The sequence below is a fragment of the Zingiber officinale genome, chromosome 4A (genome assembly GCF_018446385.1).
Source record: "Zingiber officinale cultivar Zhangliang chromosome 4A, Zo_v1.1, whole genome shotgun sequence".
NCBI lineage: Eukaryota > Viridiplantae > Streptophyta > Magnoliopsida > Zingiberales > Zingiberaceae > Zingiber > Zingiber officinale.
The window spans coordinates 114,880,066-114,951,216 of NC_055992.1; the positions used below are offsets into that span (position 1 = coordinate 114,880,066).

Below are 71,151 nucleotides of genomic sequence, written 5' to 3' on the forward strand. Positions count from 1 at the left end.
AATATTGTCCAACATATCAGAAGATCATTCTTTTAAAAACCATTGCATTACGAAAAGTCGACATAAAATCAAGGTTGGCATAGAAATCTTACAAACTCCAAGAAGTTTCAAGTCAAAACAGCTCATGAAGTTTCAAATCAAACAGCTTCTGGTCTTCTTCTACTTAGACAAATCAAATTCCAATGGCGAAATCGCCTAGCTAACAAAGCTAACCATGCCAATCACATTAAGATATTAGTAAACTCATTTTACTCTATGTTTTGTATGTGAACCTACTAGATTCCAGATACACAAATTTTTTCAAGGAATTGGACTATCTAATACTTAGCTATTAGGCATTCTCTGTTATTTTTCTTCTTGAACACAAGTTATTATAAGTTTCTATTTAGGCAGAATGGAGGAGCAGAGAATTGATGTAACAACACATCTAAATGATGTAAAGGAGAACAAACTAAACCAAAACAGCAAGTACAAAATTAGGTCAATTCTAGTAGTAGATTGATTGACTCTAGAGAATGATAAGGAGAAAATTGTCCACCTTGATTGAAGATAATGCACTTCGGATTTTAATTGATTGTATTTAATTATGCTCCTTAATTGGAGGTATAATTATAGATTCTATAAGAAAGAATCAGAGGTAAAGGTGAAAAGTTATCCCGAGGTTATGGTGTCACGGTTGGACATCTAGCTTGTCATCTAGATATATACAGTTAGATCCTTAGTTATGATGTATTTGCAGGATTTTTTTCTCCAAATGGGATGTACAACTAAAGGATGTTAGATTTTTGGGTTGTCCGTCGCATGTACTTCTCGATTTATCCTAGTGGCATATAGGAAACTTCCGTGAAATTGAGTCGATCACATTAAAACTAATCAATGAGACTAACTTTATCAATTAGAAGAGGAAAAGTTTTTGCTGAGATGATAATAAAAGTGAATCTACCATACCAAGCATTAACATCAAGATCATGATGCCCCTAACATAACCTATACAAATTAGAACTAACCACTTTCAAATCCTAGCTATGATGATATTTTGTGAATTATATATATAAATAAACTAAAGTTTATTAATAGATCATCAAGAATACAGTGTGCCTCTCAAATCACTAAATTATTTAAAATTTCTAAATATGTATAAGTTTTTTTTCCATTGATCCACTAACAAACATGAATTCTGAAACTGATATTGGAAATAAATTGGCTTAGAACATGAGAAACGTAGCAAGCTTATTGGAATAAAGTTCATTAGAATATCGGTTACTTTAGTTTGAGTAGGATTAGTTTATACCTATACATTAACTCTATTTAAAAAATGGCAACTAGCCAATTTAATTAGCAATATGAAGCTACACAATTCAAGCAATGCCATTTATTTTTTTAATAGCATAAATATATATACAACAACATCAACGAGAGAATATGAATCACAAGTAGACCATCTCTAACAACTCATATAGTAGGAACAACAAAATGGACAATTTTTAAATTGAAGATCAAGAATACATACCTCAAGTAATGCTCCTTTTGAACATCACTAAAACCCTTCAATTCAATTAGATAAATTATTTTGAGCACTTTCTTCACCATGTTCATAACGAACTTGAGTCCATGTTTTCTTTTCTTGAAAGGCTTTCAAAAACAATGAACAAAAACTGAGCAACTTCCATGATTTGAAACCAACATGAGAACTTGTTTGATCTCATAACTAGTTAATAGTCATCGTGGTATGGCTAATGAGAACTAGCAATGTAATTTTAAACAAGTATATATAAGTATCCTGCATTTAGACCTTAATGCATTGTTAATTAGATAGGGAAGTGACAGAACAATAACAAAAAATTTCATGTACCAACAGATAAAAGAAAGAAACAAATATGTTATCCAATCTAACATTCATACACTCCATATCTTGTCATTACGATTGCTAGGAACTAAAGAACAAAAGAGAAGATTCAGGTCCCACCATGAATTAGGTTAAAGAAAGATTGAGATCACAATAGAGGAAAGAATCAGCTGAGGTTTATGTAAAGAAAATAAATATTGAGATTAGAAGGAAGGATTCACCAAGGTTTTGGTTAATGAAAAGAAATAATGAGATCTCAATAAAGGGAAAGATCCATAATGGTTTAGGTTAAAGAAAAGAAGAATCAAACAATATTAGTTTAAAAAGATGGTAAAACCCAAACCAAGATGAAACATTCATTTCAATAATTAAAAGAAGCATTTTCAGATTATAATAAAAAAAAATTTGATATCGGAGCCAAACCTTTGAATCTTCAAAGAATGAAAGAGTTGAAAAAAAAATGGAATCAAGTAGATAGTGACATTGACATTGACATTTGACATCGAGATGTAGTGTGAGATGAATATGAATCAAAACTTTGAGATCATCTTGAAAAAATAGATACAGGACCTTAAAAGATAAAAATAACAAGATTAGAACATCAAGTAGAAAATGATATTTGTGAAGAAAAGAGACATCTTTTCGGATTTTAAGAAAAAAGAGGGATGACTTCTTTGTCTGTAGGGGAGAAAATGAAAATGGAACCGAACCTTCAAAGAACAAAAAAAAAAAGAATCATTTGCAAATAATAGCATGGATAATAACAAAAAAAGAATCAAATCGTTTGTAGATAACAACATCAATAATAATTTCTTTGAAAGATGAATCATACCTTGAAAACTACTGAGATCCCAAGGCTTAAATTGACAAGGGAAAGGACCCAAAGAAGGTGAAGAACTCAAACCAGTAAGACTGAGGCTTTTGGGTGAAGAAAGATCCACCAGATGAAGAACCCTAAGACTTTCGATTAACAGAGGATTAGGGTTCGTGACTTTGCGATGGAGGGAGGGAGTTCGCAACGCGCGTCGTCGATGATGCACTGTGGAAAGTCATATTTATTGTATAACTTCCATACTGGAGGAAGTTTCCTGACTATTTCATTCCTTTTAAAATTTTTCTTATTTTGATTGAATGGATGATCAACTGATAAAAATTTTCAATGATTATCAAACCAAAATAGCATTCCACTACAAAGTAATGAAAATGCATCAGACTCACTCATGCAATGTGGGCATGTTAACTTACCAGCCGTGCTCCATCTTGACAACATTGAGTATACTGGAAAATTACTAACTGTTCATAACAAAGCAGCATGCATTGCCAATTTTGATTTACTTACAATGTCATAAGTCTCAAATCCTACATTCCATAAATGGTTCACTCTGCAATCAAAGGCTATAAAGAAACATCTATTTGCTCTTTTAGATTCTGAGCACGTAAAATAAGCACAATAAGAAACATGAATTCATTTTTCATGCATATCCATAGAGGTAAATTATATGGTGTTAATATAACTGACTAAGATGAATATTGTTCTCCATAACTTCCCAATGCGTGAAATCCATCTACTGAAAGTCCAAGTCTCACATTATGTGATTCCATTACAAAGGAGGAAAATGTTGTATCAAGATATTTTCATATAGGGGAGTCACTAGGATGACACATTATATCTCCTTCGTATGCATTAATTTCATGCCACCTTATGTGGCTTATTATTGTGGCAAATACATATAAGTATTAGAACCTAGCAGTTAACGGAAAGTAATATATGACTTTCAAAAGAATATATTTCTTCTTCTTCCCTGACATGCGACTACTCTGCTTATAATAAGGGGGATTACACATTCTGCATTCCATCAGTTCTCTATCTTCATTCAAAAGATAATGCAATTATTGATACATCAATGAATCTTCTCTACTAATAAACTCAAATCTTTAATCAATTTCTTTGTATTATAGAAGCTATCAATCAGTCATGCAATTATCAGCGGGGAGTAACTCTGACATCAATTGACATATTCCATCGTAACATTGTTTAGAGAAATGATGTTCTACCTTCATGTTCAGTAATCTTGCAATAGTTGATAGTTGAGAATGGTTAAAAGGAATACTTTCTCATACTTCTTTTTCACTAGCCTTCAACATGTTATACATTTTCTGAATTTCGGGCGTAGGTGATTCCTCTATATTCAATTGATCATATGCATTCATTGTGTTATAAACCATTGATTGTATTGCATTCACTTGCCTTGATGATTCATCTGGAGCAATTGGGCAAGATGTCAAAGTAATGAAAAGTCCAATTTGGTTAAATACACATGGCTCTCGATGCCAATACCAGTTATAATAATTTGGAACAATTCCATACTTTCATATATGTGTTTTCACTATATTCTCATCATGAAAAGTTATATTTCTACATCTGTGCTGATTACATGGACACTTTAACTCAACATCATTTAAATATTCTTGATGAGACTTAGCGAAGTTGACAAACTCTTTAACCAAAAAAAAATTCTTAACTGATAAATCTATTGTCTAACCTATTGTACATTTAAGCTTTGTTTATATACATTATATCTTACTGAGAATAAAATTTCCAACATGCTTAATCATGTCAAACTAAGCATGATTATATTTAAATCATTTAGGTTTCATTAAACTAAGCATGCTCTTCTAACGTAAATGTCGAAAACCATAGTATCTTGTAAAATGATCAAGGCAAGTCGAACAGACAAAACAACAATAAGCTTGGGGAGATTATCGAAGTTATCTATCAAGTTATCGAACTATACAAATAGGATGACATCCAAAGTTATCAGTAGATATACAAGTCATCAATGATATAATATCAATATGGATAAATATTGAGCACCAGCATGTATAAATATTATTAATAGTCTAAATATGATAAATCAATTAGCAAATGAAACACGGGAGGTAGTGTCACTTAAATACACTAGCATTGGCATTTGCTTGGCCATGATTGGTAGAGTAGGGTCACGGCGGGCACTGCTCGGTTGCGACGAGCACTGTTGGGTCGCTGCTAACCATTGCCTAACCGTGGCCCTGCTTTGTCAGCCGCCGTCGAATAATGTCAGTCGCGACCCTACTATGCTGGCTGTGGCCTTGCTCTGTCGGTCGCGACCCTACTCAACCGACCATGGTCGAGCAGTGTCAGTCGCGATTGAGCAGTGACAGCTGCGACACTTCTTAGAGAAATGGCAAGAGGAGAAGAGGGAGAAGAGGAGTACCTAAACACCCGAAGAAGGAAGAGCCAGAGGAGGGAGGAGAGATCACCAGAGCAGTCAAATTGTCGGAGTAGGGAAGAGATCGCACGTAGAGAAGAGATCGGGTGCACGGAAGCCCTAATATCTCAATTGTAGTGATAGATTAATTATTTTGTCGTTAATATCGGCGAATTAATTATTCCGTTACTAATAGCGACAAATTAAGAATCCATTGTTAATAGTAATCCGTTGCTAATCCGTCGTGAAAATGGCGGATATTAAGGTTTAGCGCTTTTGTCCACTAAATACAAAGAACTTAATGATAAAATATTGTTGCTCGTCACTAATTTCGACGCTATGAGGTGTTTTTTTTAAGTGGGGGATAGATACATTAAGAAGGTTTTCAAGAGTATATTGATTATGATTTGAAGTGATTTGGAATTTAAAAAATTTAAAAGTTTGATATTTTTCAAATTAAGGGGCTCCTAAGAATCTATTAGTGGTATTGATTAGTGAGCGTCATTATCCTAGGCCTTAAAATGAGTTTATGATAAATTTTGTCGAGCTTTTATAAATTTAAAAATTCACTGTTCTCCATTTTTACTATCGAATTTAGATCTAAGGGTATAAATATATTAAAGAAGTTTTTCAAAAATATATTAATTTTGATTTGAAGTGATTCAGATTTAATTAGGCCCATCAATAAATTTCAAATGAAATTGACGGATGAAGCTATACAATTCAAAATTTTAATATTTTTTAAATAAGAGGAGTCTTAAAAATCGATGGATGGTATTAATTAATGAATATCATTATTATATGAAGTTTTATAAGTAGCTTGTAATAAAATATTATAATGTATTTGTAAGTTTAAAAATTTACTTTCCTAATTAATATTTGAAGTATAAATACATAAGAAGATTTTTAAAAATATATTGATTTTAAACGGATAGACTAAGAGAGAAGAAAGAAAAAGTATTTCAAAAATAATTACGTGATTTAGATATTATAAAAATCAGGATACGTCAAATAAAAAATCCGGAAATATACACGGTTCAGTAAAAAAGCCGAAAAGATTTGTTATTGGATTGGGAGGGTTCAGTTGACTCGAGGTGGCAGCAGGACGTCTAGGGAATCGATCTGCGGTCAGCGACGAACTGGGACGATTCCATTCCGCCGGACACTTTTCACCTTTATTTTTCTGTTGTCTCCGTGTCATCTCGGCCGCCCTTTCCTTTCGTATGGTCCCTTCCCATCGAGGCCCCTAACTTGTGGAACTGACGACGCGGAGTGGGAGCATTTGCGGAAAGGGGGAAAAAAGCTGCGTTTTTGATTCCTTGACGACTAGGAGTGGGATCAGATTGCTGGAACAAATTCGCCTACTACTTGGGCTTGTCTGGCAGGAAGCTAGGAGCGGAGCGTAGGAGGAGGAGAAGGGAGCGCAGAGGCTCCGGCGAAAGGCTAGGAAGATGGTAAAGGAGACCGATTACTATGACGCTCTTGGGGTCAGTCCGTCGGCCACGGAGGCCGAGATCAAGAAAGCATATTACATGAAGGTATGCTCCGCTCCCTCCGGGATCTTAGGTTTTTTTTTTTTTTTTTTTTTTGAAGAATAATAGGTAATTCCGCAGTCATTTTTGTTACTAGTTTATACAACACAACGTAGCTGGATTACTCTATTTCACAGTGGCTCTAAATCATCTATAGAACTCTATTGCGGCCTCTTATCTGATCTGAGCCCCACAGATTGCCCTCTTTGCAACTGGCATTTCCCCTTTCTTTGAAAACATTGTTCCTTTCTCAGCGACCAACTGTGATGTTTCTTCCCACTTCGGACACAAGACCTGTTATGTTATGACAACAGAACACTGCGCTTCTGAAGTATTTAAATTGCCATTTGAGTATGCTTCTACCAACAACAGCACCATACATCTCAACGTAAGCTGTCAAACTTGTTCACACTACCAACGCTGGCGTACTTATGGAAAAAATAAAGTGCTTAGACTAGCTGGCGGCTTTCCTTTTGCTTGTTATTTAGCCTATTGCTGGGTTCTCCCCCACCTGTTTTCAATAGTATGTGCTTCTTTGCTATGAAATATTTGTTGTTTCATAGAATGATTGAACAGTGTGTAATCATATTGAGAAATTAGAACAAAACTAGAACTTTTAGATTGAAATTGGCTACCGATAGCAATACAGGATCTGTGGTTCATATCAGTGTTTTAAATCGCGTAGCGTTGGTTCATAGCGTTTTTGTCTTGTCATTGCGTAGCGTAAATAGCGTAGCGTATAGCGCAAGCTTTTCGTGCACGTCAATGTTTAAATTTTAAAAAATAAAATATACTTATATAAGTAAAATAAAAATAACATAACCTAAAATTAATCATAATAATTCATTACATGTCAAAATATCCCATACCAACAATTTAAAAAGTCTTATAATTAAAACAACATAACTTAAAAATAATCAGTATCATCCAACTCTATATCACTATCATCATCAATAGTGTCTATGGTTGGAAAATTTCCACTATCAAAAGTTGGAATTACTCCATAATTTTCAGCATCAAGATGATTATCTTCCACATCAACAAGACTCAACCTTGCTTGTTTGTCTTTGCTTCCACCTATTATATAAGAGATACAACATTTAAGAATCAATTATAGGTGTCTTTGTCTTCCACCTTTTGATTCACCACTACCAGAACATCCAATTGAATTTCCCCCTACACTTCCAACTTTTGATGATTGCGTACTCATACTTTGGGGACCTTCACCGATCTCTCGTAACAATTCAGTTTGTTTATTTTTAGATGCTCTAATTTTGTCAAGTGATTCTCTAATTTCTTTCTTAATATCATCCGGAACACTAACACAAGGTGCAACCCCTTTATGAGTTTGAGCTAAATGTTCCTTCAAGCGAGTAATCCCTCCATTCGATATATGATGACAAAATTTGCACCGAACAGCTTTTTCCCCTTCATTTCGATAACAATACTTCCAACCAATATCTTTTTTATCTTTTTTTGATAAATTCGTAGACATTGCAAATTCTAACTAGACAATCAAAAACCTAGAAAAACAAAAGAAAAAAATCAGAATAAATAATAAATTAATTAGAAACAAATCAGCAAAAAAAAAAAAAAATCAATCCAGGGCATCTGGATCGATCATTGCATCGATCCAAGGAATTGGATCGATCCAGCGATCGATCCAGGGTCGAACAGAAAGGATCTGGATCGATCCAGGGTCTGGATCGATCCAGCGACCGATCCACGCTCGACCTGGAAGGATCTGGATCGATCCAGCGACCGATCCAGGGTCTGGATCGATCCAGCGACTGATCCACTGTTCGAACAGAAAGGATCTGGATCGGTCGCTGGATCGATCCAGATCCTTTCTATTCGACCCTGGATCGATCGCTGGATCGATCTAGATGCCCGACTTCTGGAAATCGCGAAATCGTTTTTGCTCCTTCGAGAAAAAAAAACGAGAAGGAAAACCTAAACGAAGAAAACGAAAGGAAGGAGAAAAGCTTACCTCCAAATCTCCAATCGCTGTCCCTCGCCACCACTCACAGGTCACCGCTCGCCGCTCGCTGCTCGCCGCTCGCTGCTCGCCGCCTGTCGCCTCTGCAGTCTGCCCTACCTTCGCCTCTGCCACAGTCACGATTCGACTCACCTTTGCCCTAGCTATTGGTAAGCAATTTGTAATTTTAGCGCCCGCTATGGGGCGCTAGGGCATGATAGCGCACGCTATGTGCGCTATCGACGCTTTTGTCCCGAATAGCGTGGGCTATTCGGGACAATCGCGATTCAGCGAACGCTCTGCAGCGTTCGCTGGTCGTAGCGCGCGATAGCGCGCCATGTAGCGCGCTATTCGCCACTATTGAATACACTGGTTCATATTAAGGGTTTTGCACTGTGTCTACAGAGAAACTCAAACCAAAGTAGAAGCTGAAAGTCTGAAATCATAGATGAACATACACTTTCAAAGCAAAAGCTTTATCTATTGATGCAATTATTTAGGAAGCTGTGCTTCATGAATTTGTTATATATGTTTGGCATAGTTAAGACCAAGGTTCAAAACCTCAAGCCTGACAAATGAATTTAACTTAGCTTCAATGGGAGCACTTATTCTATCACCACTGACATTAGTGAGCTTCAAAGAAATTGCTGAACTCCAAAGAGTCTACAATAACTCTAGGATGCTACAGGATAGTATTCCTATGAAAACACTTCAACTGGCTTACAAAAATATATCAATTTCAAAGTCTTCATGACAACTTTCCACTGTTTTTGTCCACATTGCTTCCTAAAATGTCCACAATTTTTTAAAATTAATTTTGAATGTTCAACAATGGTATTGGAAGAGTTATCGGTAACATTTATGTGTTAGTCAATGTCAAGGAAAATTTATGTGCGCATGGTCGAAGGTTAATATCTTCCTTCTCAGTGTTTCTGCTTTGACACATGGCAATTTCTCAAATTTCACTGATTATATATCTTTCCAATCCTCATGAATATGAATTTTCTATTTCATACCTAATTGTTATATGTTATCACTGTAGAAATATTTCTTAGAATGCATGTTATATGCTTAAGTTTAACATGACACTTGTATTTGCAGGCAAGGCAGGTGCATCCTGATAAAAACCCAAATGATCCTCTTGCAGCTCAAAATTTTCAGGCAAGTGATATATTTTCGCCCAAAAGCTTATACAATTCGGCTTCTTTTGGTTGCTTTAATCAATATCTAACTTGAAGTTGGAGTTCACTAGTTTTGTTGGGTAGTGTGTCTCTTATAATTTGCCTTTTTCTTTTTACATCTTCTGGATCTAAACTTGTTCTTTCATTTACATCTCAATGTATCTAGATTGTGATTTCTGACAATTTGACCTTTTTTTTTTTTACATCTTCATCTATACTTGTTCTTCCATTTACATTTCAATTTATCCAAATAATCTTGACATAAATGTTGACTTTGTCAAACATTTGTATATATTTTTTCTTGATGATTAATGCAAAGTATTGTGTCGTATGCTTGTGCATTTGGAGATTCTAAGTGGTGGTATGCCAACCCCTAGTGAGTCGATATCTTGCATCTAGTATTACGTTGATGGATTATCCAAACATTTTCTAAGAAATATCTCACATGAACACTGATTACACAACCCAACATCGCAAATGAATATTATTACCATAATGCTCCGAATAATCTTACAAACCAAAATCGCCATGGCACATATAATTGTTTTCCTCTCAAGGGTAATCACAATAACAACAAGAATAGATCAACATAATTGAAAACAAAGAGTGATTCCGTCCACAAATACGAACTTTTATGTTTCCCAATGGAGGTATGCAAATCGTACCTTGATCATTAGGTCCTTATTTGGAGTTATTCTTCCTAGATGGAGAACCTTTCAAAGTCATCATGATTGATGAAGAAGATAACTGTCTCCTTGCACCAGTCTCTTCCTTCGCCACTTAAACCTCCCTATTCTTCCTCTCTAATTCTTGGCAATCCATGCATCTCTAATCCTCTCTCCAATGTGGTTATTGTGAGTAACTCCCCTCAATCCTCTCTTAATTTGCTCTCCTAATTCAAGTCTCTAATTGCTCGTGGCAACATCAAACTTAGTCGATAGTCATGGTTTCTTTGTTGTTATGATTGTTGACCTGAATTATATAATTACAGAGGGATTGAAGGTTTTCTTACTCGCCTTTCAAGTGTTTCTAATTCCCAGTGTTCTTCAGGCTTTGGGTGAGGCATACCAAGTGTTAAGTGATCCAACACAACGTCAAGCTTATGATGCTTATGGAAAATCAGGCATTTCCACGTAAGCTAAATTACTGTATAATAACTTTTAATGCATCACAGAGTACCAGATGTTATTAAAGATGAGAAATGGATTCATCAAATCTGCATCCTATTTCAATAGTTAAAAAATGTTTTTTTTTTGTTTTGAGTTCATTTCAAAATCAAGGGTCAAGCATGGACTGACATTTTCATATTTATGCACTTTCAGGGACACAATTATCGACCCTGCAGCAATCTTTGCAATGCTATTCGGGAGTGAATTATTTGAGGATTACATTGGCCAGCTTGCCATGGCGTCAATGGCTTCACTTGATATTTTCACTGAAGGAGAACAGACTGATGCAAAAAAGTTGCAAGAAAAAATGAGGGTATCTATCTGTTTTACCTAATTCTAACATGTTTCTCATGGACTCTATTTATTTTACGTAAACCCAAAAGCATCAGCAAAGGATTCATGTGAGTTATGTGCTTAGTTGAAAGTTTTATTAAGAGATGGTAATTTGTTCATTGGCAATTTATTTATTTCATGTATTTGGCGAAGAGAGTCATGTAGTGCTTTATCATTTCAGAAGAATTAGAAAGATATAAAGATTCATGCTAGACAGAATATGTCTTGTCTATCAGTCAGATTATTGCATGGTATGTGTCCATTTGATGCCTACTATTTTGCTTATGGATGGAGAAGAAATGGATAATTTGGGTAATTTTGCATTGCTGTTCATATTGGTTTAGCTCTAGCAGCCTAAATTGGTGAATCAATAAGTAAATCTAACGTCACTTGTACTTTTACCTGTTATGCCAAAATAATTTACCTCTAGTGTTTTATTCGTTGATAACTTGATGGCACATAATATTCAAGTCTTTCTGCTGAACTAAAGATCTTTCTCCCTCAGTAATGATGGTATTATAACTTACTGTTTATTTTTTCCTCATCCAGTAACGTCCATTTGTTGGTGTGACATTATTCTTTCCTAAGGTAATGCTGTGTTTTTTTTTCAGTCATGCCAACTTGAGAAGATATTTATTTTATTTCTTAAAATTTCTACTGTATTTCTGCTTCAGTGACACAAATGTTTCCAAATATACTGTAATTTCATGATTTTATGTTTGTTCTCAATACCTTTTTCTTTGTTCAACAACATCTTCTGAATTTTATATGTAGGCTATCCAAAAGGAGAGAGAGGAAAAACTTGCTGACATACTGAAAAACCGGCTCCACCAGCATGTTCAAGGAAACAAAGATGAATTCATTCGACATGCTGAAGCTGAGGTCACAAGGCTTTCTAATGCAGGTATCCATAATTTCATTGCTTGTGGTTTTTTCTGTCATCACGATACCTATGCTGGTCTCTCATGTGCTGCTGGCATGATCAAAAGTGAAGCATGTATAGGCAATTGTTCTGAAATTTAGGCTTTAAAAAGCAGCTTGCATTTTTTCAAATTCAAATTTTTAAGTTATAATCACACTCAGCTTGATGATTCATCTGTTATATCTCATCCCATATTACACCATTTGTTCAACTATTTTCTCAGGCTATATCAAGTGACAATCTAATTGATCACACTATTTTTGCTACAGCCTACGGAGTAGACATGTTAAATACTATAGGCTACATCTATGTGAGACAAGCGGCCAAAGAGCTTGGAAAAAAAGCCATATACTTGGGTGTTCCATTTGTTGCTGAATGGTTTAGAAACAAAGGTCACTTTATAAAGTCACAAGTAACTGCTGCAACAGGTATGCATACACTTGTTTCTTGGATGCTTGAGTTGCACTCTATATAATTTTTTGATTCAGTATACATTTAGAGCGTTCCTAATCATTTCCAGTCATTAATTTTGAACTGATGTGTCCACTGAATCTTATGTGTTCTCTGCATCCATTAATCTTAAGATAACAATTGAAATGATAATTTTTTTCACCAAGAAAAGTTATCTGAAAACATATCATGACACATCAGTTCCATATTCATAATACAATTCTTGGCATTATTCTGGATTTGCAGGTGCCATTGCACTAATGCAGCTACAAGAAGACCTTAAAAAGCATCTTAGCACTGAAGGCAATTACACAGAGGAAGAACTTCAAGAATACATGCAAAATCATAAAAAAGTGATGGTTGATTCGTTGTGGAAGCTTAATGTTGCTGATATTGAAGCTACCTTGTCCCGCGTTTGTCAGATGGTCTTCCCTTTTCGATTTATGTTCTTCCGAGACATTGTCATCTTATGTCTCATTCATTAGTCATGCTAAATTCAACTTTTCAATTTCAGGTGCTTCAAGAAAACAATGTCAAGAAAGAGGAGCTCCGTGCTCGAGCCAAAGGTCTAAAAGCTCTTGGAAAAATATTCCAGGTATATCTCCAGTGAAGTTCTCTTTTGAATTCCTTACATTTGCTCTTCATCCCAATCCACCTGTTGATATCTTTCCTTTCAACCATGGTGCAAAATATAAACTTTTTATCCCAACTTTTTTTCACGTGGCTTCAATCTACGTTTTCCTGCTCAACCTCCAGCTATGCCTTCATAGTTGATATTGACTGTTTGATCAGTTTGTCTATGGTTTGTGTAAGAGAAACTCAATTATTTGCATTAACACATGATTCTCGACGTGCGTTGCAGTAGATAAACTGTTAAATTGATTTACTTATCCATAAACACTCCATGGCTGTTCTGTGCTAAATTTTCGACGTGCTTTGCAGTAGACAAGCTGTTAAATTGATTTACTTATCCATAAACATTCCATGGCTGTTCTGTGCTAAATTTTCAGCTGTAGTTAGTTAGTTCTCTGAAACTTCCCAAGTAGAACTAAGTTGTTTGCCTTAATTTAGAAGGTTAAAGTTAACAACGGAAGTGAAGAATCAGAATCAACACGAAACAAATTGGGTGGAAATGATGGATGCGATGGTGGCAGTTCACCAGACACACCACCAAAATCCCCTACTGGACAATCCTCATATGCAAGCCCTTCAGCTACACAGGTACTGTTGATTTTCCTATAAAATATAGTTCATTGCTATCTGAGTCAATTTCGGTAACGGAGATGTTCATTAAAAACTGGAATTATCACTGGCAGAGTCCATACGTGGTGGAGGCTCCTCAGTTTACTGCTGCTAACTTCAACTTCCCCATGCCGACTGCACCACCCGGCGCTCAAAGGAACCCGTGATCATCATCAGCTTGTTTGTAGTTTTAGCGACTTGCTTTCTTATGCTTTTCTGGAAAGGTTTGTTGTACATCAGAGTTTATATTTCATGTCTGGCTTAATCATTATTTCCTGCTGTAGAAAGATGATGCCATGTAAATAATATGTATTATACATGTTTGTATACTTGAATCAATCCATCGCCATATGTAAACTAGAACCCCGAATATGCATTGAGCTACTTGATTCTAGCTAGAAGAGACAATGTCAACTGAAGAGTGGATGATTCTGTTCGAAATCTGAGTCAAATGAAGGTCGGGTGAGTTATTGTGGACGCTGACGAAGGAGTGACTGATATGCCTTTCTCGTACGGGCTTCCAAAAAGGGACTCCCGCGTGGCGCTAACGGACGACAATGACTGTGCCGGGGGTACTTGAGCTCTGCGCACACTCAAACAGGTGCACGAACGTTAGAGACCAGAAATTAGGAAAAAAGTCCTCGGAGCAGACCTTCCGACGTTCAAATCAGGTACTTTTCCCCCAGAAGAACAGTGTATGAAGAAGAAGAAAAATAGAAGACAAGTGCGAACGTGCGAGAGAGTGTACCTGCATGAGGGAGAGGATCTCCCTTTTTATATGACAGCGCGTACCTTCTGGAGCCTGACTGATGTAATGTCGGGTGTCAGACCTTATCGGGTGATGGAGGACACGCGACATCCTTCTATAGCCTGAAAGAAGGTTCCATTCGTAGGTGACTGCAGACCATTGGAATATTCCCTGACACTTGACAGTTTTTCTCTGACAAACGGTTACGATTCTCTGATCTCGTTGTCTTGTAGCGCTCTTCGTCCTGACCGGGAAAGAGTAGGACAGCCCTGGATAACTAGTCAGGTATAACCCCTGGTCTAGACCTTGGGAGGTTGAGACTGTCGAGATATAGTCCCGGCACTGGCCAGGAGTTAGCTGACCGAGAGCTTTAGCTTATTGGGAGCATCGGGTTTACGTACCGCCAGGCCGCGAGAGCTCAACCCGTCAAATCCTGGTCAGGTGTTATCCGACTGTCTACCCAGGTGTTTCAGGTCGATAATCCCGATCTGTTGGAACCTGGCCGGGAATCAGGTTAATGACATCGCTCCTAATCCGTTGACCGACACGTCTCCTAAACTTCGGACTGCCACGTCCCCTTGATCTTTGACTGTCATACACTCTTAACTTCTAACTGTCACATCCTCCTAACTTTTAACTACCACGTCTTTATCGGATCTCTTCATCATGCACCGTATCAGTGGTGGGCATGTCCAACTCTTGGTTTATTGGGATGAACAAAGCCACTCTTCTTAGCTATAACCACTGTTTAGAGATATCTCGAAGAGTACATACTTATCGATAAAATATAGTGCTTTCCTAGACGAAACTATAGTCGTTGAACATAAAGCTTCCAGTGGCATAGTTACTCAGAATCTCATTATGTGCAGACCACAACTCTGCTCTCAACCCTACTCTCGTGTTTGCATATCCTGTGATCACAACTTTCTGAGTGCTTGCATCTACTTCAACCTTCTCTATCCCTGAACAAAAATGCCATCAAGGATGTCTATTTCTATATTAAAAATAATAACCAAAAGCTAGTTATGATGAACAATCCTTCGATCGACCTTTCACTTAATCTCTTCTCATGTAATGCTACCATCTTGTTACGAATGTGGTGCTTCCGTAGTATTGACGATATTTTGAATTATGAGCATTTTTGACATACTATTACCTCCATGAAGACTCTGAGATTGGAAGAGAGTGATTGGGGAAGAGTGTGGAGGAAGGAAATGGTAGACACATGAAAGCAATGGGAATCAATAAAACTTGTATGAGAGAAGGCTTGCTTATATAGTGTCGAGGTAAAAGAAGAGAAGGGGTAGCCAAAGTTGGCTCCAATGATTCCGAGTGTTCGATCAGAGAATGAGAGCTTCCTTGTTTATGTTGCTTTTCTTAAAGAAAACACGGTTGAGATTGAGGGTGTGAAGGTGGCCATTAGGCTCTGTTTACTCCGCACGAAAGGAGGGGAGGGAAGTTAATGAAAAGAATAAGGAGAAGAGGAGTGACAAGAGAAGAGAAGAAAAAGAAAGGTTGATTACTTTGATAAGGGAAAGAAAAAAAGGATCAAAAGAATGAAAATTTAAAAATTATCCTCCTCCATTCCCAACCCATCCTTGTCTTGTACTAGTCGTTGCTTCGGAGGAACTCAAAGAGGATGATCAAGACGAAGGCTCAAGTTATATATGTGCCGTTATCTTTTGTACACTTTTAGCAAAGTAAAAGCATTTTATAGGCAATCATGCTTCGGAAGTCATACCTTTCCGAAGTTATTTTTGTCATCCTAAGTAAACATCGGCATCATGAGTTCAAGCTCGCTTATGGAGTTTTTGAGCTAAACATTGTTAGGAATGTATGGAAATCAAAGAAAGAAAAAGAGGAAAGAAAAAGTGACAAAAGGGAAAGATCTCTATCAAGAATTAGACCACTACACAAGTTTGGTATATTGTTTTCTTCCTTTTTTGTGGATATTAATTGCTTGGAAATGTACATATTTGATTATTTTCTTCTCCAACTTGAGTTTAGTTCTTTACATTCTCAAAGAATTATGCACCGCCTTTGAGATTGCCACAGAGTTGTATAGTTTGATACTGACAAGAACATCATGATATTGCTTTCAATGCTCAAAGGAAATTAACAACCAGTATCTTGTACGAGATTCAATCCAATCGATCTCATTTGATCTACTTCACTGAATAGACAACGATGTTATAGAACTTGCGACAAAGAGGACCGTTGCACTTTGTCGTCTTGCTTGAACGAGGCGGGCTTAATTCAGTCGATTGATTCACCAAATAACGTCTAACTCGAAAAGAAAAATTAAATTGGTTCGCACTATCGATTAACTTTTCGAATCATACCAAATCTTTAATATGTTACGTTGATCATGAAATCTTCTCATCAATGACATTACAATTATCTCGAGAATGAAATTAATACTTTGGTTGAACTGACCCAAAAATAAATTGAAATCTAGCAAATATTTACCCATTTGCACAATGATTCTCTTTCCACTTAATTAGCTTCTAGACTCTATACATTTTCTCTAAGCATATCTAAGGGGTTGCCAAAATTCATCCAATCTTGGCACTAGATCCTATAAAATCTACTAAAGATTTAGTGACATTCCAAAATTAAAAAATTGTATATAAATACAAAAAATTCCTAGTGCATGCTCCAATTTTCGCTATAAATACTCATCAAGCAACCCCACAAGTATCCACACCACTGTAAAGATGAGAGCCACACAGGAGAATAACGATGGCAACCAAAGCACCGACCCGTCTCCAAAGCTGAAGATGGATGGCTTCTATGCCTGTCCAGTGTGCCCGCGTAACTTCCGCAACGGCCTAGCTCTCGGTGGCCACCTAGCCTCCCATCGGCGCGCCAAGAAGAATGCAGATCAAGGCGCATCGAACCAAGCCCAAGTGAACCACCTGCCCGCGAATCCGTCAAGCCAACCGCAAGCCCCCACCCCAATCGGATCCGATAGCTACTCGAAAAGGTCACTTAAATTTAACTTTGCACAGAGTCAACAATTCATGTCGAGTCCTAACCGTGCAGGAGAGAGTTCCACTCAACCAAGTAACTTTCGATTTCATCGAGTCATTCAACGCTTCGACGGTTGGGCAACTGCTGAAAGGTTACAGACTCGAGATTTTCTCGGTAAGATAAACCTCAAGCACGGTAGAAAGGAAGAGGCTGGTGGTCACTGGGACAGCTTGGATCTCTCTTTGCATCTTTAGAGCTCTACTATTTCTATTTGGCCATGGGCACATGATGTTGTTGTTGTTGTTGAATTCTTCAGTTATATTATCGCAAAATAAGTGCCAAGACTTCAAAGAACAAACTAGTATATTGTAAAACCTCTTTAAATATGCATGAACAATTCTATATATATAAGCATATAGATATTATATATATGTTTCTTCTTATCTAACATCTTTGTTATGGAAACTTAACAAAGATTTGAAGTTGATTTCGAATCTTTGTTGTCGTGGAATCGGCATGTGGAGGCAGCAATGGTAGTTTTGATCAAAACTATTCTTCTTGATGAGAAAAAAAATTTCTTTTTTGCTTTTGCCTAGGCCAGTATTTATAGGTTGGGCTTTTCGGCTGTTCTTTCCTTCTCTCGGAGATTGGAGTCTTCATCTTTGTGCTCAAGAATCAGTCTTGCCTTTAAAATCTTCGATTTTGCGCCAGCAAGGATCATAAAAATTTGATCTTTTCGACGGCTCTTCCTCCAGTTCTCAGATTCGGAGGAAATGGGTGCGACGTGCGGCGGCGAAGACCTGCTGTCCATGTGAGGTCAGATTCAAGAACTAAAAAAAAAAAGGATTTTGCAACTCTTCCGGTGATTCCCACGGTGAATGTGTTTTTCTCTCCCCTTGCTTTGAAGGCTTGCTTTTATTTCCTTGAATGCTTCTTGAGTTCTCTTTTATTTCCCTGATCCAGTGTTGATGGGTAGAGGCAGAGGGAAAGGGAAGAAATTGACTGCGTCCACTTCTCATGAGGATTCAGGCAAGAGTGGTGAAGAGGTGCTCCCTTATAGGAGAGGAAGGCCTCAGAAATCTCTGAAGGGTGACGTTGATAAAGATGGTGTTGAGGAAATTGAAGGAGAAGATGATCTGAAGCTCAGTGCACCAAACCAAGAGGCCAAGGGACCAACCACAGTGAATGTCAAGAAGAGGAAGAGAGACTCAAAGTCAAAAGAAAACTCTGTGAAGACAGGAAATGGTGCTGCTGGATCTGAATCCATGGAGCAGCCAACTGGTTCTAATGGTCATAGCCGGAGCCGGAGGAAAAACAAACCTCGTAGGGCTGCCGAAGCTGGAGTCGAGTGCATGTGATCAGCACTTCTACAGAGTCCCTATGCCATTTCATTCTCAATTCAGTTATCTTCTGATAGTTTTTGGTTGTTCTGCGTTCCTACGGATACGTTCATTGTGTCTAAAACAAGGTGCATTCAGTCTTCTTCTGCCATTATGAACTGTTCCAACACTGTAAAGAGTACTCGTTCCTCGTGGGTTACATTCTGTTACAACTGTTCATATCGAACATGAACTGGTTGCTTCATGATGATCTTTCCTTCAACATGAAGGATTGATCTGTCTGTTGCCTGAAGATCATGTTAGGTGCTGCTTGATAGATCATTCATCATTGCTTGTGGAACAAGTGGCAACCTGCCTTGGTGACAGATTAAATGCAGTGCAAGCACATATTTCTGACCAAATGCAGATCGCATGCCTTGTGTTTTCCTTTTTCCGCTTGAAACTTGATTGGCTAATCAGAGAAGGGCCATTTATTTTACATTATATCATTAAAATAAAAGAGAGAAAAATAGAAAGAGAAAAGTGCAACTGTCATTGTTTGGTTGTGTTCCAGTGTTTCTGAGACAGATTAAATGTACATGTTCTGCATTTAACTCTTTGTCTATTATAGACAGTTACGTGTTATTAGCTGATCCCGTCCGGATGAAAGGCCGGTGACGAGGGTAGGGATGACAGAGCGGTGACTTGAGGCGGGGATCCGACGATGAGCTGAAAACCTCATACTTCCATCGGCCGTAGGGTAAGTAGGTGGACGAGAAGGTACTCATGGTTCTACGCATGTCAAAGAGACAGCACATGGGAGCATTAGTGCAAGAACCAGAGAGAGGGTCCATGACGCAGATACTCCGACCCTCAAGTCAGGATCAGAACAGAGCGAAAAGTACGGTAAGAAGAAGATAAACAGTAGAACAATAGTAGATGTGTGTTTGCACGTACCTGCCAAACGGAGAGTATCTTTTTTTATATCGTCTCTCATAATCTCTGCAATAATAAGACATCAGAGAATGTCTGGTGTTAGAGTATGTCGAGCCATGGAGGATGTATGACAGATTTCCATTGGGTAGAGGTATGTTACATGATATATGATCTGGTTGTAAGAACAGAGGCCCCCCGCCCGGTGGAGTCAGCGCTACGTGGAAGTCAAAGTGGGAGGTGGCCGGCCGGAGAGGGATGCGTTCGATCGGCCGGGCGGCCGGCCGGTGACTAGTTGATAAAGGCACCCTGTCGAAAGTTAGGGTTCCGACGCTCAGAGGATAAAATCGTAGGGCCGAGCGGACTGCACGCTCAGCCAAAGCCATAAGGTAGCATACTGCTAATAGTCTCCACAAAGCCCGATTGAGAATCTCCCCAAGTAGACCACCGTATATGTCCGTTCGGATGTCGCGGAAGCTGGCCGGCCGGACGACCTCCAGGGAGAAAGGGCAAAAGGACAAGTGACATCTTTTTCTGACAGCGGGTATGCTCCACATGCAGGCCATACTCCAAATCTTATGACAGGGTTCCGTTGTCCCATCGAGGACATGCTTGGACTGTAGCAGTATGGGTCAAGTAAGCTTTCTGACAGACACATACCGAGGTATGAGCTACGAACACGTATGTGCCTCGGTGGACGTGCAGGAGCTTTTTCACCGCTCTATATAAAGAGCCTCATACTTCGCCAGAGGTACGCATTCTAATATTTCGAGAGCCACTTGTCACTGCTTGCTTGCCTGACTTGAGCATCGGAGGGTCGCCGCCGGGAACCCCTTCCCGGCCCGACTTCTGTGCAGGTTCGGCGGAGCTTCGTGCAACCAGTCGAAGACCCACACCAGCAGCCGGGGAGCGCCACGTGCCCAGCGTCCGTTGATTCGGCATTCGGACAGGATCAATTTGGCGCTGTCTGTGGGAACACTCCTGCATCCGAACGGAAACAATGGACGAGATTGAACGACAACACACGGTAACGCTCTCCACGGAGGAACTCGACGCTCTGATCGAGTTGAGGGCCGCCAAGCTTGTGGAGCAAAAACAGAAGGCAACAGCCGAGCGGCCAGAGCAGCAAGCAACCTCAGCATCTGGTGGCCGAGCGGAAGCACCTCAAGCCACCGTTGCATTCCACCGGGCCCTATTCCGCACCCCCGAAGCCGCACCCACTCATAGAGATCGGGGATCTTCTTCGGATGAAATGCCGAGACGAGATGACAGAAAAGGAAAAGCCCCTCGAGCGGACTCATCGCCCGAGCAGATTAATCGCCAATTTTCAGAGGCTATTCTACGAGACCCTCTGCCCAAGCACTACGTGCCTCCGACGATCGGCGAATACAATGGAACCACCGATCCGGATGATCATTTGGGCAAGTTTGATAACACGGCAACCCTGCATCAATACACAGATGGGGTGAAGTGTCGGGTTTTCCTCACCACCCTATCTGGATCGGCTCAACGATGGTTTCGGAGGCTACCGGACGGATCCATCACAAGCTTCAAGGACTTCTGAACGGCCTTCCTCCACCACTTCGCAAGCAGTCGGCGCTATCAAAAAACCAGCGTTAGTCTGTTCGCCATCAAACAAGAAGCCCGTGAATCGCTCCGAGCTTACATCCAGCGGTTCAACAAGGTGACAATGGATATTCCAACGGCCACCTCGGAGACCATGATGAATGCCTTCACACAAGGCCTTGTGGATGGGGATTTCTTCCGATCGCTCATTCGGAAGCCGCCCCGAGATTACGACCACATGCTACACCGGACCAACGAATACATCAACGTGGAGGAAGCGCAAGCGGCCAGGAAAAAAGAAACTCCAACCGAGCGGGCTCCTCCTGCCGAGCGGAAACAGCACACCGCTCACCAGCCGCCCAGAGGACCAAGGGCCGAAGCAATCCGCTCCCCCTATGCCAGGTCTCACGTGCAAGAGGTAGCTGCCACCCGGCCCAAGCCAAAGAAAAAATGGACCCCGATGTTCTGCTCCTTCCACCGGACGGATACGCACAACACAAGGGATTGTCGAAGTCTTCCCTTCGTGGCTCATCCCGTTCCCCGGAATGGCGGCCGACGGTCTCCCTCAGTCGACAGGCGACAGAGGACTCATGAAGCCGATCGGACGCGAGCTGATAGGCGACAGCAACAGACTCCCGATCGGCATCACTCTCCAAGGCAGGAGAATCGCCGAACGTCAAGAGAACGGTCTCGACCATCCACTCGGGAAGAAGAAAATAGAAGTAATACTTTCCGAGGCGAGATCAACATTATTGCTGGCGGGCCGACCGGAGGAGACTCCAACCGAGCAAGAAAGGCGAGCGTCCGGCAGCTCCAGATCCATGCAGTCGGCTACAGCCGAGAGCGGGCGAGTGGACCCGAAATCAGTTTTGGGCCTGGAAGGAGTTGAAGTGCCCCACGACGACGCTCTGCTCATCAAAGCGGTAATAGCCAACTACACTATTCACCACGTTTTTGTTGACACAGGAAGCTCGGTCAACATAATATTCAACAAGACGTTCGATCAACTGCAAATTGATCGTGCCGAGCTACTGCCCATGACAACCCTCCTCTACGGGTTTACGGGCAATGAAGTCCTTCCGGTCGGACAAATCCGGATGGCTATTTCACTGGGAGAAGAGCCGTTCAGAAGGACGCGTACAGCAAACTTCGTGGTGGTCGACTCTCCCTCATCATACAACGTCATTTTGGGACGACCGGCGCTCAGCGAGTTCCGGGCGGCCGTCTCCACCTTCCACCAGAAGATCAAGTTCCCAGTCGAAGACAAAGTGGGAGAAGTACGGGGAGATCAACTGGCAGCTCGGCGATGCTACGTTGAAATGGTCCGAGCAGAAGCCAATTCCGCTCGGAAGTCGCCACGGATCGAGGTGAACGCTATAACTGAAAAGCCTCCCTCTTTAGTTTACGAAGAAAAAGAGGAAGTGCAAATACACCCGACCCGATCGGAGGCCACGACATTCATCGCGTCCGATCTAGAGGCAAATCAGAAAGAGGAGGTGATCCAATGCCTCAGAAGAAACCATGATGTCTTCGTCTGGTCGACACATGAGCTGCCCGGAATTTCACCAAGTATTGCGCAGCATGAGCTCCACGTCCGACCAGACGCTCGGCCAGTAAAGCAGAGAAAAAGAGATTTCAGCGCCGAGCAGAATGCCATCATCCGGGCGGAGGTGGAGAAGCTTCTGGAAGCCGGCCATATACGCGAGGTGCAGTTCCCAAGCTGGCTGGCGAACGTAGTATTAGTCTCCAAGCCGGGCAACAAGTGGAGAGTATGCATAGATTTTCGGGATCTCAACAAAGCTTGCCCGAAAGACTTTTATCCTCTGCCCCGGATAGATCAGCTAGTGGACTCTACGGCCGGCTGCGAATTAATATGTATGCTCGACGCTTACCAAGGCTATCATCAAGTGCCGCTCGCCCGTGAAGATCAAGAAAAAGTCAGCTTCGTGACGGCCGACGGCACCTATTGCTATAATGTGATGCCGTTCGGATTGAAGAATGCGGGAGCCACATATCAGCGCTTGATGAATAAAGTGTTCAGAGAGCAGATCGGGCGAAATCTAGAAGTGTACGTGGATGACATTCTCATCAAGTCCGTCCGGGCGGCCGATCTCTTCAAAGACATGGAGGAAACCTTCCGAACGCTACACAAATATGGAGTCAAGCTAAATCCCCAGAAGTGCCTGTTCGGAGGAAAAGGAGGGTGTTTCTTGGGGTACATAGTGACCGAGCAGGGCATCGAAGCAAATCCCAGCAAGGTGAAAGCTCTACAAGACATGCCGCCTCCAAGAAATACAAGGGAAGTGCAGCGTTTGACCGGTCGGATAACTGCTCTGTCCAGATTCATCTCCAAGACAGCCGACCGGAGCCTTCCATTTTTCAAAATCTTGCGCAAGGCCAATAAGTTTCATTGGGACGAAGAATGTGATCGGGCGTTCGAAGATTTGAAGGCATATCTGAGCTCTCTCCCGGTATTAGCCAAGCCGACTGCGGGTGAGCCACTTTATATGTACTTGTCTTCAACCGAGCAAGCAATTGGCTCGGCACTAGTGAGGGCGAGCGGAGAAGAGCATGTGTATTTCCTTAGTCATATTTTAAAAGATGCTGAATCTCGCTACACTGGGCTCGAAAAGCTGGCTTTCGCTCTGGTTCTCGCCGCTCGGCGCCTTCGTCCGTACTTCCTGGCGCATACCATCATTGTCAAAACCAATAGCCCGCTCGGGCGTGTATTACTGAATCCAGAAGTGGCCGGGCGGCTCATCAAATGGACGACGGAGTTAAGTGAATTTGACATCCAATATCAGCCCCGCTCGACAATCAAAGCGCAGTCCTTGGTAGATTTTGTGACTGAGGTGCAGAATTCAGAGCCAGAAGCTATGTGAAAAATATTTGTGGACGGATCATCCACTCGGCTCGGAAGCGGGATTGGAATGCTCTCTCCTCAAGAAGAAAGATGCACTTATTCGTCCGTTTGGATTATAAAGCTACAAACAAAGCAGAGTATGAGGCCCTCATTGCAAGCTGCCAGGCATGTGGGTGCCGGTCGGGTAACGCTTCATTCGGATTCCTAGTTGGTTGCTCAGCAGCTCTCTGGTACCTTCGAAATCAACAGTGCTCGGCTCAAGCTCTACGCTTAAGCCTTTGAGAAGCTTAAAGCCAATTTTAGAAAAGTCATTGTCCAGAAGATACCCAGAGCAGAAAATCAAGCGGCCGATGAGTTAGCCAAACTCGCGAGCTCAATAACGTCGATCGTCATTCAGCAGCCAATTGAACAAGTATTGTTGGTGGCGCACGTTGACCGTATGGAAGGCCTTACGTTTCCGAGCGACTGGAGGACACTCATCACGGAGTTTCTGCGCTCGGGCACAACCGTCCGGAATGAAGCCCGGTGCTAAGGAGGAGGGTCGGCACACTCATCGGTGATCAGCTTTACAAGAAGGCTTTCTCACGTCCATTGTTGAAATGCATGAGCTCGGAGGACTCGCATCCTCAAGAACTACATCAAGGATCTGGGAGGACATCCGGCGGACGATCAGCAGCTAAGAAGATCTGTTGGCGGGTACTTCGGCCAACCTTCCAGCGACGCCGCTCGGACGGTGTCGGCGTGCCTTCGTGCCGAGTACCATAACTATCACCGGGCGGAGAAATGAAGGCATCAGCGATCTCATATCCGTTCGATCAGTGGGGAATGGATATCGTTGGTCCATTTCCTATGGCGACCGGACAGCGGAACTTTCTGCTAGTGGCGGTCGATTATTTTTCCAAGTGGGTGGAGGCCGAGCCTCTAGCCAGGATCACCGAACAGATGGTCAAAAAGTTCATATGGCAGCACATCATCTGTCGATTCGGCATCCCTCGCCGACTGATTTCCGACAACGGACGGCAGTTCACCGGAAAGTTGCTCGAAGATTGGTGCCAAAGCTATGGCATCGAGCAACACTTCACGTCCGTAGCATACCCCCAAAGCAATGGTCAAGCTGAAGTAGCTAATCGGGAAATTTTTCGTATTCTGCGTGCTCGGCTCGACCATTTGGGAGGAAGTTGGGTGGATGAAGTACCGGGCGTCTTATGGGCCATCCGAACGACTCCAAAGGAAGGGACGGGCGTCATGCCTTTCCACCTGGTGTATGGCGGTGAAGCGGTTATTCCTGTCGAAGTTGGAGTCGAGTCCGCTCGGATCCAGAATTATGATGACAACAACGCCAAGCGGAGGAACATGGAGCTGGATTTTGTCGAAGAAGAAAGAGCCAAGGCATCCGTCCGCCTGATGGCGTACCGTCAAAGGATGAAGCAGAATTACAACCGGCGAGTAATCCCAAGATCATTCCAAGTCGGCGATCTTGTCTGGAAGAAAGTGAAGCCGGTCGGCGGCGTCGGCAAGCTAGAAGCTCCGTGGGCGGGTCCTTTCAAAATCATCGAAAAGCTCCGCTCGGGCGCTTACTATTTGGAAGATGAAGACGGACGACAGCTGGATCGGCCATGGAGTGCAAATCATCTCCAGCCTTATAGATATGGGTAAAAGGTGCACTGATGTAACTCATTTTTGTGTATTTGCTAGTCGCCTATGTCCTTGTAATGCAGGAAGCAAAAAGATAAAAACGCATTGAGCATTATCCGCTGAACGGACTACTGTGTGAAGACCCCGTGCCGTTCGGCCGGGCGTATAATTATACGAGCCAAATGCTCGAAGGCAAAGCCCCCGTGCCGTTCGGCTGAGCTTATAAATTACACGAAGGCTCGATGGTAAAGACCCCATGTCGTTCAGGAGTAAAATTAGCCTTAATAGGCCGTCGAGCTCCGACGTTAAATATCGAGAGACGAGCCGGCGTCTATAAACCCTCCGAGCGGAAGACCGTCGAGCTCCGACGTTAAATATCGAGAGACGAGTCGGCGTCTATAAACCCTCCGAGCGGAAGACCGTCGAGCTCCGACGTTAAATATCGAGAGACGAGCCGGCGTCTATAAACCCTCCGAGCGGAAGACCGTCGAGCTCGACGTTAAATATCGAGAGCAGCCGGCGTCTATAAGCGTCAAGCGGAAGACCGTCGAGCTCCGGCGTTAAATATCGAGAGTCGGCGTCTATAAACCCTCCGGCGGAAGACCGTCGAGCTCCGGCGTTAAATATCGAGAGGCGAGCCGGCGTCTATAAACCCTCGAGCGGAAGACCGTCGAGCTCGAGGTTAAATATCGAGAGACGAGGCGGCGTCTATAAACCCTCCGGCGGAAGACCGTCGAGCTCCGGCGTTAAATATCGAGACGAGGCGGCGTCTATAACGTCCGAGTGGAAGACCGTCGAGCTCCGGCATTAAATATCGAGAGACGAGCTCTATAAAGCGTCCGGCGGAAGACCGTCGAGCTCCGGCGTTAAATATCGAGGCGAGCCGGCGTCTATAAACCCTCCGGCGGAAGACCGTCGAGCTCCGGCGTTAAATATCGAGAGGCGGCGTCTATAAACCCTCCGGCGGAGACCGTCGAGCTCCGGCGTTAAATATCGAGAGACGAGCCGGCGTTTATAAACGTCCGAGCGGAAGACCGTCGAGCTCCGACGTTAAATATCGAGAGATGAGCCGGCGTCTATAAACGTCCGAGCGGAAGACCGTCGAGCTCCGACGTTAAATATCTAGAGACGAGCCGGCGTCTATAAACCCTCCGAGCGGAAGACCGTCGAGCTTTGACGTTAAATATCGAGAGACGTGCCGGCGTCTATAAACCCTCCGAGCGGAAGACCGTCGAGCTCCGACGTTAAATATCGAGAGACGAGCCGGCGTCTATAAACCCGCTGAGCGAAAGACCGTCGAGCTCCGACGTTAAATATCGAGAGACGAGCCGGCGTCTATAAACCCGCCAAGCGGAGGATGCCGATAAAAAGGATGCAATGGGCCCGAAAACTCGCTCTCAATATTGTTAGACCGTCTCTGCGTTCCGCTCGGCCCAGCACCCAAAGGTACTTCCATCGGTATCTAGCGAGCGATATCTAGCGAGCGATATCTGCTATCAAAGCGGAATATTAAGTAGTCGAAATATTACATATTAAGCCGGGCGGAAGGGCAGTGCCGAATGTACAAGAAAGACCATTTTTTCAGCCTAGAGGGGTGATAATCCCTTTCGAATACCAGAGGGGTGATAATAGGCGAGCGGGCAACACACATATCCACCAGAGAAAGGACAGAGTACAAGAAAGAAAAACATTGCATTAAAATTGAAACTTTCGGCCGAGCGGCCTAAGTACAGAAAAGACCATTTTTTCAGCCTAGCGGCCCGACTACATTTACCGACAGTCTACTCAATGTAATCATAGAGGGTCTTGGGAATGTTTTCCAGAAGCGCCACCTGATCGCCTGCCGGAATATTAGTGGACTCCGGAAGAAGGCCCTTAGACTTCAGATATGTCATGGTGGCGGTCATAGCCAAGTCGAAAGCTGTGTACATCCGCTCGCAGATTTTCTCTGAGAATTCGGGCGAGCGGATGTAGCCCTGTCTCAGAGCAGCCACCCGACTCGGCTCGGCCTCTTGGTACTCTTTGAAGGCCAATTGAGATGCAGCGAGGGATTCCTGCAAAGTGGTCAGCTCGTCCTTATGCTTGGTGGCGTCGGCCGAGCGGCCCACCTTCTCCCTATCAAGCTGCTCCGTCAGCTCCTTTACCTTCAACTCCAGGCCCCGAGCCTCCACGTTCTTCTTTTCTAAATCGGAAATGGCCGTGTTTTTCCGAGTGGTGGCCAAGGTTATTTTTGTGTCGAGCGACTTGACTTGTCGCTCGGACTCGGCTAGGGCGTGGGCCTGATCGGCCGTCTTTTTCTGCTCGGCCGCCAACAAATCTTGAGCTTTCTTCAGCTCCTTTTGCAGCTCGGAATATGAAGGGCCCTGAGGGCCGGACGGACCAACCGCGGCCTTCAGTTGTCGCAGCTCTTCATCCACCCACTACAAGAAAACAAGGCTTCAGAAACAGATTTCTAAAACGGAATTAAAATCCGTTTCAAAGTTTTGTAAATCAGAAACAGATTTTCTACAGAATTACTAATCCGTTTTAGTTAAATAAAATAAAATATACAAAAATAAATTTGAAACAGAATTTAAAATGAATTTGAGATGAAATTGTCAATAAATTTTTATAAACAAAAATAAATACAGATTATAAATGAATATTTGAAATAGAAATAAAATCTGTTTCAAGTTTTTATAAATCAAAGAATGATTTTCTACTAAATCACTAATTTGTTTTACTTTAATAAAATATAATATAAAAAACTAAACTAGAATTTAAAACCAATTGAATACAAAATAAAATATAAATTTTTATTAGGAAAATAAATATGGATTATAAATAGAATTTGAAACCATATTTCTATTAAAATTATTTAAAGTTTAACGAAGATGAATTTATTTTATTTTTAAAAATATAATGTATAAAATGAAATTTGAGATGAAATATGAAATAGATTTGAAATAAAATTTTATATAATTTTTTTTAAAAAAAATATTAAGTATAAATAGATTTTTAAAAAAATGTTAAAAATATCATTTAAAATATAAACAATTGAGATAAAAAATTAGTTTCTAAATTAATAAAATTTGTGATGAAATAAACTTGGATTTATAAATTTATGTCATTATTCTCAAATATTATGGACTATTTTTTTCCCTAAAATTTATTAGCCTGTATTATTTTTTTCTTAATATATTTTTTTTTTGCTTGAGCCCTCTTTGTAACCTAAATCAACCCTTCCCTTTCTTTCTCTCGTCGTAGCAACTTCGTGGGATTTCCTCGCTCAATTGCTGATAACTAACATTTTGATGTATTATTTTTGTCCTTAATTTTCATGTTTTAATTCTTTCATATGATTAATTGTTGGTTCTTCTCATGTTTATTGAGTTGAATTCATATTATGAGTTTTGTTATAATTTTTCCTATTTTTATGTAGTTCTACTTATAATTGTGTACTTTTGTTTTTTATGGATTGAGCTCAAGTTGAACCAAATTAAACATAAAGACTTGAGTTAATGAGAAGTCTAATCTGAAGAAATCTGAGTCATTGGATTATATCTAAAGCAAATTAAATGAAAGATTTAGATCTGATTAATTTTAGCCGTTCATCAAGATCTGGTTGATTCTGGCCAATCTGTGTAGATCTAGCATGATCCGAGCCGCTCATCTTGATCTAGCCATCCTGACAATTCAATGGGTTCTAGTGGATCTCGACCATTCACTCAGATTTGATCTCAACCGCTCCATCAGATCTGGATTGATCAGGACCGTCGGATCAGATCTGGGGAAATAAAAACCACAAGCACGCATCTTCTTCTCCTTCGCTCGGTTTCTCACGCTGCGAAGGCTGGTACGCCACTTCTCCCTCCTTCGCCATCACTCCACCAAAGGGGCCGGCGGTACGCCACCACTCCACCGCCGCCGGCCGGCCATCTCCTCTCCATCTTCCCACCGTCATTTTCTACCCGCGATTCCAGCCAACGCCATCATTTCCTCCAGTGGCTCTTCGTGATTGTCTACCCCGACGTGCCGACACCAGCATCCAGGCCACGACGGAGTTTCTCTACTTCAGATCCAAACCGCAACCCTCTTCTCTTCGGGCTAGAAGATAAGGGGTCCTTCATAGTCAACATCCGGCCACGACATCTCCAAGATCTGGCCGCCCTAAGCAAGCAGCGGTCCTCTTTCAGAGAGCTCTTCACTTTATGCTCAGCACCGGCTTCCCACAGACATCTCCGGCCTTCATCAGATTCTGAACAGCAAGCTTCTTCTTCAATGGTCGATATGTTGATTTGCATGGTTGATTGTTTGATGTTTTTGTACTTAAGATGTTCTCCCATGTTTTAGGTTTGCATGTACCCATGTCATTTTGATTCATGCTCTTAAGGTGTTTGACAAAATGTTTCTTCCAATAGTTAGGTTTAAATTCGTGCACTTTATTTTACTTAATTTTTACTAGTCTTGTCTCTTTCAATTACTATAAGTTCTGTTCTTCGTTTGAATGTAATTAGGATTAGATTTCTTTAATGCTCTAGATTTCATTCAATGCTTAATTTCCACATAGGCCTGCAAGTCATTTGAGGAATCACAAGTCGATAATTAATTCCCAACAATATTTTGTTTCTTCTTAATTCTTCTTCTTCTTTAATTTGCTTATATATATAATCTATCTTGATGTTGCAGGAGGAGATCACCAAGGAGTTTGAGGAGAGGAAGATTGAACTCGAAGCTAAGGCTCTAGAGATCTATCAGGCCTCAGACGCTGATATCAAGGTCTGCATTACTTGTCAAAGTTAAATTTGATCGAAATTCCATAAAGAACAAGGTATGTGGCTTCTTGGTGTACCCTAGTATGTTGTATTGCCTCAACACATATCTTGCTCTGTTGCCTCGTTTCGTTGCATGAACACTATAGTGGTGATAGAAATGCTTCTCTCTTATTTTCTGATATTCACTGCATTACATGATTCAGTTGTAACTTATGACTAATGTTTAGTTCAATTTCATATTACTTGAATCAATCATTGCAGGTATGTTGTTGAAAAATTTGTACATAACAATGTGATTTCTTAATCAAGAAACTACTTTTCATTAAATAAAAGGCGGCTGGCATTCCATGTTGAATCATTAAATTGGTTTAGTGGTTCCTCTCCTATCAAGGCTAGGCAACTGCAGTGCAAGGTAAATACTAAATGATGTCTTTTAAACTTGTTAGATTGCTTTACTGAGATACAATATATCCATGATTCTAAATTTTGTAAATTGTATTAGAATATAATATCAAATATCAAGGTTGAAGACTTGGTCGGTGTTCCATATGTAATTTCATATGTTTTGATTGGAAAATCTTAGTGAATAAGATAGTAGTTTTCTAAAATTGGTTTTTAAGAATTTGGTGACTCATTGCTATTGTGAAATATCTATCAAAGTAATTTATATATGCTTGGTTCAAAATTCAAACTCCTAGAGTTTCTTTTTCTAGTGTAAATATAATTGCAAAAGAAATTTATTATTTAGTCTGATATGATCTCGTTTGTATGAGTGTAGCATTTCAAGAGGACCAGAAAACAATGGTGAAGAAAGTTTGGTTGTGCATCAATCGACCAGGTTTAGCTGTTCTAAAATTTGTAGCTTTCTACTAAAATTAAGTGTATGTATGTTCATGAGTTATTTTGGACTCTCAGGATGAAAAGTGCTTCCCCTTTTGTTGAGGGGTTTTGAATATTGCAAGGATGACAAATAAGTCAAGACTTGGAAAATCAGTTAGGATAATGAACTTGATATCAATTAAAAATATAATTGGTTGATTAGAATGTTGTTGATGACATATTTGCGAGAATATAAGAATTATGACCCAGACTCAAGTATAGATTTTTAAACAAATAATGTCATTGCATGTTAATTGTCCTAAGTTTGATTATCTCATTTCTCCCCTAGGTTGTGGTCCAAATCTCAATGGAGATAATATAAATTTGTACTGTTAGTAAGTAGTCTTTTTTATATATATAGGTTATTTCATTGCATGCTTGTTTTTATATTTATTAAACTTACTCATTTCATGTTTTGATTTTGCTAGATTGATTCAACAAACTTGGTTGGTTCATTAATCCGTATGAAGTAATTCATCTCATGGAGTTCGAGACAAGGGAGGGCAAAGGGAAGAAATCATAGACATGCATGCTACTAGCAAGAGGATATGAAGACATTATTGAAAGTAACAAAGTATTGAACTTCTTATCACAAAAAATGGGAAGAAAAGTTTATCAAGTAAGGTAGGCAAAGCAAAGAAAAGGAGAAGGTTTGTAAAATGATTCAAAAGGTGAAATATTCAAATCATTTATATCTAGGAGGATCTGATCCCTGTGATCATGAGCGTCATGATAGAATGTAAATATTAGATTACTTAAGGTGAGATTTAAAAATTTATACATTTGCTTAGACGATGTAAATATTTATTTATCCCAATGTTAATTTTATGATACTTTTGGATTAGAAATTAGTTATTTTAATTATTTATTTGGAATGTGTGTGTTTCTTGTAGTAAATAAGAATCTAGAAATATAATAAAATAAAAAATAGCAATATATTAAAAAATAAAATTATATTTATATTTATAAATATAATTATAAACAGATTTATAAACAGATTAAAATTAATTTTTATATGTTATTTAAAACGGATCAATGACGGATTTAAAACAAAATTTAGAGACAGATTTTGTATTTGAAATTTATTTTATTTGGTTAATTTAAAAACAGATTTAGAAACGATTTTTTAATCTGTTTCTAAATTAGAGACGGAATATTTCCGTCTCTTAAATTAGCAACGGGGCTTTCAATAACGGATTTTAGATACGGAATATTCTGTCTCAAACCTTTTTTAGAAACAGAAAAGTGACTTTCAGAAACTGATTTTTTCGTCTCTGAAGCCCTGTTTTTTTGTAGTGACCAAGGCCAAGCGGTTGGAAACCGCAATTTCTTCTACCCATCTCTGACGAGAGAAATTAGAGGCTGTTAGTGGCCGATCGGAAGGAATGAATACAAAACTCGGTAGATTACAAACTTACCCCCGTGGCCTGCTGCATATGGCTGTTAGCCAAATTCCGGATGGGGATCATGGCGACGCGTGCCCGAGCGTCGGCCCATATTTCGGCGAGAGGTCCCTTCAAGGTGATAGTGTGCTCGGGCGCAGTCGGTTGGTCGGCCTCCGGCAGCAGCTCCTCAGTCGGGAGATGAAGAGTGACCCGAATCGTGCGGCCATGACCGGGTGTCGTCCGACCGGCCAGCGCCGAAAACTGAGAATGAATGGTCGAGCGCTGACCGAGTGGCGAGCGGGCGGGGTGCGGACCGAGTAGCCTCAATAGGGACGGCTCGTCCCATTCAGAGTCCGACGGACGAAACGGTTTCACCTGGCGCCTGCCCGGCGATCGCAGTGACCCGCCGGATGGTTGGACCGGAGGTAGCCGACGCAAGGGAGTCTCCACCGCGCCTCTTTTGGGCTCCTCCCGAGCGGAACCTTCCTCGGGGCAGGTTCTTGGGGTGGCTCCACGCCACGTTTTGTTGAGAAGCTTGAGCACCGACTCACCGAGTCCCGCTCTCTCCTTCATGGGATCCGGCCACCTTGGATACCCAACGCCCATTCTCGGCCGAGGCTTCTAGCCGCCGCCTTTCTCTTCAAAACGTCGGCCATCACCGAATCCATGACGATGTCCGTTGCAAGGGAAAGAAAAGAAATCAGTTAGCAATTAAAGCAAATGCCCAAGCAAAATTCTTACCGAAGCCGGTCGGAAGAGGAGTCCGTATGGGACTCAGGCCGAAGATGTACATCACTCCTTCGTGAAGAAGCTTATTGATGTCAAGTCGCAGACCGGCTAGTATATTTGCAGCGTGGAGATAGTCCGGTCGGGTCTTGAATTTCTTCAGCTCGGGAGTGGGGGGCAAGCTGACCTGCCACTTGGTCGGGAAGTTGGCCTGATCGGGCATACGGATGTAGAAAAAATAATCCTTCCAATGTTTATTGGAAGTAGGTAGCTTGTTGAAGAAGACTAAGCCGGGTCGAGCTTGGAACATGAAGGTGCCCGGCTCGGCTTGCTTGGGGTAATAAAAATAAAAAAAGACCTCCAGTCGGAGGGGGATGTTGTGAATCTTGAATAAAACAACAACACCACAGAGGAGACGAAAGATGTTGGGTACTAGACTGCCGAGCGGAACACCGAAAAAATTACAAACGTCTAGGATGAAATGATGTACAGGGAAACGCAGACCGGTAGTAAACTGGTCGCGGAAGACACAAAAAGCTTCGCGCGACGGCCTGTGCGGCCGAGCGGAAGGACCGGCTAAAAGAAGTTCAAAATCTTCGGGAATTTCAAAATTATCGGTTAGAATGTCAAAGTCACGCTGATCAAATCGTGACTGCATGGTAGTGTACCAAGGGCCGAGGGACTGGTCTTTGGGATGGGAAGAGCTAGCCATGGGCCGATCGGAAGGAATCAAAAAGGCGAAAAAGCAGGAGAAAAACAGCAGCAAACGAAAGGAGGTTTCAAGGATTGAAACTGGGTAGAGAAATACGGAGTAAACACCGGAAACAAGAAAGAAGTGGTATAGAGCCTTATTGCGAGGAAAAAGGATCAAGGAAGAGGCGCCGGGGAACGTCGGAAAGCAGGAATGAAATCGCCGGAGCACCGAAACACAGGAGACAAAGGTAGAAATCGCGAAGGCAAGTAAGGGGAATAGGGGAAAGCGAAGATTTTATATAGCGGGGGCCGGGCGGCCTCCGCCGTTGGATCCAGGTCACGGGAATCAAAGTGCACATCGCGCCGTCCATTTCGAATCGCCTCGATCCCATCAAAGCACCACACCGGCGCCGCCGTACGATGACGCCAGTGCGCCACGTGGCGTTTGATCATTCGATGCATTTAATGAGCGCATGCTCAGCCTTAATGTCGAAGATTGGCACGGGTTACGAGGAGATCCGAGGAAGGTTGCTGTTGACTAACCTTTTTAAGGTCATCCCTGTGAAAAGCCGAGCGGATTAGCGTGCCTAAAGGCGCCGCCCGGCTAGGCTAACAGTCCAGTCAGTCGGACTAATCGCCTTCTTCGACTAGACTTGAAGTGGAGGCAAGTGATCCGGTTGTAAGAACAGAGGCCCCCCGCCCGGTGGAGTTAGCGCCACGTGGAAGTCAAAGTGGGAGGTGGCCGGCCGGAGAGGGATGCGTTCGATCGGCCGGGCGGCCGGCCGGTGACTAGTTGATAAAGGCACCCTGTCGAAAGTTAGGGTTCCGGCGCTCAGAGGATAAAATCGTAGGGCCGAGCGGACTGCACGCTCAGCCAAAGCCATAAGGTAGCATACTGCTAATAGTCTCCACAAAGCCCGATTGAGAATCTCCCCAAGTAGACCACCGTATATGTCCGTCCGGATGTCGCGGAAGCTGGCCGGCCGGACGACCTCCAGGGAGAAAGGGCAAAAGGACAAGTGACATCTTTTTCTGACAGCGAGTATGCTCCATATGCAGGTCATACTCCAAATCTTATGACAGGGTTCCGCTGTCCCATCGAGGACATGCTTGGACTGTAGCAGTATGGGTCAGGTAAGCTTTCTGACAGACACATACCGAGGTATGGGCTACGGACACGTATGTGCCTCGGTGGACGTGCAGGAGCTTTTTCACCTCTCTATATAAAGAGCCTCATACTTCGCTGGAGGTACGCATTCTAATATTTCGAGAGCCACTTGTCACTGCTTGCTTGCCTGACTTGAGCGTCGGAGGGTCGCCGCCGGGAATCCCTTCCCGGCCCGACTTCTGTGCAGGTTCGCCGGAGCTTCGTGCAACCAGTCGAAGACCCACACCAGCAGGCGGGGAGCGCCACGTGCCCAGCGTCCGTTGATTCATCATTCGGACAGGATCAATTTGGCGCCGTCTGTGGGAACACTCCTGCATCCGAACGGAAACAATGGACGAGACTGAACGACAACACACGGTAACGCTCTCCACGGAGGAACTCGACGCTCTAATCGAGTTGAGGGCCGCCAAGCTTGTGGAGCAAAAACAGAAAGCAACAACCGAGCGGCCAGAGCAGCAAGCAACCTCAGCATCTGGTGGCCGAGCGGAAGCACCTCAAGCCACCGTTGCATTCCACCGGGCCCTATTCCGCACCCCCGAAGCCGCACCCACTCATAGAGATCGGGGATCTTCTTCGGATGAAGCCGCACCCACTCCGAATGCCATAACTTTTGACTCGGATATCGGAATGACGTGATCTCGGATGCGAAACGAAGCTAATTTCAAGCTCTATCCAGTTTTCTGCTTTCCAATCGATTGGCTAATCGATTGGGGGGTTCAATCGATTGGGTGACGTGAATTCGTGTAGAAATGGGTTGAATCGATTGGTTAATCGATTGAAACTTCCCCAATCGATTGGTCAATCGATTGGGATAGTTTTTGAGCGAACAGTGAGCTTTTGAATCGATCCATTAATTGATTGAAACCTCCAATCGATCGGGCAATTGATTGAGAGGCTGGGAATGGGCGCGACAGCCTTGGAAAACACGCGAGACGTGCTGGATCGATTGGGCAATCGATCCAGGCAATTCCCAGGAGCACAGAGGCACTCTGGATCGATCGGCCGATCGATCCAAAGCCTCCCCAATCGATTGGGAGCAATCCAATCGATTGAGATTCGACCGTTGGCGTCATTTTTAGCTGTTGGCGTGTGTTCGTCTTCGATAGTTCTTCCTTGATTCTTCTCCAGCGACACAGCAGCTCTCCACAGTTTCTTCTCCACTCTACCGCCAGTTCTTGAGGGGTTCTTGGAGCAAGGTTTGCTGGTGATCCAAGATCAAGAGGCGGGCTATAACAAGAAGTCAGGGTTAGGGTTTTCAGTGCATATCTTGTAAGCTTTTGCTTGTATTTTGTTTTCCCTTTCCTTACTTCTTGTATTGAGAGTGTTGTAAGGCTTCTCCGCCTTCGGTAGTTACCGTAAAGGAGTGTTTTCATAGTGGAGGGTGCGTGAGTGTGTGGATCCTTGGATTAGTCACCTCTTGTTGAGGTGGATACCAAGTAAATCCTAGAGTTAGCGTTGTGTGTTTGTTTCTTTGTATTTTCCGCTGCATATCTTTGAAGAAACAAGCAACGACGAGCACGAGATCGCGTCGAACTATTCACGCCCTCTAGCTCCATTTTCGGTCCCAACAACCTCATCCCTCGGACGCACCGAGCCCGTCGTCTCTCTCCCGTGTCGTCCTTCTCGCTTGTCGCGTCTTCCGCTCGACTTCCTGTGTTCCTAAGCTCCTGCACACTTAGACACAAGGGTTAGACAAAGCAGGACCTAACTTAACTTGTTTGATCACATCAAAATATCTTGGGGTTTCAACAGAGACAAGTAACTCATAAGCATGATAATAATATGAATACTGAAACACAACATGGCTCGATGACCGGAACCCCATCTCGACTCGAAGGTCAGAGCAAACAAGCAGTACGCAGGCGGCGACTGCCCGGAGGGTGACGGTGTCCACGGGAGACGACGGCTGTGACCGCGGGAGGAGGCGACGGCGGTTGCCGGAGGTGACACCCGCTGGAGGCGATGCCTGTAGCCGCGGGAGGAGGTAGCGACGATTGCCGACGGCAACACCCGTTGGAGGCGACGGCTGCCGACGGTGATGTTCGCAGGAGGCGGTGACGGTGCCCGCTGGGGCGGCGGCATGCACTGGTGGCAGTGGTGATGGCCGCAGAAAGCGATAGTGACAACTGCTAGAGGTGACAACTAAGCTCCTCGGCAACGTCAGCGCCGAAGGGAGGGGGAGGAGAAGAGGTAGAGGAGAAGAGCGGCCGGAGGTTTCTGCTGGCGAGCATGGAGGGATAGAGGAGCAATGGTCGGTCTGTCCGGTGATCCGGCGGCAACGCCGCGAGGAGGAGAAGGAGAGGAGAGGTAGTTGTCGTCGACGTCGCGAGGAGGAGAGGGAGAAGAGAGGTGGCAGCGACCGGAGACAGTGCCGGCGAGGAGCATGAGAGGATGAGGAAGAAGACCTTTCCCATCTTGTTGGCGGCGGCGGAGAAACACGAACCAAGCCCCCTCCCTCTCTCGAATCGGCCTCCTCCTTTTGACACATGAACAGGGCCCCCTCCCAAGCCCTAAGCCATCAAATGACAAAAATAGCCCCCTCTATCTCCATAATCTCCCCTTACCCTCATGCTACATCCGCATCACAAGTCTCCCCTTCAAGTCTAGTCGAAGGAAACGCAAGTCCGACTGACTAGACCAAGCCCAAAATAGAATCGCTACCGAACGCGAAATCAGATCACTGGGCTCGTCTTATCGCGTCGAACGAATAGCTGTGGCGATGCCGAGCAAGTGACTCAAGTAGTATCGAGTGAGCGATGAGAAGAAATGCGGTCTAGGAAACGGAGATAATGCTGATTAGGTAGAAAGACTAGCGATCGAGCCAAGCGCGTGATCGAGAAGTTGCCGATTAAGCAACCGAAAAAATGCGAATCGAGTAATCGAGAGAGCGTCGCACGAGAGATGGTAGAGATGTCGAGCGAACTAAGAGAAATAATACCAAGTTGGCAACCGGACCGACGCCGAGCAAGCGGCAGAACGTCAAGTGAGCGACGAGTAAAATGATAGTAGATCGAGTGACACGCGGGACCATGAGTAGACCGAGCGGACGAGCGATGCCGAGCGCGCGACCGCAAGGATGCCGACTGGACGATTGGAAGGATGTCGATCGGGTGGATAGACGTCGGGTGGACGATGCCGAGCGTGCAACCGCAAAGATGTCGATCGGGCGATCGGAAGGATGTCGAGTGAAACAAGCACGTGACTGTTGGTTAGTTCTAGGAAAACGTACCGGTTCCACTGTACAAAATTTTTTGTACAAGTGTCGAACCTTTCCTTAAATAACCTATTGTGTTCTTTAGAAGTTAAATTAGGAATCGCAGACGGAACTTAACATCATTGATTCCAAATTTAACTTATCTGTTCTTAATGGTTTAGATTTGAATCGCAAGCGGAACTTAACACTATTGATTCAAATCCACCTAAGTTATTAATTCCATAAATATTAATTTCCAAAATTAGCTTCCAGGACTGCATGGCGAAGCACATGACCTTCTTGGATATGGGAGCAACCACCACCGCCTAGGCAAAGCCTTTTAAGGAAAGCTAATATTTATTTCCTTAAATAACTCTAGGTTAACCAAAAAGAACAATCGAATCACAAGTTCGAAAAAGAAGAAAACACAAACTCGAAAAACTATTTCGAAAAACTAGATCTAATTGCCTCTTGTATTTAGAATTCTTACAAAGAAAATAACTAGTATGATGCAGAAGAAAATTACTAGTTATACATTCTATTTGTAAGCTAATAGCCTCGAGATCTTCTGCCGTATTCCTCGCCTCGCCTTGGACGTCGTGTGGGCGACGATCCTCCAAGATGAACATCACCCAAAAGAGTTCTTCCTCTTCCTCTAGAATTCGGCCACCACCACCACCAAGGAGAAAAGAGCAAAGGGAAAGGGAGAAGGGAGAGGGCCGACCACCAAGAGATCCTCCAAGCAAAAGAATAAGAGTTGTGTCTCATGAAACCCCCTCACCCCTTCTTTTATATTACTTGCCCAAGGCAAATAAGGAAAAACCTTTTACAAAAATAAAATCATCCAACAGTTTTTCCTTTTCCCTTTTTATTTTTCCTTTTCTTTCCTCTTGATTGAATCAATCATCAATCAATGGTTGTGATTAATCCTATTTGGTTTAGGATTAAGCTTGGTCGGCCCCTTGCTTGGGCACCAAGCAAGGTGGTCGACCACCATCTTTTAGGAAAGGAATAATAATTTTTTTATAAAATTTTACAAGAGAAAAAAACTCTTATAAAATTGTACAAGCTCTCTTTCCTAGAGTTAAAAAAGGAAAGTTTTAAAAAATTAAAACCATGTTTTAAAATTTAAAACTTCTCTTATAAAATTTCCTTTTTTAACATGATGATAGAAAATTTTAATTTTAAAACTTATCTCCCTTTTTTCTTAAACCATGAGGATGGTTAAAAAATGAAAGTTTTAAAACTTTTAAAAACTCTCTATTAAAACATGTGACCTAATTCAAATAAGGAAAGTTTTAAAAATTAAAATCTCTCTTTTAAAACATATAATTTTCTACAAAGAGAAGATTTTAAAAATTCAAAACACCCCTCCTATTTGAATTAATCTTGGCCAGCCCCTACAAGCTTGGTCACCAAGCAATAGGGTCGGCCCCTATAAGAGGATGTGGTCGGCCATTGCTTGGTCACCAAGCAATGGTCCGACCCCCTTCTTGGACACCAAGAAGAGCCTTACATTTGGATGGACTTGAGGCTATAATGAGGCTACGACAGGGACCTAGAGGAGAAATTGGTTTTGGCCTTCCGATGAGCTTGAGTATCCCGTGTTCGCCCCGAACACACAACTCAAGTTCATCGATAATAACTCATTCCACTAGAGAGTTATTACCGTACTACCGCACCAATCCCAAATTACATTATGGGCTCCTTCTTATCATGAGTGTGTTCGTCTCCCTATGTTTAAGATTACGAATGTCCACTAATTAAGTAAGTTACTGACAACTCACTTAATTAATATCTAACTCCAAGAGTAGTACCACTCAACTTCATTGTCATGTTGGACTAGGTCCACCTGCAAGGTTTAACATGACAATACTTATGAGCTCCTCTTGGGGACATTCTCAACCTAGATAACTAGGACACAGATTCCTTCTATAATCAACAACACACACTATAAGTAATATCATTTCTCAACTTATCGGGCATATTGATTTATCGAGCTAAACCTCACCCTTTGATAAGTCAAAGAAATAAATATTAAATATATGTGTTTGTTATTATATTAGGATTAAGAGCACACACTTCCATAATAACTAAGGTCTAGTTCTTTTACCAAGTCAGTACAAAAAGAACTTACCTAAATGATCCTACTCAATACACTTAAAGTGTATTAGTGTAATTTATTAGTCAAGATAAACTAATACTTAATTACACTACGACTATTCTGATGGTTTGTTCCTTTCCATCTTAGTCATGAGCAACTTGTTTATAATTTATAGAGAACAGACAACATGATCTTCTGAGTGTGACACGACACTCCATGTTATCTACTATATAAATTAATTGAACAATTACATTTAACAAATAAATACAAATATTGACCAATGTGATTCTTTTATTTCAACAAATAAATGTTTACAAAAGCTAGGCTTTTAGTATACACTATAACAGTGGCTAAGTGGACAATCGGGCAAAGGATCAGGCGACTACCAAAGTGTCGAGTGAGCGACGAAAAATAGTGTCGAGCGGCTGCCAGGCAAGCTCTCAGCCGAACACCAAGTGAACGCATAGGCGAATACCAAGCGAGCGATGAAGCAGCGCTGGGCAGGAGTGGAGCCCGAAAATCGAGCGGGAGCATAGCCTGTGAAATCGAGTGCGCAGAGACGCAAGTTGTGAGCTGAACGGGCACATCGCACGTGAACTGAACTGGAGTGTAGCCCGTGAGTCGAAGGCGCATGGAAGCGAAAGTCATGAGTCAAACGACCACAGAGCCTATGAGATATCCTGGTCTGAACCCAGTGGAGATACTTTTGTCCGTGATCATCGGCGATATCTCGACCCCCAACAGGGGAGATAAGTTGCTTTGATATGCTCCGTGACCAATGAAGACCTCTCGACCCCGAACGTGGGAGATTTGAGATCCAAGGAGCTGGTCCGAGACCAGTGAAGATCACTCGATCCTGAACAAGGGAGATAAGGAAATATGATATACTAGTCCGAGACCAATGAAGACCGCTCGACCCCAAATGGGGGAGATAGGAGATCCGATGGTGATGATCGCTCGACCCCGAACGGGGGAGATAGGAGATCCGCTGGTGACGATCGCTCGACCCCGAACGGGGGAGATAGAAGATCCGATAAAACTGGTCTGTGACCGGTGAAGACCGCTCGACCCCGAATGGAGGAGATAGGAGATCCGCTGGTGACGATCGCTCGACCCCCGAACAGGAGAGATAGAAGATCCGATGTGACTATCGCTCAACCCCGAACGGGGGAAATAGAAGATCCGATGGTGACGATCGCTCGACTCCGAACGGGGGAGATAGAAGATCCAATGTGACGATCGCTCGACCCCGAACGGGGGAGATAGGAGATCCGCTGGTGACGATCGCTCGACCCCGAACGGGGGAGATAAAAGATCCGATAAAATTGGTCCGTGACCACTGAAGACCGCTCGACCTCGAATGAGGGAGATAGAAGATCCGGTGGTGATGATCGCTCGACCCCGAACGGGGGAGATAGAAGATTCGATGTGACTATCGCTCGACCCCGAACGGGGGAGATAGAAGATCCGATGGTGACGATCACTCGACCCCAAACGGGGGAGATTGAAAATCCGATGTGACGATCGCTCGACCTTGAATGGGAGAGATGAAATATCCGCTGAGCTGGTCCGCGACCAGTGACGACCACTCGACCCTGAACGGGGGAGATAGATGCTCTGGTAAGCTGGTCCAAGACCAGTGAAGACCACTCGACCCCGAGCGGGGGAGATAGATGCTCTGATAAGCTGGTTCGAGATCAGTGAAGACCACTCGACCCTGAGCGGGGGAGATAGATGCTCTGATAAGCTGGTTTGAGATAAGTGAAGACCACTCGACCCCGAGCGGGAGAGATAGATGCTTTGATAAGCTGGTCGGTGAAGACACAGGTTTAAGGTCGCCGCTCGACCGCCGGTGGAGACTTGGGTTTAACGTCGCCGCTCGACGGTCTTCAAGGCAAGGTTTAAGGTAGTCGCTCGACCGCGCGATGGAGACTTGGGTTTAACGTTGTCGCTCGATGGTCTTCAAGGCGGGTTTAAGGTCGTCGCTCGACCGTCGGTGGAGACTTGGGTTTAACGTCGCCGCTCGACTCTGGGGTTTATAGTCGTCGCTCGACTCTGGGGTTTATAGTCGTCGCTCAACTTCTAGAGCCTGCGGGTCTAATATAACTCAAACCCGGCCGATTGACATGGGAGTCTTTGCAATTGAGCATGTGGCTCTGATATAATATAATCTCGGCCGATCGGCGCGGAAGTCTTCATAGATATAATCCCGGCTGATCGGCTCTGGAGTCTTCGCAGATATAATCCCGATTGATCGACGCGGGAATCTTCACAGATATAATCTCGGCTGATCGGCTCGGGAGTCTTCGCAGATATAATCCTGGTCGATCGGCGTGGGAGTCTTCACAGATATAATCCCGATCGATCGGCTTAGGAGTTTTCGCAGATATAATCTCACCCGATCGGCGCGGGAGTTTTCACAGATATAATCTCAGCCGATCAGCTCGGGAGTCTTCACAGATATCATCCTGATCAATCGGCGCGGGAGTCTTCGCAATTGAGTCTGTGGCTCTGATATAATATAAACCCGATCAATCGGCACGGGGTCTTCGACAACGAGCCTGTGGCTCTAATATGATATAAACCCAGCCGATCGGCATGGGGTCTTCGACAACGAATATGTGGCTCTAATATGATATAAACCCAGCCGATCAGCACGGGGTCTTACAACGAGCCTGTGGCTCTAATATGATATAAACCCGGTCGATTGGCACGGGGTCTTCGACAACGAGTCTGTGACTCTAATATGATATAAACCCGGTCGATCGGCACGGTATCTTATGGTGGAAACCCGACCGATCTGCACGGGAGTCCTCGCTCGGGAAACTATGATAGATTCTATGACCGAAAGAGAACGTAATGGAAAAAACTAACCTGCCGACCAGCTGGAGGCAATTGTTGTAGCTGCGGGAGGAGGCAGCGGCGGCTGCCGGCGGTGACACCCGCTGGAGGCAACGACTGCCGGCGGCGATGTTCGCAGGAGGCGGTGACGGTACTCGCTGGGGGCGGCGGTGTGCACTAGTGGCAGCGGTGATGGCCGCAGGAAGTGACAGTGACAACTGCTAGAGGTGATGACTAAGCTCCTCGGCGGCGTCAGCGCCGAAGGGAGGGGGAGGAGAAGAGGTAGAGGAGAAGAGCGGCTGGAGATTTCTGCCGACGAGCAGGGAGGGATAGAGGAGTAATGGCCGGTCTGTCCGGTGATCCTGCGGCAACACCGCGAGGAGGAGAAGGAGAGGAGAGGTAGTCGTCGCCAACGTCGCGAGGGGAGGGAGAAGAGAGGTGGCGGTGGTCGGCGACGACGCCGACGAGGAGCATGAGAGGATGAGGAAGAAGACCTTTCCCATCTTGTTGGCGGCGGCGGAGAAACACGAACCAAGCCCCCTCCATCTCTCGAATCGACCTTCTCCTTTTGACGCATAAACAGGACCCCCTCCCAAGCCCTAAGCCATCAAATGACAAAAATAGCCCTCTCTATCTCCATAATCTCCCCTATACCCTTATGCTACATCTGCATCAATAATAATAATAATTATTATTATTATTATTATTATTATTATTATTATGCAGGGCTGACCAAAAAATCAAAATTAAACATTATATGAAAAGTAATTTTTTTATATTTATTAAAATTCGATGTTTACTTAATATTAAAGTCTATCATGTCTGGGAGACTAACTCATTGACATTAGAAAAAATAATTAATCAGGTTAAATAACGTTGAGTCTAGAGTGATCGATTCGACTCCATGGATATTTCCTATCGATCATCAGGATAAATCAGGAAGTATTCACAGCAGACAATTTAGGAGTCTAATATTTTTTTAATTGTGTATTTCATTAGAGTAAAAATTCTTATAAATTTATTATAATTGAGACTCGAACTATGAATATTTTAATGATAATCTAAATAACTTACGGCTGCATTAGAGCCCGGGACAACTCATTGGCAGTAGAGGTCCAACCAATGGTAGTTATGATGGGCTCTTAAGCGTAAGAGTGTCAAGTAACAGGCAATCAGAATTCGATTCTTAATACAAACGAATATTTTAGACATCTACGGCTGCATAAGCTCCGAATTTATTACCTTCTGGATTAGTTTTGACACCTAAATTATTAAAAAAATATAGTCAGTGTCTTTTTAATAATATTTTAAAATAGAATATATTTTAATGATAAGGGAAATAATGGTGCTTTTTAGTTTTTTTGTTTTTTTGGTAATTGTTGTTGTTAGATCTTTTTGTCAAAATTTAATCTTCCCGGAACATTGTTACCCTGTCACAGACCCTCAGAGAGTCAGGTATGGGCCCACTAAAAGGGCCATCTTTCCTCCGATAATGTTTTGGGTGATTAAAATAAATCCAGATGCGTTCCTCGTCGTTTCCCAATGTCATTACATGCCGCCGCGAAGCTCGCAACGCAACTGGCGACCAAATCCAAGTTGTCTTCGTGCCGCTCTCCATCCTTTCCTCTCTCGATCATCGCCGACCTGAACGGAAGAAGAAGAAGAGTAAATAGTCGGAAGCGAGAGCTTAGATCGCGGATCGCCTTCGGTGGAAGCCTGGGACGCAGCCTTGATCGATTTCATAGGTATCATTTCAGGATCGATTGGTTGTGTTGTTCTTTTGCGGGTTGAATTTGTGGGGTAGGCGATTTAGGGCTCATGGGGGAATGATTTGTTTAAGAAACATTTTGACCGTGGTTCGTGATCAGGTTTAGTTTCCTAACCGATGGAAGAGATTCGATTTTGACCTCTTTTTTGTTGCGTAGAGCAAAGGGACCTTGAGTTTGTTGCGAGGGAGCTGAATGCTTAGTTTATTGATAGAGATAAATAGAAAATCTATTACTTTTCTTTCCATTTTGTAGTTCTTTGGGATTTATCGAGCCGGCAGTTCAATGGGATCTGATATCTGATTTATTAGGTTTCGCGTGGCATTTCATTTTCTAATGACTGTGAAATAAGTTTTTTTTTTTCTTTCCGAATAGATCTATTGTTTTCAAGATTAAATTCGAGAGAGCGTTACATGATGAGAAAGCCGATTCAGGTAACTAGTCAGATTGATTCATCATAGTAGAATGCAAATAGTTTTGCAGTTTCAGATCTTTTTTATCCTGTAGAAATTTTCTGATGAAATTTGACATGAATATATTTATCCAATACGTCATCCTCAATACTTGTTGATTGACTTTAGAATTGTTTTAGAGGACTTAGTTATCTTGGATGAACTTGTTTTTTTCTTAATGGTTTGTGCTTCTGTAAAACCATATATATTTTCCTCCCTTTTTCATTTGCTGGAGTAAATATAGTTTTTTCTGTTAGATGCTCGAAACAAGATTTTATTTTGTTAGTTTTCTTTCCTGTGGATCTCGATCTTCTTAAGGTGTCATTCTTGGAGAAGATAACACTGTTTTGTTGGCTTCAAAGGAGAGATTATGGATCATCTGGCAATAGTAGCTCAGGACTTTGGAGGTGATGTTTCCGATTTCGAGGTCGATGGTATTCAATGCGGCAATCTCAATGAGCATGATGTTAGTGATGAAGAAATCGAACCAGAGGAGTTGGAAAGAAGAATGTGGAAAGATAAGATTAGGCTTAAGAGAATCAAGGAAAAGGAAAAGCTTGATGCCCAGAAGTCTAAAGCAAAGCACACATCAGACCAGGCTCTTAGGAAAAAGATGTCCAGAGCTCAAGATGGGATTCTCAAGTATATGTTAAAGTTGGTGGAGGTGTGTAATGCCCGTGGGTTTGTCTATGGAATAATTCCTGATAAAGGAAAACCTATAAGTGGCGCTTCAGACAATATAAGAGCTTGGTGGAAGGAGAAGGTTAAGTTCGACAAGAATGGGCCTGCTGCCATCGCCAAGTACGAAGCAGAACACTCTGAAGCACAGAATGCACAAAAACGTGGGGATAGAAATCATCATACTCTGATGGATCTCCAAGATGCTACACTAGGATCTCTCCTATCATCACTGATGCAACATTGTGAGCCTCCGCAGCGAAAATACCCATTGGAGAAGCATGTTCCACCGCCTTGGTGGCCCTCCGGCAATGAAGACTGGTGGATAGCTTTGAACTTACCCAAGGGCCAAGCACCCCCATACAAAAAACCGCATGATCTGAAGAAACTATGGAAAGTCGGGGTACTAACAGGAGTTATAAAACACATGTCTCCTAATATTGGAAAGATCAAAACTCATGTGCGGAAGTCAAAGTCCTTGCAGGATAAGATGAGTGCTAAAGAGAGCTCTATTTGGTTGGGAGTTCTTGATAGAGAAGAGATGATTGTCAATCAGCTTAGCGGTGGAAATGGCATGTCTGATCTAACACAACATAGTGGTTATGAGGAACAAAGGGAGGAGACAAACAGCTGTAACGATGAGTATGCTGTTGATGGCCTTGAAGATGCTCGAGGATCTACTTCATCCAAAGATGGTGGACAAAATATGCAGAGTGACACACAAGTCGAGAATGTAACAGCTTTGAGGGAAGTTAGTCCTGCTGGAACTCCCAATCAACTTAATCAAAGCACAGAGCAAACAAATGAACATGCAAATCCAAAAAGACATCATGAAGCTGTTGCATCTACCGACAAGCAGATGTCTATGTCGAATGAGGGAAGACCAAAGAAAATAAGAACTGCTATTCCAGACAGGAATGGGACAGAAACAGCAATATTGGTTCAACATCCACAAAATACGAACCAGGACTCTTGTGTCAATGCAAGGTCAATGCATCCAGAGACAGTTTCTCAAAGCCAATACCTCATATTGGAATCTGGGGTTGTCGATTATTTGAGCATCCCTCTTAATGCTGCTGCAGAGAACATGTACATTGGTAGGCAACCATTGCTGTGCCCAGGAGTTCCTGATAATGAGTTGTACAATGATACAGCAATTAATACTGGAGCTGAGGATGGATTTTATAGGGGTTTCAGTAACATGCACGATACGCAGCAGAAGGAAATGTCTTTCATCAATCATGGAGTAAGGAATAATGGAAGCAGTAACCCTGCTGAGAATAATTCATATGAGCATCTTCTAACACCAAATCTAAATCCACATCCAATCAATGGAGACATGCATCTGTCTCTGGATGACTCATTCTTCACAGGACCTGATAAATATGATTTGCCACCAGATATTTCTGGACTCGATTGTCCAAGCCCAATTCTTGACTTGGGCGAACTTACAAATAGTGACCTATGGATAATGGAATATTTGGGAACATAGGTAACAATCTTTTCTTTTCTTTTACTTTATGGCTCGTCTTCTGCGCTAAGTTTATTAACGCATGCTCTCTTCGCAAAATCTATTTCACAGGGTAGCATTCCTAAATGTCTTCACAGTAGTGGGAACTAAGCAGTTACTGACTATATCGACGTGCTAAGTATGATGTTCGTTCTTATTGGCCCAAACATCAACTCGATGTTCCAACTCAGTTCTCTCTGTCAAGTGTCAATTCTCAGGGAGGATTCTTATTTACTGCAACAATGAAGAACTTGATGGTTACAAATTCTTTCCTCTTGAATTTTTGCTGTATATATATCTTTGTGCGTCTGTGCATTTTCTGTTCCTTCATTGTTGTCACCTTGGGGGATAAAGATCCTTCATTTTCTCGGTAGTTTCTGGGAAAAGTTATTGTCATAATTAATTTTTCAAGAATTGGACATGGCTGATCATTGGACTAATGGACTCGATCCCTCTTTCCCTGCTTATTTATAGACGCAACCTTCGCAATATTAAATGATCACCCTCTGAATACTACAACTAACAGGAACTCTGAGAAATCAAATTTGAAATATATATTAAACACTAAACAGTGGCGCAATACATGCCTGCACTAGTTCTGCCAAAAAAAAAAAAAACTAATTATAAATGAATAACTTAATTTAGGATCACTTTCGATAAAGAGAAAATAAAATACCTCTAACTTAAAGTAAAAGAGAAATTCGAATAGTTTATTTATTTTAGGAAGATCAGTTTTTTTAATATCTATAATATTGGATTTGCATAAAAATATTTTATTTTATTTTATTATCAAAGTACCCCTCTTCTTTAATAAATGAATGATTTAAAAATAGAAGATATTTTGATGATAAAATAAATAATTTAGAAAGCATTTTAACATTTATTAAATTTTGAAAAAATAATAAATATTTGTAGTCCTGTTGTGATTGGAAATGAAATGAAGGTTTTGATTTTTTTTTTTTTTTGTTTAAGATAAATAAAATTTTGATCTCTCATACTTCAATATTAGTTTTAACAACTTTATTTCTAATTTTTTGGTACCAATCAATCATTTACACCCATTTTAAATTATACTACAATATATTTTAAAAAATGCTTGATACAATTGTGCTTGTGCAGCATGCAAATTTCTCAATTGAATTTCTAATTTTGATGTTACTGCATTTTTATCAATGAATTTCTCTTTGAAGAACTTGGTAAGGATCGGAACAACTTAGATACAAGGATCAGATTTACTCTCACTGGCTTCATCAAACCGCCCGTAGGTTTTAGTAGACATCGGTACGATTTTAGGATGTTCAAACTCATAAGGCAATGAAAGGGAGTACTATTAAGAACCATCTCGCTCGCAGGTCTTTTCAAGTGGCTCCTCACTACCCTTTTTGTGATCAGGCACTTGTAGTAAATAAACATGCAGAATGTTAAAACTCTTGGTCAATACGTTGACAACTCAAAAGCTTCATTTGGTCTATATTCTTCACATTTTAATTTCAATGTTCAAATGTATGAGCACTTTCAGGTAGTAGTAGCATTTAATCACCATTGTCAGCCTTATGCTTTGGAGATATCATCATTAAACAAGATTGCTGCAAAGGAAAAAATTATAAAAGAAAATAAATAAAATTAATTATACTGAAAGCACAAAGTGAGCAATTCAAGTTTAAATAACATTTTATTTTTTATTTCGTAGATTATTTACCTTAGTCCCAGCAATTATAGTATTGTTAAGGGGATGAACAGCACAAACTAGTATGTTTTGTGACACAGGAATATGTTTGTTTTCTAAAATTCTACTGCATTCTTGAGAATTGCTTCTTGCTTCTGGGCTGACAATGAAAAGAAAGATACATAAAGAATTTGATGGAAAATCACTATTAAATAACTTTTAAGTAAAAATATTATGATAATAATTTGACGGAATTTTAAAATTTATTTTCATTTTATGAATAGAGCTTCTAAAAATAAATAAACAATAGAGCTCACTTAAAGTCCACGTGACATGCAGAGTCTTTTCTTGGAAAGAAGTCCAACAAATATAATCCTTTATCAGAAACAGATCCAACTGTGTAAATCTGAAGACAGTATAATTAGTGAACGAGTTGAGTGTTCTAATCACGATTGTATCCAAGAAAAACTATAAGAATGTCGTGTAATAACCAATTAATTGAATGCACAAATGATGCTTTTAGCCAATTAATTGAACACATCTCATGGGATGGATTTTAGATTCAACATATCAGGCTAGCTAAAATTATCAGTTGCATCATGTGGCTTACTTAAAAGCATTTCTGAAGACAAAGTGAGGATAGTCATCTTGTAATTACAGGAAAACATACCGAGGATGTTGGAAGCCAAGCGGGTCTTCTCATAATTGAGTGTGTTGATATATCTGTTCCATCTCTATTCGCACAACAAAAATATCAGAACAGCATACAAAGGGGAATAATGCAATAAAAACAAGTGCATTGTGTGGGCACAAGTTTATGAACTTACAAGTCAGCAGGTGGACAGTGCACATGCGTCACAACAACATTCCTGAGATCAAGAACTCCAGACCTGAAGGAAACCATGCAGGTTTATTAGAATTTAGAAAGTTGAGCATTGCGTCTAATAGCTTGATACTCAATCTGAAACCAACTGAGGAATTTGATCAGATAAGTTGTTTAACAAAAACAATGAAAGCCTTTTTTCTGTATAGCACAGAAAATAAGGGAAGGCGTTGCAAATTCCAAGAGTTGATAACAGAAAGTTGGTATTTAAGCCAATGTGAGTTACCAGCCATCAACCATATGGAAAGCTAACTGATCGGAACAAGATGGATTGATGTTGATGCTGTGGATTTCTTTTGGAACAATGTGTGTTTGTGCCTGAAAGTTAATAAAAATTACATTTCACTCAGAATATATTTGAAACTGGATGCACAAGTTGAATTGAAGGATTCTACACGTTGGCATGATCATGTGACAACATGATACAAGATACACCAGCATCATAACATTGACAAGCCATAAGCACAATGTTTAGGCAGCATCTTGCATTGAGATCAAGAATAAAGCATAGGTGATTTAAGGATACAGATATCCAGCTAACTTGATTCTTGAAAGCCATGATGAAGATTAGAACACTAAATTTCTCTAAGTATCATGCATAAAGATTGAATGAAAGTGTTGAACGTCTCTTTCTGCTATAAGAACAATGGTTATCTTGAAAAGATTCTGCAGAATAATATGAGGATTTAATGGGATCTCCTGTATAGAGATTTTTATACCCAAAATAAACAGCAAATTGCCTCATGATTACCTTTCTGCATAAGAAGTTCAGAGAATAGTTTTCCTACAAAAAAAAAATGATGTCGGAAAAGACATACACCAAAAATGATGAGAACTAGACATGCTAAAGCCATTCATTACGAGTGTAGTGAAAAATATCATTACAGGGACTATAATTGACTTGGGAGTAACATTTCCATGAAGCATCAACTCTTCTATATCTGATTAACATTTGTACGGATCCAGGATCCATTAAATTATTAGATATTCAAATCAGATTTGAATTGAATTAAAGGTTAATATATTGTGGCATGTACCATATCTAATGTCTGCTAAACAAGTAGAGAGTTGTGTAGTCATGTCTTCTACATATGACAAGTTTAGACATTATTTCAGTGGGCGTTGATAACATTAGCATCCAAAATTGTTGCAACAATGAGTATTAAATAAAACAGAGATGAACATAAATCATTTTGTTATTATACCTTCAAAGATGAGATTTTCTCCAGCTCAGCAGATACCTTTATAGATAGTAAAGGATAGATAGAACTCTGGGAAAAGATTCAACAAGGGAGAAATTTAAGATGATATAGTGAAACTGGAAACAAAAACACTCTAAAAATATAAATGAATCCGATTTGAAAGTCCACAAAATATTTTGGCATTTGTTCTTTGCATGATAAATTTTAAAGCACACATCATTTTTTTTCAAGGCAACTATTAATAGGCAACCTTTCATAGTATTTTAGGTTATACATGTGTTTTTTTCTGAACAACAAAGATTCTTCAAATATTTTGATAATTTCAAAGTGACCTACTTACCAAAGGGGTTGTTGGGGCTAAGAAAACTTGACAACATCAGCCATTGGTAGCTATCAACTATTAGGAAATACATTCTGTCATATTTGACATAATAAGAACATATATAGAACCAATTGAAGTATCTTAGAGAAGTTTGATGTTTGGGTTGAACAGAAAATGTTATTTTTGGAAAGGAAAAAATATGAATATATTAACAGGAATATTGTTCGAGATGCGACAGTGGAAACATATTTTTCAATAGACAAGTTAAATCATCAAAGACATCTCTACATATTTGATTCTAACCTGATTGTGACTTTGAAAAGCATGTGATTGTCGTCCTCCACGAAGATCCCAAGAGTGAATCAATCCACGTTTTCCTGCCCCTAATACAACCTATATATAGAAAAACAGAACCACAATAAACCCATATATGATTATTACCATCCTGATAATCTTGACTTCCAAGATGAACTCTTGAGCAATATCATAGATATTTTTATGAAAAATATTTTTCATAAAACAAGGCCCAAATTCCTTAGTTAACTTAGACTTTGGTATAATTTAAGTAAGGTTACATTGCCTGCCTCATCTATGCATCCATCTACGATGGTACCATGCCAAACTGGTATCAAAGGTTTATTATGCGAACAAAATAAGTTTAAATTCCACAAGACATTGTTTGCCATATTACCATGTTAGTGTTAGCAAATAAAAAAAAAGAAATTGCAATCTTCTAGCTCATAATAATCAACTACAAGGAAATCAAAATTAAAAAAAATATATTATAAGATTTAGAAACTTATACAAAAAGAATGTCTTATCAACTACTTCTAGGAAAAGTCAACAAGTCATGAATTGTGAACACAAAATAGCCCAATATCTAATTCAATATCCTTCCAAATATGCACATAATTGTTGAGAACTAAGGCTGAATTTAGGACACAAACCCGATCTTGCAGGTATAGTGCAATACTATTAATTTCTCTTCGTGGATCTGTTGTAAGCATGAGACATTGGGAATTGCTCGATCGTGTATCCAAAACATAAACATTGCCATCTAGACAAGAAGCAAACAACCTACAAGAAGAAATTCAGAAGCAAAAAGATCACACTATTAACCAACACAAGTGAAGTTATTTAATAATGTTCTTTCTATTTGAAACACACAAAATTATTGTAGCGCAGGATCATTATATTATCACAAAAGAAGTTAGGTGGTATCACATGTATCCCCTTGAATTATGGGTATTTCATGTGCCTTTCTAACTCCAAAACCTCCATTTTTGTCCTTCTTTAACCTCATTTGATCTTTTAGCTGTGAACAAAATAATTGAGCAAAAGAATTAAATTAAATTACAAGAAAAACAACTTTGGTGGGATTCAAATAGAGTGAGTTTAACCCAAGTCCAACAAATGGTTTGTTGCAACAAAATTGGGAGTATAGATCTCTCAAAAACATTCCTCTTTCCAACAAACAAAGCTGAACTAAAAGAGCCCAGCTTAGCTTAGCTTAGCTTAGCTTAGCTTAGCTCAGCTCGGAAAGTTTTCATCTTAAGTTGGATCGTCTTGTTTCCTCTTTGCATTAAGTCAAATTACAGTGATAATAGCTTCAATTTCCTTTGCCATTCTTATTTATGTCAATTGCTTTTCAGATTTTAAAAGAGTAGTTTTTTCTCTCTTCCAAAATCTCAAAGTCAACATGAACAACAATTTTTTACTTTGTCTTTCATGACAAATTTTCCCTCTCTCAAATTAAATGAAGATAAACTCTTCTATCCCAGTAATTCTCACTCAAAGTAGATGTTGGAACTCTAATCTCAATTTTTGTACATAACAATTTTATTAATTTCTCTATTACTTGAAATTTCCAAAGATAGTTCAGCCACTTTTATCTTTGCAATATAATTTTATTCTTTTCATGAGTATGTGTCAAAACTTTAGTTAGTCTCTTCTCTAACATCTTTCTTTTAGTAATCTTTGACTTCACTCAATTTTTCTCATCATTTATATCACGGGACCAGACAGTAGATACCTAATTTATCTTGTTTCATTGGAACCCTTCACAGTTTTGTCACTTTTCATTTGCACAAATTTCTTCTATATCTTCAATGAGGAAGAGTTAAAGAAGAGTGTCTACAAGAAGATTTTGCACTTCTCTAAAGTTCAGATCAAGTCCTCAACTTCAATACAAAGCATTTTGTTGTTAGTCTCTAAACTGCAACAATGTATTGCCTTTGCATTACTTTTGCTAAGTTTCTTATCAGTCTTATTTTCCTATTTTGTGTAACAAATTAGACATTGATCAATATTTATGCTTTGGCTCAAGGGAAAATGTTAAATATATAGGTTTTAGTCCGCATAGGGTATTATGTCATTAGATATTTTGTTGGATAAAATAGATATGGATATAATGTTCTCTCTAATAATGAATGACTGATATATTTCTTTTAACTCCTGGAAATGATAACAATGTGAATGCAATGCACAAGCGAATAATGGAACCATTTTTTATTTCAGTTGACCTTTTATTGAACACAAATATTCCAAACAAGTAAACTTCAGTATTTGTGTTTTATAATTCAGTAACCTTGATTTATTAGCAGAATCAAACAATACATCAGATAATCCATTGGAGAGCTCATTAGTGTGACGCTTGCAGCAGAGTACCTAGTTTTTTTGTTTTAAAGGAAAATAAAAAGAAGGATTAGAATGTACGACGTACAAGCAAAAATTTGGAATATAAATAAGGATGACTTGCTACAATATTTTCAAATGACTCACTATTCTTGAGATAAAATCCATGAAATTTTCACAGATTAAGGAAATACAAGGAATTTGTTTTAAGAAAACTCTCTTATGAGGATCATTTTAAATAGATTGAAAGATTAGATTTGAAATGATACAAAATTTTGTTGAACACACATATAAGGTAAAATATAAGCTAATGATCTAGTAAACTTACTTGTACTGGATCGGGTGAGATATAAGTGATATCAAAAAGTAAAATATTATTGTTTTGTCTGGAAGCACAAACCACCTAGAAAAGAAAAGAAAAATAGTTAAGACAATACAAAAATAAAAGTGAACTGAGAATGTGTTAAACCACTAGACATTGAAGTAAAGTCAGTATATTTCTATTAATCATACAATATATTAATGTGTAGCTGCACATCAACTAACTATGCCAAAAAAAAACAAGAAATGTTTTCTTGTATCCAATAGATAAAGGACCAGGAAGATCATTCTGCCTCACATATGTAAATAAAAAAACTTGGATGGAAATATTTGCACAAAGAAGCAACTTATTATGACACAAAATTTACTCAATAAATATAGAACTGCAAGGAAAGAACAAAAAAAACAAGCTAGTCTACATAGATGACAAGTAGAGAAACCAATATGTTCTCATACATGTATATTATGCTCAACACACCATTGCTGCTAGTATATGAATTGAAAATCTATCGTGTAAATACAAAGGTGCATTAAACACTTTTATATAATCTTAGGCAAGGAAATAGACTTTTTGAGTGACGAAAAGAAACAATTGAAATTAATTGGAACATGCAATTAAGATATGTTTATATCAATTTTGCACATATGTTTGCTAGACTTAACTATAGCTCAAAAAATCAAAAATATCTAATAGAATACACGAATGAATGTTATTCATTTTAGTAATGGGAAATCAGTCATATTTGGAATAAATGACAACCAAACCTCATGTTGATCATTTGGATTCCACCGAATAGAATCTAATTCATGGTCCTTGGAAATATGGACCAAATCTTTTGCCTCATTCACCAATTGACCTTAGCAAATGACAAAGTGGATTATGTTCAGCCTAATCTACAAATAATTGAGAGAATACAAAAAATATTAGTTCCCAATCAACATCTAGCTGAACCATGATTGATTACATTAAGGGAATACAAAAACTTAACTTAAAAGAGCTGAGTAGAAAATCATTAATATATATTCATCTTTTAGGAATTAATTTACATGCAACACATCATAATTTATTAAACAAATTAATAGGTAGCTTTGTTTTCTTTTTCTGCTTTGTAAAACCATAAGTTTTCTATTCCTTCTAGGTTGTAGTCACAAATGAGAATAATCTTTGATTCTAATTCCATTTAATAAGTAAATGTGTGCACAAGTACCAACATAATCATAAAACACACCACAAAGAAAGAAGCATAACCTTGTACTAAATTAAAGCTTACTTGGAGTTGGACCATATATTGCACAGTATAATGTTTCGAAGTCATGTACTGTCAAGCATCCTGATTTTGTCACCGAGGCAAGATAAATTCCCTACAAAATGAAAGCAAATTGAATACAATGATAATGTTGTCATTATAGAATGACATTGAAGACCGATATAGTATGAACCCGGGGTTCCAAACCACATTAATTAAATTATAGGATATTATTTCTTTACTCTGCTTTGAAACTATTTTTTAAATATTTTGTTTCCACCGCATAAGTGTTATAAAATGCTTCTAAAAATTAAAAGGCACTATCCCCCTAGCCAACTGTTACTATGCTATATAAAATTTAGGATGAGATGTTGTTGTAATAATTGTTTCAATATAGGTCACCTTTTGATGATAATAAAAATAAGGAGTGCCATTTTGATTTTTCCCCTAAGTTTTATGTAAAACTAAGTGCTACTAAAAAGGGACAAGATATGGTCAAATATTTATGATCCTAACAACACAATCTACAAAATTCTACAACTTGTACTACAAAATGAAGTGTTGAAGATCCAAGATTATATTATTGATTTGACCTCACCAAGTAATATAATTCAATAGTTAGTTAGCACACAAAGTGAATTGAAGTTCACATCCAATCATATATTTGAATATCTACAAAATTCATAAGTTGGAAAAGAAAATTTGATATAAGCTAATGCAAATGAAAGTGATATATGTCTCTTGTATTAGTGAATTTTTGGAGTTTGGGGAATAGTGAGACTGTGTTTGGCTGTTGTATATTTATATCTTGCCCTAGTAACTTTTTCTTTTCCGTTGTTTTCAATTTCCTAAGAGGATCATTCATGTCACCATTGGTATCCTCCAGTTCATTCATCTAAGCAGGAAATTACAGTTCGCTAAAAAATTAAGCAAGAAGATAGGCATAAAAGACAGACACCCTAAACAACATAAGTCGGTGCCTAAAGATAATTCTAAATTTAATAAGACGAGAAAGTAATTGTTTACAATAAATGTAATTCAAACTTTTATAGAATATCAATAGAGACCTTATTATCAAATTCAAGTCCCGAAATCCCCTGCCTGTAAAAGCAGCATGGGCAAGTCAATACTCTCTTCCATGATAATCAAGCAATACTGATCATTCAAGCCAATACAAAGCAAAAAGAAGTAATGAAATTTAGGAATCAATATAATGCTAGTCGTAACCAAACAAGGAGATATGAACGTTAGTAGAAGTGAAGTGTTTGCATCAAGATTGAATGTATGCATGAGGTAGATAAGAAATTGAATTTTGATGTTCAATATAAAGCATCTACAAATTTAGAAGGATCACATAACTGTATATTATTGAATTTTTAGCTAATACTTAGAATTGGTCATACAATGAGAAAGCTAGGTCATGTTATGAATCAGATTGGCTATCCTTTTTCCTTGTTATCTTAATGTAAGAAGGACCTAATATTCCCTAAAAGCCTGCAATCCGCCACCACACACACTCCTCCCTCCTTACCTTTTCAGACAATTTAAACTTAGCGAATACAGCATCCTTTGATGTGTTACCAGATTAATCTCTGGAAAATCATGCATTTGTAAAGATTGCAATGTGCATGCTCAAAGAAATACTTAAGATGATATTGACTCCAATGCTTTAACATTTTAAGAGGATAACTTAGTTTGGCATTCTTAAAAATGTCATAAGAGGTAAATAGGCAGAGTTACATGTGAAGGTCCAGAAAGTTACACGTGAAGGTTCAGAAAGTTAAGTAACGCTCTAAAACACAACATTTATAAGATGTTCTTCTCTTTGAAATAGAAGCTTAGCATTTAGCATGTTATTCTGAAATCAACTGATTTTGGCAATCTCATGTTCCTCGTTCATTATAATGTATGGCCAATTACCTCATCAAACAAAATATATCTTAGAGTATGCTTTGCAACCATCCAGATAATTAAGCAAGTGATTAGCATGGTTGATATCAGAGAAAGTGTCGAAGCATGACATCATAACAACATTTTGCAAGCAGCCACATTTCAGGAAGCAGAATTCCAGTAGATGAAACCAAAGACTGGCCACTGTGGGGCAAATTGAGTTGAATAAAATGGAAGAAAGAGAGATAAATGGACCTTAAAAAAGAGCCTGATGGATAAGCAGGATCAGCCATATGTGCCAACTGAGAAAATGCAATCCTGTTGGTAATATACATGAACGGACCAAAAGCCTATTCCATGTAGAAATGGCAGAGCAAGGTGTACTTACAAAAGTAGCACAACTCTCGGGCTCGAATAGGTAATCATGACCGAAAATCCTAACCTGAGTAAGACACGCAAAAGAGTAGATACTAGGTCCGACGCAAGATTTAGATGTAACCCAAAATGAAAGGCAAAATAAAGTGCAAAAGTACTTCACTTATCAGAAGAATAAACTTCTCCATCTGGGAAGAAGAAGATATTACCTCTCCCAACGAATTATGAAAAAGTGCAGAAGCTTCGCGACGATAACTGAGAGGAATCCTTCCTTCTATCTCTGGTATCATATGCGTCCATCTTGGCCTTCAAGATTCAAAACGACCAAATCCCCACCAAAACGAATTAAAAAGTAGTCCGATTAAATGGAGTATTATTAGAAAAATTGCTCAATAGCACAGCAATGGATTTCGCCGGAATGGCTAGAAGTACCTGAATCGAGGCTTGCGGAGTCGCTCAGCGGAGACGGCGTACTTCTCCATGAAGGCGGCGAAAGGAGGCGACGCGCTGTAACTGAGTAGACTTGATATTGGGGGATCAGAGGAAGGGTTTCCCGCCCAAATAATGCGCCGACTGCCGAGTCACTAGCGTATATTATAGCTATATAATTTGTAATTTAAAATTTTTTCCATTAATGAGTTTTTCTCTATTAAAATAGTAAATTCTTAAAATAAAATGCGAAGAAAATTGTAACTAACAAATATAATATATGAAATTTGATAATTACGAAGATAAAATTTTAACGAAACATCATTAATATTGTGCTATCAGATTTTAAAATGGCAAAAATTTAAATTTGGAAGATTGTTTATGTATCTGCTTCTTAAACAATATCAGTTGCCGGCTTACAAATTTAAAATTCGTTTCAATTGACGTCTAAACCAGAGATTTTAGATTAATATATCGGAGGCAGGATCTCCTGGGTCACTTTTGTGGTCCAGGAGATGTGCTACTCGTATTTGTGGCTGGATCGTAGCCACGAACTGATCGTAAATTGTTGCGATCCCTTCTTGTGTCATGCCCCGGGGGTCTAGTTCCAGGTGTTGGTGCAACCTTAGGTCAAGATTGACCTGGTTGACCTGACTCGAGTTGTATTTTGATGTTTGACGAGAATAGAAAAGTTCTATTCTGATGTTTGACGAGAATAGAAGAGTTGTATCAAGAATATTGGAAAACTTGGGAGGTTGTGGGTGCAACCCTTGGTCAAGGTTGACCTGGTTGACCCGACTTGAGTTGATCTATTTTGAGAAGTCCAAGCAGGGAGCTTGGCACGGGAAAAGTCTAAGTATGGAGACTTGGCACGGAAAAGTCCAAGCAGGGAGCTTGCCATGGGAAAAGTCCAAGCAGGGACTTGGCACGGAGAAGTACAAGTATGGAAGCTTGGCATGTGGAAGTCGGAGAGGGCTTGGTAGCTCGTTCTCCGGACTGTGGTCAGAGAGGGCTCGGTAGCTCGTTCTCTGGACCTGATGGAGTCGGAGAGGGCTCGGTAGCTCGTTCTCCGGACTATGGTCAGAGAGGGCTCGGTAGCTCGTTCTCTGGACCTGATGTGGAAGTCGGAGAGGGCTCGGTAGCTCGTTCTCCGGACTAGGTCAGAGAGGGCTTGGTAGCTCGTTCTCTGGACCGGACGAAGTCGGAGAGGGCTCGGTAGCTCGTTCTCCGGACTAGGTCAGAGAGGGCTCGGTAGCTCGTTCTCTAGACCAGGAAGGCAAATGGAAAATCCTGGTGAGTGAAGTCAGGTAAAAGTCCTAGTGAGTGAACCTAGGCAGTTTAGAAGTCCTGGTGAGTGAAGCCAGGCAGATTGGAAACCCTAGTGAGTAAAGCTAGGTGAAAGTCCTGGTGAGTGAAGCCGGGCAAGGAAAAATTCAGATGGATCAAGGATGATCGGACATCTGGTGTTGAGAAGGTCAAGTAGGTCAAGGGAGTGACCGGATACTTGGCACGAAGAGAAAAGTCCAAGTGGGTCAAAGGGATTGACCGGACACTTGGTGGGGAGTCTTAGCAGGTCAAGGGAGTGACCAGATGCTAAGCATGATGTACCAACAGGTCAAGGTTGACCGGATGTTGGTGTGGGAGACTTGGGACTTGGTATTGGGAAAAACTCAGCTCGGATCGATCTGGCGGACCTCTGATCCCGAACATTCAAAGGCAAGTCGATAATCTATGGCCGATCGGTCCAAGACCGATCGGATCTCGGGACTGGAAACCCACTTGAGACAAGCACGACTGAGATAGGTGGTCGGCTGAAGATCGGTCAGGTACCTCAGTCAGCTAAGACTCTAGTCGAGCACGTCAGGGGACAACATTGTCAGAGAATCGCAACAACCTGTTGAGTGACAACGGCTAGATCTCGGTCTTCTGTGTCTTCTTCTGCCTTCACAGGTTTGCAGGTTCAGCTATATAAAGAGTCGAGCAACTCTACAGGACCTTCTTCTTGCTTCTGCAAGTTCTTCCAGGTTCCTTCTGCGAGCTTTGCTGAGCTCGCACTTCTTGAAACTTCGCGTGAGCTTCCCTGCTGCTGGCATCCGTGAAGCTGCTGCTTCATCAACGGATCTCCAGACGAGAAGGCAAGCTTGTTTGTTTTACATTCATATTGTCTTGTGCTTCTTTGTATTTTGTGTACTTCTATCTTGCTGTTGCAAGAGTTATTGTGGCGAGGTTTCTCCACTCAGAAGGAGTTTATATTAGCCGGTTTCCGGGGTCTCATCCACCGACGGATTGATAGGCTTCGTCCACCTTACGGACACGCCGAGGAGTAGGAGTTTCATCTCCGAACCTCGTTACATCGCTGTGCTTGAGGTTTGATTTCTTCATTTACGTTTCTGTTGTTATTTTTCCGCTGCGCTAACTTGATTTGTAGAAAGAAACGCGAATTTGGGGTTGGCTATTCACACCCCCCCTCTCTAGCCGCGACCGACGATCCCAACAAGTGGTATCAGAGCAAGGTTGCTCTTCGTCGGATTAACACCCAAGGGAGCACAAGCTAGAGAATGGATGGACTTGGAGAAGACGTCACGATTCCACCCTTCTACGATCGCCACGACTTCGCGTTTTGGAAGGTAAGAATGAAGTACTTTCTTATGACTAACTTAGTTAATTGGAATTGTGTACAAGTAGGTTTTGTTCCTCCAAGGGATGAAGAAGGAGAAATTCTTGAGAAGAAGAGGTGGACGAAGGAACAAATCCACCAATCCGTAATCAACGACGAGGTAATGAAAATTTTTGAATTCTCATTACCTAACGATATCTTGTGTAAGATAGGTGGTTACAACAATGCCAAGGAATTATGGAATAACTTGGCCAAGTTCCATGAGGGAAGCTCCGATTCAAGTTATGAAGAGGAGTCAAGTAGCTCACTTCATGGAGGTAAGGAATAAGAAGTTGAGGGCTACTCAACATCTAAGGAAGAAGAGGAGGAGAGTTCTTCTTCAAGATTGGAGCAAGAAGAAGAAGTCTCTACTTCTGGAAGGAATGAAGAAGAAAGCATACAACCATCCTCAACCCTAGGTAACTCAAGCAATTTACTTTCAAGTAAATTACATATAATGTGCTTTGAGTGTAGGGAATATGGACATTACAATAGTAAGTGTCCAAGGAGGATTAGGAAGACTCCACCGGCGCCAAAGGTCAAGAAAGCCGGAGTCCCGATACGCAAGGGTAAGGAGCACGTGGTGTGCTTCCAATGCAAGCAAAGGGGACATTATAGGAGCCAATGTCCGAGGGGGAGGCAACCTCACAAGGACAAGAGACCGAGCATGTCTATAGGGGGAGCTAAGGCAAACCCTAAAGTAATCTCTAAGGCACATTCTTGCAATTCTAGTAAGATGCATGCTAGTAGCCTTATTGCTATTGTCAATAATAATAAGCATGATAACTATAGTAACCGATACACGTGCTTAGGTGCCAAACATGTTAGCCTAGATAAGGACAATACTAGAAAAACCAACCCTAGAATTAACTCATCTAAGGTTAAGGAAAACCTAGGTAGGAATCCCAAAACAACTAGACATATGCCTAGGTATACCTCAAAGAAAAATGACAAATTAAAACTTGAGGTATTAGAAAAGGAAAATCAAGTCTTGAGGTCAAGACTTGACAATTTAGAAAAGGCCCTTAAGAATTTAGAGAAGTCAACTCAAGGGTCTAAGGGTCAAAAATCAAAGCCCACTTATCATAATGTTCCATTCGATTATGGAACAAGACCTAGGGCTAGAAAGACCATCACCAAGGTCACAAGGGGAGTCACCCCTAGAGTTGATCTTGTTGAGTCCCAAGTGACTAAGGCTTTAAAGCCTAGGAGGGTCATTAGGAGGGTTGCTAGGGAAATCATCCCTAGTGAATATTTAGTGAACCCAATGAGCTCCAATAGGTATTGGGTTCCTAAGAGCGTGATTCCATCACGCTAGATGGTTTAGGGTGTGTCAACCTTACTTGAATAGGTAGTTAACCTAATCATGGCAAAAGGTGGCACTTTAGGAATTTTCAAGGTGTAATCAAGCATTGAAAATGAAATGAAAAGTTATTCCTAAGGTGATTAGGATGTGTCAACCACATTTGAGGAGTTTTCTAGAGTTCATCTAATTGGCACATAGTGATCTAAAAATCTTTGGTATATGATTTTAGGTCTATTACACTTAGGAATATAGAACCTATGGCAAAATGATCAAAACTATCAAAAATGACAACTAAGGCTAGAATTAGGTATCTTCTATACCTTTACATGTTATTTGTCATATATTGTTTGTCATATGTTATGTCATGACATCATATTTAATTTATTATTATTTGAAATGTCATGATAATGCTTAGGTTAGTTAAATGTCATGCTCTATTTAAGTTTCATACTTTATGACATGACATCATGACATTGGCACATGTTTTTACTTATGATATCATTATATGCCATGTCATCATCTTTTGCATTTAAAATCAATTAATTTGATTTAAGGACAAAAACATAATTTGATATGGAGAACAAATTGTTGTTTAGAAAATGCATGAGAACTTAGCCTAAGATGACCTAAACCCATATCTCACATCAAAATTGACTTGGATGTGTTTGATACACCTTAGATGTGTGTGAGATATTAGGATCATGAGTTAGGATCAAGGTGCATAGTTCTTGTACCTAGATGAGCTTAATTCGAAATTGAGGATCATAGGGAAAGCTTGTGTACAAGTCATGTACATTTAGCCCTAAGATTGTGGTCCTAAATTAAATGGTTTAAAATCATTTCAAAGTTGATTTGAAAAACCTTGATGAAGCTTTTCTAGTGATAGCATTCATCATTGAGTAAGTTGATACAAAGATTGATTAACTTTGAGTTATTTCAAAATCTTTTGAACTTTGTATCAAGATTTGAAAATGGAAGTTATTTTCATAGAAAACTATTTTTTCTTTATAGTATATGTTACGAGGAATGTATCCTCAAAGTTTTACAATTTTTGGAATTTTCTGGAATTTTCTAGGAGTTTCTGAATTTCGGGAGGAAAATCAGAAATTCTGATATCAGACTTGTGGACCGATCAGAGAGGATTCTGATCGGTCCAGGAAAGTGTGGATCGGTCACTAGGACCGATCCAGGAGAGTGTGGATCGGTCTGGTGACCGATCCAGTGAAGGCTGATCGGTCTAGTGACCGATCAGAGCGTGCCAAATGCTGATTTTTCGACTGTTGACTGAAATTTCAGCTATGGAAGTTGGTAGTTTAGATTTCTAAATGTTTGAAACTCTCCAAGACATTGTTGGTGCAATGGTCAAGGGGGAGTTGACCTTTAGGGGGAGTTTTACCTATTGGTCAAGGGGGAGTTGACCTTTAGGGGGAGTTTTTACTCCTAAAGACTTGAGTGATATGGGATTATCACTAAGTTAATTGTTGACCTTAGTATCAAGGGGGAAATTAAGAGTTTCAATGAAAGGTATGAGACTTTCATTAGGAAGAAACTCTTGACCTTGATTCACTCTTTTTGATGTGTGTCAAAAAGGGGGAGAATGGGAGAATGTCTAAAGAATGTTCAAGGAAGAACATTGGAAAACCTAAGAACATTGGAAACCCTAAGTTAAGTTATCGGTTTAACCTAACTTGATTATGGGTTTTGTCAAACATCAAAAAGGGGGAGATTGTTGGTGCAACCTTAGGTCAAGATTGACCTGGTTGACCTGACTCGAGTTGTATTTTGATGTTTGACGAGAATAGAAAAGTTCTATTATGATGTTTGACGAGAATAGAAGAGTTGTATCAAGAATATTGGAAAACTTGGGAGGTTGTGGGTGCAACCCTTGGTCAAGGTTGACCTGGTTGACCCGACTTGAGTTGATCTATTTCGAGAAGTCCAAGCAGGGAGCTTGGCACGGGAAAAGTCCAAGTATGGAGACTTGGCACGGAAAAGTCCAAGCAGGGAGCTTGCCATGGGAAAAGTCCAAGCAGGGACTTGGCACGGAGAAGTACAAGTATGGAAGCTTGGCATGTGGAAGTCGGAGAGGGCTTGGTAGCTCGTTCTCCGGACTGTGGTCAGAGAGGGCTCGGTAGCTCGTTCTCTGGACCTGATGGAGTCGGAGAGGGCTCGGTAGCTCGTTCTCCGGACTATGGTCAGAGAGGGCTCGGTAGCTCGTTCTCTGGACCTGATGTGGAAGTCGGAGAGGGCTCGGTAGCTCGTTCTCCGGACTAGGTCAGAGAGGGCTTGGTAGCTCGTTCTCTGGACCGGACGAAGTCGGAGAGGGCTCGGTAGCTCGTTCTCCGGACTAGGTCAGAGAGGGCTCGGTAGCTCGTTCTCTAGACCAGGAAGGCAAATGGAAAATCCTGGTGAGTGAAGTCAGGTAAAAGTCCTAGTGAGTGAACCTAGGCAGTTTAGAAGTCCTGGTGAGTGAAGTCAGGCAGATTGGAAACCCTAGTGAGTAAAGCTAGGTGAAAGTCCTGGTGAGTGAAGCCGGGCAAGGAAAAATTCAGATGGATCAAGGATGATCGGACATCTGGTGTTGAGAAGGTCAAGTAGGTCAAGGGAGTGACCGGATACTTGGCACGAAGAGAAAAGTCCAAGTGGGTCAAAGGGATTGACCGGACACTTGGTGGGGAGTCTTAGCAGGTCAAGGGAGTGACCAGATGCTAAGCATGATGTACCAACAGGTCAAGGTTGACCGGATGTTGGTGTGGGAGACTTGGAACTTGGTATTGGGAAAAACCAAGCTCTGGATCGATCTGGGGACCGATCCAGTGATACGGCTGATCGGTTTGGTGATCGATAAGTAACCAAACAGAATGCTTCTGTGGATTATCTGATCGGTCTGAAGACCGATCAGGAAGCAAACAGAAGAGAAGAAGGAGAAAGGCTGATCGGTCCAAGGACCGATCAGACTCCTCCTGGACCGATCAGGACATAGCCTGATCGGTCCACGCTTAGCCTGATCGATCCCCAAGATCGATCAGGGACAGTGTGGACCGATCAGGTTGGAGCCTGATCGGTCCAGACCTAGCCGTTGTGAGTGACAACGGCTAGATCTCGGTCTTCTGTGTCTTCTTCTGCCTTCACAGGTTTGCAGGTCAAGCTATATAAAGAGTCGAGCGACTCTACAGGACCTTCTTCTTGCTTCTGCAAGTTCTTCCAGGTTCCTTCTGCGAGCTTTGCTGAGCTCGCACTTCTTGAAGCTTCGCGTGAGCTTCCCTGCTGCTGGCATCCGTGAAGCTGCTGCTTCATCAACGGATCTCCAGACGAGAAGGCAAGCTTGTTTGTTTTACATTCATATTGTCTTGTGCTTCTTTGTATTTTGTGTACTTCTATCTTGCTGTTGCAAGAGTTATTGTGGCGAGGTTTCTCCACTCAGAAGGAGTTTATATTAGCCGGTTTCCGGGGTCTCATCCACCGACGGATTGATAGGCTTCGTCCACCTTACGGACACGCCGAGGAGTAGGAGTTTCATCTCCGAACCTCGTTACATCGCTGTGCTTGAGGTTTGATTTCTTCATTTACGTTTCTGTTGTTATTTTTCCGCTGCGCTAACTTGATTTGTAGAAAGAAACGCGAATTTGGGGTTGGCTATTCACACCCCCCCTCTCTAGCCGCGACCGACGATCCCAACACCAGGTACCCCACTCGGTGACAATATAATAGAAGAAGCCCTAAAAACCATCTAAACAACATAACCAAGAAATGTATCAACTTTATATATATGTCATAGTTTTCGTAGACTATAATTACTATAGAGATAAATGACATCTGCAACAAAATTTCAAAATGTAAATACAGTGAAATAAAAGTAAAACAAACCAGAAAATCAGCATGTCGAGATCTCTGAGCAACTCTATGAAAGTCCAAAATCAACTATAATATCAAAAGGATCCCTGTGTCTGCAAAACAGGAGACCAAGGAATATAAAAAGTTAGCCAAATGACTAAGTGGATACTCAAGAAAGATGTGCATGAATTTAATCTTGTTTAAGAAGTCAAAGAAGTAGAGTAATTCACAATCTTTTGTTACAACTTTAGGTCATCCTTAAAGATCTACATTTATACATATATATGTATAATCATCTTCTCATTATCTATAATCAGGTAAAATTTTTATATTAGATTTTAGGATCTTTACCTTATCATTATTTGTCATCATCAATTAAAATCAATTCTTCAATCTTATTATTTAATCAATCGGTATACAAGTTATTATAGCAATATCAACATGTATATCCATAGTCTAAATATGATAGATCAACTAAAAAGTAAATCACTTGAGCCAATATCATCAGAGTGTAATATCACATGGATAGGCTAAAAGGTTCCTCAGAGTATAAAACTGTCGCATACGTCATCTGACGTACAGGCTATCAGCCCTCACCAGTGGAAGACATAATAAACACTGACCGAGGGCTACATCACGCCACCACACCTCGGGTGCACGGTCAAGTACTCCGGACCACGGGCCGCCGCGCTACCACAATAATATGTGGGTGGCCCAGTACTCTAATATAAAATTCTGATACAAAGTTACGTTCACCGTCTTCACTTTTTAATATTCTTCATTTACTATCTTTATTATTTCACCTTTATGATTATATTTATCCATTTATCATGATTATTCTCTTTTCATATTGAATGGTCAATCAAGGTAATATTTTCGTATCAAGTCTATTAATTTATCATTATAAGGTCCACAGATAAAAAGCTACAACTATCAACATATAGAGTATCAAAAGCATGAAGTATGAAAGGTCAAGCAAGTCAAAAAGACAAGGTATCAACAGAAGAATAATTCATAATATTTCTTTAATTTTAAAAACAACCCTTCCCATATAAATCTCAATATGAACCAACATGTGAACAAGAAATAATATCAATTATTTCCCCCCCCCCCCCCCCCCCAAAATTTGTTTTTAATATTTTAACTCATTTCGCTATTTGTAATATCAGTTTAATCCTCATTTTGAAAACAATGATACAACATATACATAATTCAATTTATATATTTATTCATGCACAAGGAAATATACAAGAGTAGATGTATCCACCTTATATACAGCAAAATCTGCGGGTGTCGGCAGGTCACCGTGCTCCATTCGAGCTCGTGTCTTCAAATATAATACAACATAACTCAAATAGTCAAAATACTATCTAATAAGAACCCTGACATGAACATCTAAATTTTTATCTACAACTTTGATCTCGCTTTCTCGTACCATTTCACATTCCTAAAAGACACCTCCATTATTTTCTAATTCTTTACCCATCTTAACCACAATTCGATCAGCATAAGGTATATAAAATATGCCTTCTATAGATCACTGTGGTTGCTGGAAGAAGAGGGCAACAACTAGAGTTTGTTGTTGGCCGTCTCAGCTAGCTCTAGCGAACTCCGGCGGTGCTGCCAAGAAAAAGACAACAACTAGGGTTGTTGTTGAAGATATCGGAGGAGAAGGGAGGGCTGAAAACAAAAGAGCACGGAAATGGATGATCTTTCTCTCTTTACCCGTAGCCTCGGCGAGTTCGGCGTGACCACAGTTAGCTCCGGCGGAGCTCTGACAACAGTTGTGATTGGTTGGAAAAGAGAGCAACAACTTGCTGCTCTTGTTGCCAAACGAGGGCAAAAGCTAGGGTTCCTTCCCCTCCTTTTTCCAGCAAGCTTCAGCGAGATCCGGTGGTGCTTCTCAGATGAAGGAGAACAAGGAAGAAGAGAAAGAGAGGGAAGGGAGGGGCTGTTGTGATCTCTCTTCTCTTCTATCGTCGGAGAGAAACAGAAAAGAGAAAAAGGAAGGAGAGAAAGGGAAAAGTCGTGGGGGAAGAGGATAAAAGAAAGGGAGAAATGAAAGAGGTATGAGGTGGCACGTGGGTGGTATGGTAGTTGTCATGTTTTTTTTTAATACTTAACATTCTCCCCCACTATAAGAAATTTGGTCCCCAAATTTAACTAATTGAGGGGAATTGATACCTGAGGTAAATAAATGAGGATATCCAATACGCATATCCTCCTCACGCTCTCAAGTTGCTTCTTGATCAGAGTGGTGCTGCAACCCAACCTTACGAGACGGAGGCATTTGTTCCGCAACCGATGTTCCTTGCGATCCAGAATACGAATAGGGAATTCTTCGTATGTTGCATCAAACTGTAGGGGAACTACAAGATCCTTCAAGACATGTGTCGAATCCGGAACATACTTCCGCAGCATAGAAACATGAAAGACATTATGTACTCCCGCTAAAGCTGGGGGTAACGCAAGTCGATATGCAACAGCACCAATCCGCTCAAGAATCTGGAAAGATCCGATAAATCTGGGTGATAACTTCCCTTTTAACCCAAATCTCTTAACTCCTTTTATGGGTGAAACACGAAGAAATACGTGATCACCTACCGCAAATTCTAACATTCTTCGTCTTCTATCTGCGTAACTCTTTTGGCGACTCTGAACAGTCAACAATCTCTGTCTAATGGTTCGTACTAGCTCAGCATCCTGCTGAACACTCTAAGGGCCCAAGAGTTGATACTCGCCAACTTCATCCCATAAGATAGGGGATCTACATGTTTTGCCATAGAGTGCCTCAAACGGTGTCATTTGAATAACAGAGTGGTAATTGTTATTATAAGCAAACTCTACCAAATTTAGATGGTCCTCCCAACTACCCCCAAAATCTAGCACGCAACAGATCCACTAGAGTTTGGATAGTACGCTCCGACTGTCCACCAGTCTGAGGATGAAAAGCGGTGCTAAAGCGCAGCTCGGTTCCCAACGCCTTTTGGAAACTTTGCCAAAATCTCGAAGTAAAACGTGGATCTCTATCAGAAATAATACTGAGGGGAATACCATGGAGTTTAATAATCTCTTTGCAATATAACTCTGCTAGACGATCTAGAGATTTTGTCTTACGAATCGGTAAGAAATGTGCTGATTTAGTTAATCGATCGACAATCATCCAAATCGAATCATGTCTCCTCTGGGTCCTTGGTAACCCCGTGACAAAATCCATAGTGACATGCTCCCACTTCCATTTTGGCACTGCAATCTTCTGAAGTAATCCGACTGGTCTCTGGTGTTCTGCCTTAATTTGCTGACAAACTAGACACCGAGCTACGAAATCTGCAATATCTCTTTTCATACCTTTCCACCAATATGATCGCTTTAAGTCTTGATACATCCGTGTACCACCAGGATGAACTACAAATCTCGATCGGTGAGCCTCTCGAAGGAGATCCTCCTTAACAGGATGTACCTCCGGAATGCACAATCTACCTCGGGACCGAAAAGATCCATCCATATCACGTGAGAATTCTGACTTGGGGCCGCACTCCAACTCACTAGCTATCGATTTGAGATACTGATTTTCCATTTGACTTTCTTTGATCTACTCAACCAATGGGGACTGTGCGATCAAGGAGACCAATATACCACACTGTGTTTGTCCTACTTTAGTTAAATTTAACTCTGAAAACTGTCTGACTAAATCTGTAACTGCCGTCCTGTGAGTTGCCAATACTCCTCTAGACTTCCTACTCAATGCATCTGCTACTACATTAGCTTTTCCAGGGTGGTAGTTGATAGTGCAGTCATAGTCTTTACCTTCTCTGTTGAAGGTTTAACTCTTTCTGCGTGAAAAGATATTTCAGACTCTTGTAATCAGTGAATATCTCAAAAGTAATATCGTAGAGATAATGTCTCCAAATCTTAAGGGCAAAAATGATGGCTGCTAATTCTAAATCATGTACAGGATAATTCTTCTCATGATCTTTCAGCTGACGAGAAGCATAAGCTACTACTCTATCATACTGCATCAAGACTGCCCCAAATCTTTGAATAGATGCATCCGTGTAAAGAATGAATCCATCATCTCCAGAGGGAATAACTAAGACTGGAGCACTCGCCAATCTCTGCTTGAGCTCTTGGAAGCTTACTTCATAAGCCTCAGACCAAGTAAACTTGACTCCTTTTCTAGTCAACCGAGTCAAAGGTGCAGCAATACGAGAAAATCCTTCCACAAATCTCCGATAGTACCCAGCTAATCCGAGAAAGCTACGAATCTTCTGCACTGACTTTGGTTGTTCCCATCTATCA

General features: G+C 41.0%; 6 protein-coding genes across 9 annotated transcripts; 5 read left to right on the forward strand and 1 right to left on the reverse strand.

Moving 5' to 3' along the window:
- Nucleotides 1-6,171: 6,171 nt before the first annotated feature.
- LOC121970659 (chaperone protein dnaJ 10-like) lies at nt 6,172-14,240 on the forward strand. Of its 2 annotated transcripts, none has more exons than XM_042521498.1 (10): nt 6,172-6,632; nt 9,706-9,765; nt 10,836-10,918; nt 11,108-11,267; nt 12,062-12,191; nt 12,479-12,637; nt 12,906-13,084; nt 13,174-13,254; nt 13,731-13,880; nt 13,976-14,240. In XM_042521498.1, the coding sequence occupies exons 1-10, from the start codon at nt 6,546-6,548 to the stop codon at nt 14,066-14,068; spliced, it is 1,182 nt and encodes a 393-aa protein (XP_042377432.1). In that variant the 5' UTR covers nt 6,172-6,545; the 3' UTR covers nt 14,069-14,240. The 2 variants fall into 2 exon arrangements, with proteins under 2 accessions (XP_042377432.1, XP_042377433.1); XM_042521499.1 differs by having other exon boundaries at nt 13,734-13,880.
- Nucleotides 14,241-17,366: 3,126 nt separating this feature from the next.
- LOC121972653 (transcriptional regulator TAC1-like) lies at nt 17,367-17,876 on the forward strand. The gene has a single exon (XM_042524304.1). The coding sequence runs from the start codon at nt 17,367-17,369 to the stop codon at nt 17,874-17,876; it is 510 nt and encodes a 169-aa protein (XP_042380238.1).
- Nucleotides 17,877-18,270: 394 nt separating this feature from the next.
- LOC121973577 lies at nt 18,271-19,407 on the forward strand. Its single transcript, XM_042524977.1, has 2 exons — nt 18,271-18,496; nt 18,586-19,407. The coding sequence occupies exon 2, from the start codon at nt 18,591-18,593 to the stop codon at nt 18,978-18,980; it is 390 nt and encodes a 129-aa protein (XP_042380911.1). The 5' UTR covers nt 18,271-18,496; nt 18,586-18,590; the 3' UTR covers nt 18,981-19,407.
- A 320-nt stretch (nt 19,408-19,727) lies between these two features.
- LOC121972655 lies at nt 19,728-30,758 on the forward strand. The gene is made up of 3 exons (XM_042524305.1): nt 19,728-19,847; nt 29,674-30,201; nt 30,607-30,758. Exons 1-3 carry the CDS (start codon nt 19,728-19,730, stop codon nt 30,718-30,720), a joined length of 762 nt encoding a protein of 253 aa, XP_042380239.1. The 3' UTR covers nt 30,721-30,758.
- Nucleotides 30,759-45,205: 14,447 nt separating this feature from the next.
- On the forward strand, nt 45,206-48,527 carry LOC121970660 (ETHYLENE INSENSITIVE 3-like 3 protein). Of its 3 annotated transcripts, none has more exons than XM_042521501.1 (3): nt 45,206-45,426; nt 45,823-48,069; nt 48,160-48,527. In XM_042521501.1, the coding sequence occupies exon 2, from the start codon at nt 46,270-46,272 to the stop codon at nt 48,067-48,069; it is 1,800 nt and encodes a 599-aa protein (XP_042377435.1). In that variant the 5' UTR covers nt 45,206-45,426; nt 45,823-46,269; the 3' UTR covers nt 48,160-48,527. The 3 variants fall into 3 exon arrangements, with proteins under 3 accessions (XP_042377435.1, XP_042377436.1, XP_042377434.1); XM_042521502.1 differs by having other exon boundaries at nt 46,218-48,069; XM_042521500.1 differs by having other exon boundaries at nt 46,262-48,069.
- A 623-nt stretch (nt 48,528-49,150) lies between these two features.
- On the reverse strand, nt 49,151-59,192 carry LOC121970661. The gene is made up of 18 exons (XM_042521504.1): nt 59,060-59,192; nt 58,837-58,933; nt 58,641-58,694; nt 58,508-58,554; nt 57,430-57,463; nt 56,387-56,477; nt 55,881-55,972; nt 55,123-55,197; nt 54,748-54,827; nt 53,108-53,237; nt 52,464-52,553; nt 51,842-51,907; nt 50,863-50,954; nt 50,581-50,643; nt 50,424-50,487; nt 50,071-50,159; nt 49,787-49,913; nt 49,151-49,673 (listed from the first exon to the last, which is right to left on the reverse strand). Exons 1-18 carry the CDS (start codon nt 59,107-59,109, stop codon nt 49,620-49,622), a joined length of 1,395 nt encoding a protein of 464 aa, XP_042377438.1. The 5' UTR covers nt 59,110-59,192; the 3' UTR covers nt 49,151-49,619.
- Between the last annotated feature and the right edge of the window lie 11,959 nt (nt 59,193-71,151).

Bases quoted from the DNA above. Each gene is read 5' to 3' on its own strand.
- LOC121970659 (XM_042521498.1), top strand. From the start codon at position 6,546: ATGGTAAAGGAGACCGATTACTATGACGCTCTTGGGGTCAGTCCGTCG. The intron at 13,255-13,730 runs GTATATCTCCAG...GCCTTAATTTAG, and splicing joins CTCTTGGAAAAATATTCCAG to AAGGTTAAAGTTAACAACGG. The intron at 13,881-13,975 runs GTACTGTTGATT...TATCACTGGCAG, and splicing joins CAAGCCCTTCAGCTACACAG to AGTCCATACGTGGTGGAGGC.
- LOC121972653 (XM_042524304.1), top strand. From the start codon at position 17,367: ATGAGAGCCACACAGGAGAATAACGATGGCAACCAAAGCACCGACCCG.
- LOC121973577 (XM_042524977.1), top strand. From the start codon at position 18,591: ATGGGTAGAGGCAGAGGGAAAGGGAAGAAATTGACTGCGTCCACTTCT.
- LOC121972655 (XM_042524305.1), top strand. From the start codon at position 19,728: ATGGTTCTACGCATGTCAAAGAGACAGCACATGGGAGCATTAGTGCAA. The intron at 19,848-29,673 runs GTAAGAAGAAGA...CCGCTCCATCAG, and splicing joins AGAACAGAGCGAAAAGTACG to ATCTGGATTGATCAGGACCG. The intron at 30,202-30,606 runs GTCGATATGTTG...TTGATGTTGCAG, and splicing joins AGCAAGCTTCTTCTTCAATG to GAGGAGATCACCAAGGAGTT.
- LOC121970660 (XM_042521501.1), top strand. From the start codon at position 46,270: ATGGATCATCTGGCAATAGTAGCTCAGGACTTTGGAGGTGATGTTTCC.
- LOC121970661 (XM_042521504.1), bottom strand. From the start codon at position 59,109: ATGGAGAAGTACGCCGTCTCCGCTGAGCGACTCCGCAAGCCTCGATTC. The intron at 58,934-59,059 runs GTACTTCTAGCC...TGAATCTTGAAG, and splicing joins CTCCGCAAGCCTCGATTCAG to GCCAAGATGGACGCATATGA. The intron at 49,674-49,786 runs GTAAATAATCTA...TTTCCTTTGCAG, and splicing joins CTATAATTGCTGGGACTAAG to CAATCTTGTTTAATGATGAT.